The following is a 66628-nucleotide window of genomic DNA, read 5'->3' on the forward strand; positions in this document are numbered from 1 at the left end:
GGTCACAACCGTCCACACGCTGCCTCCAGAGCTGTAACCTCCAGGCTGAGGGCTTGAACTTCATCCTGGGGTGAAGGCCAGAGGGCCTTCCAGGGAGGGCAAAGGTCAGGGTCGGCTAGGTTGGCTCTTGGATAACTTCCTGGACAGTTGTTGTATGCACGGTCAGTGGGTCAGTGACCGGCTGTTCCAGCTGCACCGCACTGTCCTGCCCCCGAGGCTGGGCACCACCCAGCTTAGCGCACACGGCCCTGGTGCGGGTGCCTGGGCCGGAAGGGCTGTGACTGGCCTCCCCTCGGCTCCACGGCCCCATCTCGCCTCTAGGGTGCCCGCTGTCCCCTGTGCAGGGCACAGTGCCACTACCTCTTCCCACGTTAGTCGCTGAGCCCTTGCCTGTCGTGAGACCCACCACACGGGTGGACATGCCCGTCCTCATGGCGCCCGGCGGGTCGGAACAGGCAGCTCCGTGGGCTTCCCTGGAGCGCTGAGGGCTGTGGCAGCATCTCTGGCTACATGGCAGATTTGAGGACAGCCAGCGTGACCTGAGACCAACAGGCCCTGCTGACATGAGCCCCACCTGGGTTAATCATTTTTGTGACAAGCCTTTAGCGCGTGCTGAGCTGAGCCCAAGCCCTCTGCTGCTCTGTCTAATGACCACTGATCCAGGGTCCTCCGTTGCTCCTGCCTCGTTCTCCCTCAGCGCGAGGGTGTGCTCACACTTCCAGGACGGTGACGTGACTGTCGTGGTAGCTGTTATTCTGTGCCCGTTCCCCATCTGTGGGACTCCGGATGCCCAGTGAAGAAAGCCACAGCCCCCAATTTCGTGGGGCGTACGAGCTTGGTAGCGGGCAGGGCAGGGTGGGCACCTGTAACAGCAATGGGGCAGGATGGGGTCCGCCCAGACCTGGAGCGTGCACAGGAGAGGCCTCGCAGGAGAGCGAGCAGAGGCCCTGGAGGAGCAGCCAGGAAGCAGGGCACCAGGCTTCACAGCTCCACAGATCACCTCCACCCACTCATCCCTGTCCCTCTGCTCGTGGGTAAATCCCCTCGCCCGTTTTCCTGATCTGTGCAAGGTTGGGGCTTGGTCTGGTGCTCTGTATTCAGATCTAGACTCTGGGTCTCACGGTTGCAGTCCTGATGACTGTTTACACGCTGAACAATGTGTAAAGTCATTTCTCAGTTATCTCTGATTGGTTAGTTAGAAACAGGAAAATCTGGGCCCTCTAACTGGGCAGAAGAGGTAGGCGGAGCTTCCGACCCTGGGCTTGTGGTCTCAGTGGGGATCAGGTGAGGAGGAAGAGGGGCATGGAGAGAATGTTGCTTGACAGCAGATCCAGCCCAGACAGGACGAATATTGACAACATGGGAAGGGGCCAGACTAGCTTAGAAAATCAGTATAAATCGAGCCGGCCCAGTTACTGTGTTAAAGCTGTTTAAATAACTCAACAGACCTCTGACCCAGTTATGTGGGAGCTAGCGGGGTTAGAAAAGCTCTAGAATTAATAAATGTTCTGTAGTATATGGTGGGACCAGCCCAACACCTTTGGTGTCTTTGAGGCTCTCCGCCCACTTTGGCCTGGAAGACACCAAACACTCGGGGCTGAGGCGGCGAGGCCAGGACAGCCAGGGCTGCTCCTCTCCCCTCCAGTGACTCCTTATGTGTCTCCTGTGTCAGTGCTGGCCTCTTTCCCACAACTTCCACTCTGTTCACCGGCCCCTGGTGGTGGGCTGTGCCCAGTGCGGCCACAGCAGGGCGCTGTGCTGGCCATTGCCAACGCCAGTGTCCAGGCCTGAGTGAATCATGGCAGCAGGCGGGTGTGTGCTCTGAGTGTCCTCTGGCCAAGGCTGGGGCACGAGCTAAGCCTCCATGTGCCTCACCAACCAAAAATGCCAGCAGGCTTTGACCTCTGCCATACAAATGTGTGCGCGCAGGGGAACAGCGCGGCCAGTGTCACCACAACTCCAGGACCAAGGTGTGGCCCCGGTGCCAGACTGGTGCCAGCTGCCTGTTCATAAACGGCGAACCCGACCTTGTAAATCAGATCCGGGACAGACACACGGCCCTGGCTGCAGAAACTAGGGCCTGGCACTACTGGCTGCCCCGGAGGGCCAGCCTGGGCTAAGACGCAGCCCCCCCAGCCGCACCCGCTGTCCTCGCCTGCCCCTCCCGGGCTGGAGGTCGGTGAGGGTGGGCGGCACTCAGCCCATGCATGTCGGGAAGTCGGGGCTCCGGAGCCCTCTGGGCCTGGCTCAGCCCGCCCGAGACCTCCCCCATCCGGGCTGGCACTCGTGCATGGTCACGGCGGAAGCAGGAGCAGGGAGTCTGCCACAGCAGTGCAGTGCGGCCACGCACGCCCCTGTGCTCATCCTTCCCTTCCCAAGTGGCCCAGGCTCGTCCTGCACTCCCAACTGAGCCGAGGATGGCCTTGAACTGGTGACCCCCACACCTTCACCTCCCAGGGCAGAGATGGCCCCGCCCCACCCCGTCCCGTCATTTCCTTGCAGAACTTATTACGTTGGGTTACTCTGGACGAGGGTGTGTCAGTGTGAACTCTCAGGTCTCATTTCCACCCTGTGGGGCTCTAACTGCCAGTCTCCTGGGCCTGGCACTGAGAACCCCACACACGGGCCACACCCCACCCCTGGGAGCCGTGGTTTCTTCCCCAGGGGACTGTGGGCCCGGGAACACCATCAGCTTGCTCCCCACCCACCTCCACCCCTCCTCACCTTCACCCTTCTCCACCTCCACCCCTCCCCACCTTCACCCCCACCTCCACCCCTCCTCACCTTCACCCCTCCCCACCTCCACCCCTCCCCACCTTCACCCCCACCTCCACCCCTCCTCACCTTCACCCCTCTCCACCTCCACCCCTCCCCACCTTCACCCCCACCTCCACCCCTCCTCACCTTCACCCCTCCCCACCAGGTGGAGCAGCCTCGGGCCGCGCCCTCCCTCCCTCCCTCCCTCCCCTCCCTGGGCTGCAGAGTGTCAGGCCAAGGCTGACAGCTGCTGGCCTCCTCCAGGCAGCACTGCCTTGTGCTGGCACCACGCCAACACGCCAGTGAAAGTCCCCGGCCCGGGGTCTTCTGCCGGAGGACCTGGCGGCCCTGAGAGCTGCAGCTTCCGGCTGGCGCTGGATTCTGCCGCTTTCTAGTTCTGCGGCCATGAGTGGGTCTTTCACATTTCTGGGCCTCAGTGTCCCCACGTACAGAATGGAGCTCCCTGGGTGTTAAATAACCAATGAACAGTATTTACAAATCCTTGTTGCTTTTATTCTTATTTATTTATTTATTTTTGAGACAGAGTCTCACTATGTAACCCTGGCTGTCCTGGAGCTCCCTCTGAACACCAGGCTGGCCTCGAACTCAGAGAGCCGCCTGCCTCTCCTTCCCCAGCGCTTAAATCAAAGGTGTGCACTGCCAAGGGGCGCTCCAGCTAATGCTCTCCAGCTCCTACGTGTATATGTATATATTTAAATTACATTCTGGGCACAGTGGCACACGCCTTCAATCCCAGCACTTGGGAGGCAGAGGCAGGTGGATCTCTTTGAGTTCAAGGCCAGCCTGGTCTATAGAGTAAGTTCTGGGACACCCAAGGCTACACGGAGAAACCCTGTCGGGGAAAACAAAAACAAATTGCATTTGTTGCTCGTGTGTGTGTGTTTGATGTTCCTCTGTGGAGTCCATGTGTGGGGTCAGAGGCCACTTTGGGTTTGACTCCTTCCCATTGGTGGATCCTGGCCGCTGAACTCAGCTGTCAGACTCGGCAGCAAGCCTCACCTCCTGAGACCGCTCCAAGGCCCAAGATGTTGTTTTCATTGTGCATTAAATCAGGCCGAATGAGGCCAGACTGTCCTGAGAGCAGCAGCTGAGCAGGCTAAGGGAAGGACGCTGGAGCCCAGTGGAAGAGTGGGGCAGGTCCTGAGTGGGGAGTGAGGACTGAAAAGATTAATAGACCAACACACTACACATGGGATCCAGTAGATTCTTGTCGCCTGTTTATTCCAGTAACCCCTTGTCAAGTCAGCGCAAAAGCACCTCAGCACAATGTGTACCTGTCTTCTAGAAAGTTCACTTGTTGAGATGGACAGCTTACCCACTCTGTTTCCAGTGGCAGAGCCCTGCCAAGAATCCCCCAGTGAGAGGCTGGGGTGTGCTCAGAGGAGAGCCCCTGCCTAGAATCCCCCAGTGAGGGGCTGGGGTGTGGCTCAGGGGTAGAACCCCTGCCTAGAATGCCCGAGTGAGGGGCTGGGGTGTGTCTCAGTGGTAGAGCCCCTGCCTAGAGTCCCCCAGTGAGGGGCTGGGGTGTGGCTCAGTGGTAGAGCCCCTGCCTAGAGTCCCCCAGTGAGGGGCTGGGGTGTGGCTCAGTGGTAGAGCCCCTGCCTAGAGTCCCCCAGTGAGGGGCTGGGGTGTGGTGGTAGAGCCCCTGCCTAGAGTCCCCCAGTGAGGGGCTGGGGTGTGGCTCAGTGGTGGAGCCCCTGCCTAGACTCCCCCAGTGAGAGGCTGGGGTGTGGCTCAGTGGAGCCCCTGCCTAGAGTCCCCCAGTGAGGGGCTGGGGTGTGGCTCAGTGGTAGAGCCCCTGCCTAGAATCCCCTGTGAGGGGCTGGGTGTGGCTCAGATAGAGCTTAGCAGAACATTTCTGTACAGTGTGGAAGGCCAGGGATTCCCTGTGGGACAGGGCTCAAAGGTCGCTAAAACATGAGGGAAGGGCCCCACAGGAATGGTTGGCTCTTTAGCTATGCCTGAGGTTCCTTGTTTCCTGGCCTCTCCTACTACCCCGACTGCCCACTGTTTGTGCACTGTGCCTGGCTGCTCTCCTTCGGGTCCTAGCTTCAGGTGTGGGCCAGGAAAGCCTTCCTGAGTCCGTGGAGGATGAGCTACGTTCTCGCCTTTCCCTTGAGCCATCTCTTCTCCCCTTCCTCACCCTCGTTTCTTTCCTCTCTGCCTCCTCTATCTCTCAGGATCTTCTCTATCAAGTTTGTTACATTTTATAGCACTCTGCCACCCAGGCTGGCCTCAGAATCGGGGCAAAGCTGGGCATGGTGCCCACGTCTAAAACCCCAGCACTTGGGAGGCAGAAGCAGGCAGGGCTGTGAGTTCAAGGCCAGCCTGGTCCACAGAGCGAGTCCAGGACAGCCAAGGCCACACAGAGAACCCTGTGTCAGAAAGCAACAGACAAACAAGAGTAACAAAAGGTTACAAAATGCCAGGCGGCTTGGCCTCTCTGCATCCCCAGAGGTTGCTAGGCTCCCGTGGCCTCCCTGTGTTCTTTCATGGGTCCCTCTGTAGCCTTCCGGCTTCCATCTTCACCTCCCAGTCAAGTTTTAAGCTGTGGTGTCTCCGAATGGCCCCACGGATGCTGAGGTCGACAGCAATGGCCACACTGGTGTGTGTGCATGCGTGCGGGTAAGCGCGCATTTGTGCCACGCCAAAAATGTGGTCGTCTGAAGACAGTGACGAAATGGTTTTCTCCTCCCACTGCTCCCGCTGCCCACCTCGAAGGTTCACCCTTACCTTTTATTGACTGAAGCCTGGGAGAAAAGGCCACAGGGAATCTCTGGCCCGCCCAGACAGACAGACAACAGACACAGGTCTTGGAAAGTGTAGCCTTTATGTAACTCTCACTTTCTGAAACAGTTTAGGATCAAAGCAAAGTGGGTTGAATAAAGGGGTAACAGTGTCAGTTCAAAAGAAACAAAGGGTTGTCTTGTCTGTGGTGCCCTGGGCGCGGACTCCCAGTACGCAGCACCCTAACCCCCCAGCTCAGATCCTCCCTCCCCCAGCTGCTCATTTGGCCACCTCCCGCTCTCGCTCTCCTTTGCCCACGCTCCTTGTCCTTCTCTCCTGCTGACTCCCCCAGGTTCCGCCTGCAGCTTCCTCTCTCTGGCCTCTGGCTGTGCTGTTCTGCAGTAAAGACCTTCCCCTCCTCAGCCAGGCTTCGGGAGGTCATGCCTTCTAGGAGCAGGTCCTGTGAGGCGCCCTGGCAGGTTCAGGGGAAGGTGCAGTGGGACTGTCAGAAGCCCAGCGCCGCGGCTAGGCACCATGGTTCCTTCTCCGCGGAGAGCGCTGGGACGGAAACCAGGGTTCTTCTGCTACCTAGGAGTGTTCCCGCTGTGGATGGGTTCCAGGAGCGGCCTGTTTGATGGGGTTCGAGAGCTCCGAGTTGCTCTGCTTTAGAGACAGGCGGGTAGGTGTGCAGGCCGGTTCTGTACCAGCTTTACCCAGTCTACGGTCAGCGAAGAGGAAGGACGCTGGAGGAGGAAATGAGTCCAGAAGGTCGGCGGTAGGCACCTTCTCGGTTAATGATTGATGGGGAGGGCCCAGGGCGGCCTGGGTGGGGCCGCCTGGGCCTGAAAGAGGGCAGGCTGGGCGAGCCTCGGGGAGCCAGCCCGTGTCAGCACCCTCCGCGGCCTGCGCGCCAGCTCCCGCCGCGCGATCCTGCCCTGCCGGGTTCCCCGCGCTCAGTTCCGGGTCATCCTCAGCTACGTGAGGGCTTGAATCCAGCATGGGCTACAGAGACCCAGTCTAAACACACAACAAGGACGAGAGGGAGGAGGGAAGGAGGGGGAAACAATGAAAACAAACAATGAAGGAGGAGAAAGAAGGAAAAAGCCACCATCAGACAAAGCTGCTAAAGTGACAGGTGTGGGCGCTCGCAGATGGCCCCGTTGCTAAGCAACCGTTGCTGGCGAGCGAACCGGAGTTTGGTCCCTGGGACCCGTGGAAAGGTAGGTGGAAGCTGAGTCCAGAGCATGCCCGGCGCTTTGGAGAGGACCCGGGTTCTGTTCCCAGCACCGCCGTGCGCAGTGCACAGCCTCCTGTAATTCCAGCCCCGGCCGCACACGCGCCTCACTAAAAACAATACAGTCTCCGTTTCTGCTGCCGCCGCTGGAAGGCGTCGTGCCCAGCCCGGCCGAGCCAGCCGGGCGCAGGGCCACACACGCCTCCGATCCCAGCACTCTCTCCGGAGGCAGGGCCGGGGGGATGACTGAGATAAGGCCGGCCTGGGCTGCAGAGCCATTTCCAGGACAGCCAGGGTTTGCGGTGAGAACCCGTGTCAGAAAAAAATCAAACAACTAAACAGAAGACAGCTGCAATCAGACACGCAACGGTTCCTCAGAACGCTGGTGACCTTGGGTTTCCACGTGTTTCCTGGAAGAAGCCGGTGACTGCGGGTTTCCACAGCGGCCCGGCCGTCGCGGCTCCTTTAAGGCAGGCCCCGCCCCGTCAGGCCTCGCCCCACCCAGCCCCGCCTCGCTCGCGCCGCCCTTCCTGGTCAGCCCCGCCCCGCCCCGCCCTCCGAGTCAGCTCCGCCCCGCCCTCCCGGTCAGCCCCGCTCCGCCCCGCCTCGCTCGCCCCGCCCTCCCGGTCAGCCCCGCCTCGCTCGCCCCGCCCGCCCGGGTCAGCCCCGCCCCGCCCCGCCCCCCCGGGTCAGCCCAGGAGCATCGGGCTGTGGCTGCGCGGCGGCTGGGCGCAGAGAGCGGCGCGATGTCCGGCGCGGCCCTCAGGCTGGCCGGGCGGCGGCTGAGCCAGCGAAGCGCACCCGGAGCGCCGGTCCTCCTCCGGCAGGTGCGGCGGGAGGGGGCAGGAGGCTCCTGGACGGCATTCCTTGCGGAGGGAGCGGGGCGGCCCCGGGCGAGGCGGGCTGGGCTCTCGGGTCCGCAGGCACGCGGCGGGTCCCGAGCCCTCTGCGCTGCCGCACCCCGCAGATGTTTGAAGCCCGGAGTTGCACCTACACCTACCTGCTGGGCGACTGGGAGGCACGGGAGGCCGTCCTCATCGACCCGGTGCTGGAGACGGCGCCGCGGGACGCCCAGCTGGTGAAGGAACTGGGGCTGAAGTTGCTCTACGCGGGTCAGTGGGGACTCGCTCGGCGGGACTGGGCCGGGCCCGGACATGGCCGAGGCTGGGGAGACAGGAGGGCTGCGGGCTAGACCCAGGGTGTGAATGAGGATTAGAGTCTGCACCCCTGGGTCTGAGAGGGAGGAGGAGGCTGGGACTGGACCCCTGGGTCTGAGAGGGAGGAGGAGGCTGGGTCTGGATCCCCTGGGTCTGAGGGAGGAGGCTGGGCCTGGACCCCTGGATCTGAGAGGGAGGAGGAGGCTGGGTCTGGATCCCCTGGGTCTGAGGGACGAGGCTGTCCTGACCCCTGGTCTGAGGGAGGAGGCTGTCCTGGACCCCTGATCTGAGGGAGGAGGCTGTCCTGACCCCTGGTCTGAGGGAGGAGGCTGGCCTGGACCCCTGGTCTGAGGGAGGAGGCTGTCCTGACCCCTGGGTCTGAGGGAGGAGGCTGTACTGACCCCTGGTCTGGGGGAGGAGGCTGGGCCTTGACCCCTGGTCTGAGGGAGGAGGCTGTACTGACCCCTGGCCTGAGGGAGGAGGCTGTACTGACCCCTGGTCTGAGGGAGGAGGCTGTCCTGACCCCTGGGTCTGAGGGAGGAGGCTGGCCTGGACCCCTGGTCTGAGGAAGGAGGCTGTACTGACCCCTGGCCTGAGGGAGGAGGCTGTCCTGACCCCTGGGTCTGAAGGAGGAGGCTGGCCTGGACCCCTGGTCTGAGGGAGGAGGCTGTACTGACCCCTGGCCTGAGGGAGAAGGCTGGGCCTTGACCCCTGGTCTGAGGGAGGGCTGGGTCTGCCTCCTTGGCTCTGAGGTCTGGATGCAGTAGGCTGAAAGCATTCAATTCTCTGTGCATGCTTCTTTCTAGTGAACACGCACTGCCACGCCGACCACATCACCGGCTCAGGGGTCCTCAAGTCCCTCCTCCCCGGCTGCCAGTCCGTCATCTCCCGCCTCAGCGGGGCCCAGGCTGATGTACACATCGAGGAGGGTGACACCATCCGCTTCGGGCGATTTGTGAGTCGGGTGCTGGTCTCAGAGGGGAGGGTGTGGGCCTGGGGAAGTGGCTGCTGGGCCGAGGAGGGAGGGTCAGCGGGTGCAGGCTCAGACTCCTGCCTCTGTTCTCTGTGGAGAGTACCAGGACCCCAGGATGGGCGCTGGGGCAGGAGGCCACAGGCAGGGGTGGCCCCGAAGCCAACAGCCATGAAGTTTCCTGAGGCCTTGGGCAGGCATTGCCTGGCATTTCCATAAACCCTGTTTGGTGCTTCTGGGCCAGGGCTGAGGGAGGCCCCCAGCCTTTGGTAAGGAAGGGGCATCCTGTGGCGGTGAGGTCTCTGCAGCTACCATTTGAGGTGGCACCCACGCATAGTGGCGTGAACTCAGGGTCACACGCCTGCGTGGGTTCCTCCTGAAGTGTTAGCCTTGAGGCCTCACCCAGGGCTGAAGGTTCCTCCTTTGCCCTCTCTGCTTTGCCACCCTGGGCTATGGGCAGGGTGGGGCGGGGGTGAGGGCTGTGCCCGGAGGGAGGAAGCAGGTGATCAGAATTGCCAAAGATGTAGTTTGCTGCTGGGGACGGAAACGGAGGCGGGGGTGGGGGCTGGCCTCTGGCTTGCTGGTCCTGATTCAGGGTTCTGTGCTGAGAGGGCTCAGCTGCTGTCACAGGCTGTGGTGTCAGGCCTGTGCTGGGAAGCCAAAAAGGGCAGTTTGTGTCAGCCCCGCTGGTGAGGGGGACAAGTGTTGCCCGGTCCAGAGAGGAGGGTGCAGGGCCTCGTGTGCGCAGCCTTTGACAGGGTTCCGCACACTGGGCTGACCCCAACATAAAATCTCGCTCCCTCATGGCGGTCACCCTGCTGCTGTTACGACCACGGTGCAAAAACATCTGTGTTCCGATGGCCGTAGCGACCCCTGTGGAAGGCCCCTTCAGCCCCGGGGTGGAGACCACAGCCTGAAAAGCAGCGCCTCGCGGCCGGCTGTTCTCCAGGGACAGGTGACAGGCACCTAGGTCGGGTGGCCCCGGCTGACTGTTTGACCTCTGCTAGGACACACGTACATACAACCTGAGCGTCTTCAAAATAAGCTAGCGGGACTGGCACATGCTCTTGACCCCAGCACTCAGGAGGCAGATACTGAGGTAGGTGGAGCTCTGTGAGTTCAAGGCCAGCCCAGTCTACACAGAGAGTTCCAGAACAGCTAGGAATACAGGGAGAATAAAAAAAAAAAATTAAACACAATGAGGAGGAGCCTTAAAATGTGCGTAAGGCACACACCCATCCCAGGAGTTCAAGGTCACCCTCAGTCACTTATCACGTGTGAGTCCAATCAAGGCTACAGGTGACCCTGCACCAAAAAATTAAAAAATTCAAATGCTAGCATGGTTGCACGCACTTAATCCCAGCATTCAGGCTGACACAGGGTTCATGCCTGCTGGTCCCTGTGAGGCCCTCTGTCGGAACACAGGAAAACAAACAGAACTGAAAGGCCCTTCTCTGCCCACAGAGGCTGACACCTTCAGTGCACCGCTGTAAAGGGCTCAGCTGTGCTCAGCTTCGTGTTTGTCTTTCCTTTACTCCATTTTATTGATCTAATCCACGTACAGCCTGAGCCGCTCACCGGAAGCCTGTGAGTCACCGAGATGTAGGATATTTGTAGAATGATGTGCCCATCCTTACAAGCCATTTCAGCCTATTTCCACCTCCCTCCTTCCCTCCCAGCCTCAGGCAAACCTCTTTCATTCTTCATTCTTTGTTTACGTGGCTTTGTAGCCCAAACTGGCCTTGACTCATCATTCTCCCGAATCGTCCCTTCAGTTGGTAGTTTGCAACATTTCTGCCACTACGCCACTACTGGGGATAAAACCTAGGGCCTGATTCATGCTAAAAGGACTCTACGCCTGTCCCACACAGGGGCTCTACCACTGAGCCACACCCCAGCCCCTCACTGGGGGACTCTAGGTAGGAGCTCTACCACTGAGCCACACCCCTGCCCCTCACTGGGGGAGTCTAGGCAGGGGCTCTACCACTGAGCCACACCCCAGCCCCTCACTGGGGGATTCTGGGTAATCCTCTACCACTGAGCCACACCCCAGCCCCTCACTGGGGGATTCTAGGCAGGGGCTCTACCACTGAGCACACCCCAGCCCCTCACTGGGGGACTCTAGGCAGGAGCTCTACCACTGAGCCACACCCCAGCCCCTCACTGGGGGATTCCAGGCAGGTGCTCTACCACTGAGCCACACCCCAGCCCCTCACTGGGGGATTCTAGGTAAGGGCCCTACCACTAGCCACACCCCAGCCCCTCACTGGGGGACTCTAGGCAGGGGCTCTACCACTGAGCCACACCCCAGCCCCTCACTGGGGGATTCTAGGCAGGGGCTCCACCACTGAGCCACACTCCAGCCCCTCACTGGGGGATTCTAGGCAGGGGCTCTCCACTGAGTCACACCCCAGCCCCTGACTGGGTACTCTAGGCAGGGGCTCTACCCCTGAGCCACACCCCAGCCCCTCACTGGGGAATTCTAGGCAGGGTCTCCACCACTGAGCACACCCCAGCCCCTCACTGGGGGATTCTAGGCAGGGGCTCCACCACTGAGCCACGGCCCAGCCCTTTTTATTTTGAGAGGTCTTAGTAATATTTCCAAGTTGACCTTGAGCTCATGGTCTGTGCCAGGCGGCCCCTGAACTTCTGACCCTCCAGCCTGAGCCTGGATTGCAGGTGTAGCTACAGGCCACTATGCTTGGGCTTTAAGTCACTTTATTCTCCTGTATCGTCCTTGCTGTCTGTCTGGGTCTTCCCGTCTGTACATCTCACAGAAGTGTGCACGTACTTGGGATTTTTCGGCTGGCTTCTTTCTCCTCAGTTGTCAGTCGTCAAGGTTCAGCCATGGAGAGGCATTGGAGCGGCCTCCGCCGTGGGGTTGTTTTGGGTAGAGCTGCACAGACTCTTGTGGATGAAGTTGCGGTGTCGCTGGCACTGTGAAGGTTCCAGGTGTTCAACAGTTGTGTCGACAGCTGCTGGTATCAGTGTTGGTCAGTGTGCACGTAGCTTCCTTTACACACCGCATGGGTCTGTTTTTCCTGACTCTTATGTTTTCTGCCCCTTTAGAAGGTGGTGGTGGTGCACACTTTTAATCCTGGCCCTGGAGAGTGAGGGGCATCAGATCTCTGAGTTCGAGGCCAGCTTGGTCTACAGAGTAAATTCCAGGGCAGCCAGGGCCACACAGAGAAGCCCTTGGATAAAAAAATCAACAAATAAGTTGGATTCCAGCTGGGAGGGGTGGCTCAAGCCTGTAGCCCTGCACTTGGAAGGCAGAGGAGGAGAATCAGGATCTCTGTGTCATCCTTGGCTAATGATGAACTCTCGGCCACCTGAGCTGTACACACACACTCTGACCTTGACAGCTGGGCTGTGGTGTGCTAATGAGATGTGATAAAACATTAGGAGCAAGACAGGAGGCTCTAAAACAACAGTTACGTGAGAAGTGTGCGCACGCTGACTCTTACTGGTTTGCTCGTGGGTTCCTTCTTCCTCATCTCTACCTGGGAACACCCTCATCGCCCTAGTGGACTTTCTGCTCTGATCCCTCTTCTGGGGGACCATCCTGGCTTACACAGCTGTAGATGGTTCCCCTTGACGTTCAGCTTGGTGAGGCAAAGCTCTAATCCTAGCTCTCAAGATGCAGGGATCTCTGGATCTTGTGGCCAGCCTGGGCTACAGAGTGAATCCATGCTTCCAGCGAAATCGAAGACAAGAAACATACAGAGCTTGGGTGCCTGAGTCTGTGCTCATTCCTTCTCGCTGATGTTGGCAGCTGTAATTTTTGTCGTTGCTTTGAGACAGGGTCTCTCTATGTTGCCCTGGTTAGCCCGGGACTCAGCATTTAGATGAGGCTGTCCCCACTCACAGAGGTCCCCTGCCTCTGCCTTCTGAGGTGTAATTCTTTCTCGTGGTTCTGTAGTCAGGGATGGCCACCTTTCTCTGTGAAAGACTGGACAGTAAATCTAACCTTCACAGGCCGCCTGGCGTGTGTTCTGGGACACAGCTGCCCTCTTGTGGTGTGAAAGGCGTTGGCACAAACGGAGAAGCAGAAGTATGGCTGGGAGTTCAAGAGCTTTCCTTACGGCTCCCAAGGTTCGAGTTTTACAGTGCTGTGCCCTCTGACCCAGTGGGCCTGGAACGCCCGGAGGTTGCCTTGTCTCAGCCTCCTGGGCGTGTGCTTACATGCCTGGCTAAGGTCCACCCCTCACTTCTCCCAGGGTGTCAAGCACAGGCTGACTTTGGACTTGTTACATTGTTGAGGAGGACCTTGCACGCCTGACCTACGCCTCCTGCCTTCACCTCTGCAATGCAGCAATCCCAGGCGCACACCCACGGCCGGGTCGAGCCAAGGGGCAACATAAAAACCTCTCAGAATCGAGGGCTAGGTCAGATCTCTCTCCCTGCAGCTTGCCAGCCCCTAATGTGGGCCCCACAGTTTACTTCCTCATCCTCCCTGGGTGGTTATCATCGGTTTTCACAATGGTCAAGGATTTAGTGCTGATGTTCTAGTCTCTACAAGTTCCTTGGCAAAAGCTCCCTTCAGTTCCCAGGAATTGCCCTGCTGAGTCACAGACCGGACATACCCTTAATCTTAGGAACATTGCAGATGCCTTTTTTCTCTTGCAGTGCTGGGGGTGGAACCCAGGACACTTAACATGCTAGGTGTGCTCTACCCCTGAGCCACACCCCAGCCCCTCACTGGGGGACTCTAGGCAGGGGCTCTACCACTGAGCCACACCCCAGCCCCTCACTGGGGGACTCTAGGCAGGGACTCTACCACTGAGCCACACCCCAGCCCCTCACTGGGGGATTCTAGGCAGGGGCTCCACCACTGAGCCACACCCCAGCCCCTCACTGGGGGATTCTAGGCAGGGGCTCCACCACTGAGCCACACCCCAGCCCCTCACTGGGGGATTCTAGGCAGGGGCTCCACCACTGAGCCACACCCCAGCCCCTCACTGGGGGATTCTAGGCAGGGGCTCCACCACTGAGCCACACCCCAGCCCCTCACTGGGGGATTCTAGGCAGGGGCTCTACCACTGAGCCACATCCCAGCCCCTCACTGGGGGATTCTAGGCAGGGGCTCTACCACTGAGCCACACCCCAGCCCCTCACTGGGGAATTCTAGGCAGGGGCTCTACCACTGAGCCACACCCCACCCCTCACTGGGGGATTCTAGGTAAGGGCCCTACCACTGAGCCACACCCCAGCCCCTCACTGGGGGACTCTAGGCAGGGGCTCTACCACTGACCCACACCCCAGCCCCTCACTGGGGGACTCTAGGCAGGGGCTCTACCACTGAGCCACATCTTTGCTCCTTACTGGGGAACTCTAGGCAGGGGCTCTACCCCTGAGCCACACCCCAGTCCCTCACTGGGGGAGTCTAGGCAGGGGCTCTACCACTGAGCCACACCCCAGCCCCTTACTGGGGGATTTTGGGTAATCCTCTACCCCTGAGCCACACCCCAGCCCCTCACTGGGGAATCTTGCAAGCACTGTAGCTCTGGACTGCATCTGTAGTCCTCTTTTTTGTCATTAGCCTTTTTTTTTCCTGTTTTGTTTTCTTTGTTTTTTTTGTTTTTTGTTTTTTGAGACAGGGTTTCTCTGTGTAGCCCTGGATGTTCTGGAACTCTCTGTAGACCAGGCTGGCCTTGAGCTTAGAGATTCACCTGCCCCTGCCTCCCAATTAGAGGGGTGCCCTACCACAGCCCAGATTCTTTAGCCCTTTTAATTAAAGTTACACGATGTATTTATTATGTGAATGTGCAGGTGTGTGTATGGACAGAAAGCTTTATGGATACGGTTTTTTCCTTTCACGGTGTAGATACCAGAGAGTGAACTCAGGGTACAGATCCTGGCAGCCAGCAACCTGTACCTGAACCAACTTGCAAGCAGTTTTTTTCTTTTATTTTTGTTTTGTGTGTCTGTGTGTAAGTGCACAGCCTGGTGCCTGTGGAGGCCCACAGACGGTGTGGGATCCCCAGAATTGGGGTTGAGGGCATTTGTTAGCCTTCCCGTCGGTTCTGGGAACTGAACATCCGTGCAGGCGGTCTTAGCCACTGATGTGCCTCAAATGCCTTTTCTTCCACAAAATAAAGGAAAGGTTTTAGGTGGTGTAGAGCCAGTTAGTGACTGGGAAAACGAGATTTGGGCTTTCAGGTCCCCAGACACAGGAACAGCAGAGGGCGCCAGCATCGCTCAGGGTGTGAGAATGGAGGACAGGAGGAGGGCCTGGCGCGTGGGGTCTGCTGACCGCTGGGCCTACTGACCGCCAGGTCCGTGCTGACCGCCAAGGCCAAGGACCTGGAGCATGGGGTCTGCTGACTGCTGGGCCTGCTGACCGCCAGGGCCGTGCCCCCGTGTGGGGCCTACTGACCCCCAGGGCCGGTGCTGACCGCCAGGGCCGTGCCCCCGTGTGAGACCTGCTGACCATTGACTCTGCTGACCGCCAGGGCCATGCAGGCCGCGTGAGCGCGAGGCTGCCCTGAGCCTGGGAAAGGGGCTACGGGCGGGAATAACGGTCCAGTGTTTCACGCATCCTGGACAGACAGAGGCGCTGCTGGTGCGGACACATGTCAGGCCCGCCCCTGGCTAGGCCAGCAGGGCTCCTCTGGAGCACGGTATCATGCAGGCTTCACCAGCAGAGGAGGCCGTCTCTGTCTGTGTGTGCTGACCTGGGCTCGCTCTTCTGTCCACGGGGCTTGGCGGGGTGTCCTTGACGGCATGGGCGCTCCACCTCGGAGCCAGGTCCTCAGCCTCGGTTTTTTAAATGTGCCACACTGCTTCTCAGGCTGCAGTCCAGGCTGGCCCACATTCACAGGTAGCCCAGGCTAGCCTGGAGCTCATGTTAGGCCTCCTGATGGCTAGGAGTGCCTGGGCCCTGACCGTGGGCTCCAGCTCTTTCTGCCTTTGTGTACTGCACATGTGTGCCGGGTGCTGGAAGAGGCCAGAAAAGGGTGCCGGACCTCCTGAGCCTGGGATTGTGCACGGTGAAAGCTGGTGCTGGAGTCAGACTGCGGTCCTCCACAAGAGCAGCTGGTGCTCTTAGCCACTGGGCCGCCTTCTGCCCCTTCTTTTTATGCTGAGACAGTCTCACGTGGGTGCTCCGGCTGGCCTTGAACTCACTCATCGGCCTGTGGGAGCCTTGAGTTTGTAATCCTCCTGCTTTGTGCTGAGGGGATAGGACCACTATGCAGTGTCTTATGTATTATTTTATTTGTTTGTTTATTTATTTTGGCTTTTCGAGACAGGTTTCTCTGTGTGGCCCTGGCTGGCCTGGACTCTCTGTAGCCCAGGCTGGCCTGGAGCTCACAGATCTTCTCCTTCGGCCTGCCTCCCGAGTGCTCGGATCACAGGTGTGTACCACCGTGCTTGGCAATGTATTATTTTAAAATTTAAAAATTTTATTTTGCTGGGCGGTGGTGGCTCACGCCTTGAATCCCCACATTTGAGAGGCAGAGGCAGGCCCCAAATCCACTGTACAGTGGAGGCTTGTGCCTCTGCTCTTCCTCAGCTCATAGGCCCGTGCCACCACGCTGGGCACGTTTGCCCAAGTTCTATTACAGTGTGCTTCGCTGTTGGTTTCCTTGGCTGTTGGTTTCTGTTACTGTGACAGATGCCTATGATAAACACCACTTTTTAAAAGATTTCTTTTTAATTGTGTGTGTGTTGGTCAGAAGAGGGTGTGCCTCATCCGGATCGGTTGTTAGGGTGGTTGTAAGCGGCTGACATGGTGCTGGGACAGAGCTCAGTCCTGTGCAAGGGTGGTGAGTGCTTTTCTCCATGACCCGTTTCTCCACAAACACGGGGTAGAGGTGGGCGGCTGACCTGGGCCGGCGGGCGGGTGGGAGGCGGGTGGGAGGTGGGCAGCTGACCGCCCAGCAGGTGGGCAGGGCTCGTTTAACCCTGGGGTCCACAGGAATAACCCGCAGACTGCAGCAGCTGGCTGTCACCTCACCAGCACTCACAAGTGTCTTCTGCCACTATGGAGAAGAGGGTGGCCCAAGCCTGTAATCCCAACTCCTGGGAGGCCGAGGCCGGAAGATCCAGGAGTTCAAGGCCAGCCTGGGCTGCATGGGGAGCACTTGTCTGAAAACGCCACCAACAAAACCAAAAAGAACAATCTACATGTTCATTAGTAACTTTTTATTTTACCAAGATCTCCCTCCGCTTTTTAAAGTTGAGCCAGGGCCTCACTCCACGGTTCAGGGAGCCTGGAACTTTGCGGCTTAGACTAGTTTCAAGCTCCCAGTCCTCCTGCCTCGGCGTCCCTCCACTGGGACTGCAGGCCTGTGTTAGCAGGCCTGTGTTAGCACGCCTGCAGGAGTCTCACCGTGGAAGCAGCTTCATCACCTGTCTTCTGACCTGATATTACACCTTTTTCCCTCGCATCAGTAATTATTTTTGAAACACCATTAAGTTTCTTTCTAACAGTAGAACTTAATTTTTTATTACCTTTATCGATTCATGTATGTGAAGGTCAGAGCCTAAGCTGAGAGCTGTTTCTCGTCATCCTGTGGATAGAGCTCAGGCCCTCAGCTTGGCAGTGTTCTTTCTCGGTGCTGACTGAGTCTGTTTTCCTGTGGTGCTGAAGATGCAGCCCAGAGCCTGTGTGCACAGCCTGCGAGCCACAGCCTCCACCTCGGGCTTCCTTTCCATTCTCTTACTGAGGTGCAAACTCTCTCTGCCCAGTGCATGGCTCCCGTGCTGTGCACCCTGGGCCATCTGGCTCCTGTCTTGTGGGACCCCTGTGTGGTGTTTCAGAACTTCAGGCAGGGCAGGTTAGCTGCCCAAACACTTGGCTAGCACGCACAAAGCCCTGGATTCCATCCCCAGCCCTGTGTAAACTAACCTGGTGGAAGCAGCCATGACTGCAGAGCTCGGAGGTGGATGCCGGAAGAGCGGATGTGTAAGCTCATCGTTGATTCACAGCCTTGAGTCCACTCCTGACACAGGAGATTATGTCTCAGAGGGCAGGCAGGCAGGAAGGAAGGCAGGAGGGAGGGAGGGACGGAAGCAGATTTCAAATTGACCCCCCTCCCAAGACAGGCTCTTGCTTCTGGCTCAGGCCTTCACCCCCAGGTCATCCTGCCTCTCTCTGCCTGAGTCTGACGTAGACCCCACTGCTTCCAGCCTTCAGATTAAGCCGACCGTTGCTTTGTTCCTTTGCCCACTTGTGTCCCAAGGGGCGGATGGGGCTTTGGGGACCAGTGGGGCTTGCTGACCTTGGGGCTTGCTGACCTTGGGGCTTGCTGGTGACTATCTTTGTGTCCTACCAGGCTCTGGAGACCCGGGCCAGCCCTGGCCACACCCCAGGCTGTGTCACCTTCGTCCTGAATGACCAAAGTATGGCCTTCACTGGAGATGCCCTGCTGATCCGAGGGTGTGGACGGACAGACTTCCAGCAAGGTGACCCCTGACCCAGCCCAGGACCTCAGTGTGCTGTGGTGTGAGAGTGCCCAAGAGCAGCCACATAATAGGGGTCCCTGTGTGTGTGTGTGTGGGGGGGGGGCAGCCGGGTGTGCAGAGTGAGTTCCTGGTCCGCCAGGGTTCTGGAGAGAGTTTGCCTCACAAGGGGGGTGGTGGAGAGACAGACACAGGAAGGAGTGAGCAGCTGGCTGTGCAGCTCAGCAGGTACAGTGCTCAGCCAGCATGCCTGAGGCTCGGGCTCCCGTCCTCATCCTCTGGCAACCGGGAAGAGCTGAACCAGGCCTCCCACCCCAGCACTCAGGAGGGGGAGGCAGGAGGATCGAGTGTAAAGTCATTTTTGGTGTAGAACATGTGTACCCACAGACATGCTACAGGCCATACACATACACACGTACACGCGTGCTGTTCCTGTACCCGGTTTAACTGTTGGGGGCTGTAACGTTTGGGGTTAGGTGAGGATTGCTCTTAACCTCCCCTTTTCAACGATTTGTCTGCACTGGTGACTCAGAACTTGGCATAGGTGCGTGTGTTTGGGGTGTCCGTGGAGGCCAGGAGAGACACCAGGTGCTCCCTGTATACGCTGCACCCTGTTGCCTTGACACGGGGTCTCAGTGGGCCTGGCCAGGGCTGGCAGCCAGCGGGCCCTCGCGTGCTCCAGCCTCCGCTGCCTGCAGCGCAGGAGTCACGCTGGCATGGACCCAGGCTTGCACAGCAGGCGCGTTTCCCCTCGCCGTCCCTGCGGGCCCGGGCTCACACCTTCTCATTTAAGCCACATGTCACTTTCCCCTGATCCGGACCTTACGGAGTCACAGATTATCCCGTTTCATCTATGCTGCTCCGCCCCCCAGAATGAGACAGGGAGAGCCTCCTCTGTGTCTCCTGAGGAGAGGGTTAGGTGCCCTCAAGCGCCGCCCCTCCCCGGGGGAAGGGGTGCGGCCTCCTGTTGTCCATGTGACCCGCTGACCTCCAAGTGTTCTTTCCTCAGGCTGTGCTAAGACTTTGTACCACTCTGTGCATGAGAAGATCTTCACGCTTCCAGGCAACTGTCTCATCTACCCGGCTCACGATTACCACGGTGAGGGAGTCCATGACAGGCTGCCGACCCTGAACACGGGGCCGCCCCCTGCCTGTCGTCCTCGAGAGGCACGGAGGCTACAGAACGCAGAGGTCCCTGTGGCTGAGAGATTATGTGCTTGGGCTGCTGTGTGGATGGAAAAACCGTGAGACGCTTCTGCAAGGCATAGGCCTTCCTAGGAGACCTCCGAGAGCGGCGGGAACTGTGGGGACTACATTTCCCATAGTGCCCAGAGACAGCAGGGCCTGCTTCTCAGGACAGATCACGGAAGAGCCAGTTAGGCCAGGGAGACGCCCTCCACGGCCTCCTGGGAAATGTAGTTCCAAGCTGCCCAAGGCAAAGGGTCATTGGTTACTTTCCTTTCCCTTTGTGGACAGGGCTCACGGTTTCTACTGTGGAGGAGGAGCGGACTCTGAACCCACGGCTCACCCTCAGCTGCGAAGAGTTCATCAAGGTCATGGACAACCTGAACTTGCCCAAGCCACAGCACATAGGTGGGTTACCCAGGATCAGGACTGTGGGGTGGGAGGAGAGCATGGTTGGGGTTTGAACCAGTGGATCTGAGGGAGGAGGAGCCTGAACTCCTAGATCTGAGAGAAGATCTGGGATTTGGTGCCCTGGGTCTGAGGGAGGAGGCTGTCATGGACCCCTGGTCTGAGGGAGGAGGCTGTCCTGACCCCTGGTCTGAGGGAGGAGGCTGTCCTGACCCCTGGTCTGAGGGAGGAGGCTGGGCCTGGACCCCTGGTCTGAGGGAGGAGGCTGTACTGACCCCTGGTCTGAGGGAGGAGGCTGTCCTGGACCCCTGGTCTGAGGGAGGAGGCTGTCCTGACCCCTGGTCTGAGGGAGGAGGCTGTCCTGGATCCCTGGTCTGAAGATGAGGACTCAGGACCGGAACTGGTCCCTCCTAAGAGCCAGGAGGATTTCTGGGCGTCAGTGGGACATGAGGCAGCCCTGCGTCCTTAGAATCATTGCGGTTTCTTCTTTTCAGACGTTGCTGTTCCCGCAAACATGCGCTGTGGGGTCCAGACTCCACCTTCCTGACTGAGGAAGCCAGCTGCTCATATCCGTTAAGAATGGACTAGGTGGGGGAGGGGAGGGAGTGACCCCTGAGCCCCCCCCCACCCCCGTCAGCACTTAAGCATCTTAAATAAACTCCACTTTAGTTTTGGCATAAATCTGAGTTCCGCTTGTTTTCTTGGGGAAGGAATGGTGTTTCTTGGGGAAGGACTGAGCGCGGAAACTCAGTCCTGGCCCCTCAAAAAGCCAGACCCCACCTTGGAAGAGGGCTTGCCTAGCATGCGTGAAGAGGAGCAGGGCGGGAGGTGCATGCCTGTAATCCGTGCTCCGGTGCTGGAGGAGGATCGTCAGGAGGGAGGCCAGGCCGGGCTGGGGAGACCCTGCCTTAGAAGAAGGGGCGGGCGCTGGAGCGATGCTTAAAAGATGGAGAGCCGCCGCTCTTGCAGAGGACCCAGGTTCAATTCCCAGCACCCACACGGCGGCTCAGAAACGCCTGAACTCCAGGTCCCCGGGGTGTGGCCTCTGTGGGCACTAGACACGCACCTGCAGGCGAGACGCCCATTCCCAGAAGATAGACAGCATGAAGGCCCAGGAGGGAGGAGCAGGAGCACACACGGATTAGGGGGCACGGGATTCCGTGTGAGCCTCCCCGACCCGGGCCGAGGGGGCCCCCTGCAACCCGGGCTCTCAGCTTCCCTGTGGAAACAGCCTCACGACGTTCCAGTGAGCTGATGCGTCCAGATGTGTGGCTCCTGGGCCTCTGCCCGCACGAGCGTGCCCGCCCTGCTGCGGTCCTCTCCGGCTAGGAATGACAGTTTGCCCAATAGTGATGAAAATACTCAACGGTAGTAAATAAAGGACGAGTGCCGCCGGCCTGCGGACGCTGCCCGCGCTGCCCGCCCCAGCGGGAGGCCGGCCCACCCCTTCTTTCACGGGGAGGTGTCAAACGCTTCCCTGCACTCCCGACCTCTATCCGCCCGGTTTTGCATACCAGACCTGCTCCCGAGAGGACGGGGTCCGCCTGTGACCTTTAACCTCTGCTCTCCACCCAAGGCGAACTGTGGTGTGGGGCGCAGCCCGCCGCTGGGCAGACCCGGCCGCTGACTCAGCCCGGGACACCCCCTCCCCTGCCGGGCTCCCTAAACCGGTCGGGGCTCTTCCAAAGCGCTCATTAGAGGGGAGAGGCCCCCATCTTCATTCCTATCTTCCAGGACTTCCTGGTCCCGGCCCTCGGGAGGCCGACGCGTGCAGGTGCCCGACGCGCCCGGCCCTCCCGGGGCACAGGAGCGGGCACGGGGGCTGCGTGGGCTGCGTGGGCGGGGCGGAGCGGAGGGGCGTGGGCGGGGCTGGGGGCCGGAGGGCGGGGCCGGAGGCCCGGGGTGGCGGCGCGCGGGGCGGGGCGCCTCCCTCCTCCCGGAGAGAGCGGTCGGACCTGTTGTCCCCCTGACTTCCGGCTGTGGAGGGGGACCGGGCGGCCTCGGCTCCCAGACACCCGTCCGCGGCGGAGGCGGCGGAGCCGGGGAGGAGGCTGCGGACGCCGGGATCTCCTCCGGAGCGGGGACGCGGGCGTCGGGCGCCCCCGGAGACGCACGAGCCCGAGCCCGGATCCTGGGCGCGGAGCCGCGGGCTCTGCTGCCCTGCGCGCGGCCCGGGACCCCACCGCCGAGCCCCGGTGAGAAGGGCCAGTCCCGGGAGGGGGTGGAGGAGATGGGGGCCCTCGGGGCAGTCCGGGACACGGAGGCGGCTGCGGGGAGGGCGCGAGGGTGGCGCCTCGTACCCGGCGAGCCGCGACCCGCACTCTGCTCTCCGCCCTCCTGCAGGTGCCCCTCGGACACGTTCCAGCCCCCGTGGCCAGCGGGTACCCCGGGAAGCCCCGGGCCGCCCCCTCGGAGCGTTCGGAGCGGGTCTCTGAACTTCGGGGTTCCGGCCCTGGGCACGCTCGCCGCGCTCCAGGCCACGCCCACACGCCAGCAAGCCACGCCCCGGAGCGCCGACCACGCCCACCCCGCAGGACGCCAAACGGCCATGGGGACTCCCCGCAGCCCCGAGGAGGGCTCCTCGTCGTCGCGGGCTCCGGAGGGCGCCGCCGAGGGCCAGCCTCAAGGGCCCGAGCAGCCCCGGGGGCACCCGGAGGAGCCCCGAGAGCGCGAGGACTCCGACGTCCCAGCCGAGCCGCCGAGCTGCCGGGGAGCTGAGCGGCAAGCCGAGGAAGGGGAAGAAGTGGGAGAAGAAGGTAGCAGCACCGAGAGCTGCCGCGAAGAGGTGAGGGGTCAGCCCGGCGGGGGGGATCCTGACAGACAGACAGACGGGCAGAGGACAGACAGACAGGCAGAGGACAGACAGGCAGAAGACAGGCAGAAGACAGACAGACAGAGGACAGACAGACAGGCAGAAGAGAGGCAGACAGCAGACAAGCAGAAGACAGACAGACAGAGGACAGACAGACAGAGGACAGACAGACAGGCAGAAGAGAGGCAGACAGCAGACAGGCAGAAGACAGGCAGAGGACAGACAGACAGAGGACAGACAGACAGGCAGAAGACAGACAGACAGGCAGAAGACGCAGACAGACAGAGGACAGACAGAGGACAGACAGACAGGCAGAGGAGAGGCAGACAGCAGACAGACAGAAGACAGACAGGCAGAAGACAGACAGAGGACAGACAGACAGGCAGAAGAGAGGCAAACAGCAGACAGGCAGAGGACAGACAGACAGAAGACAGACAGAAAACAGACAGACAGGTAGAAGACAGACAGACAGGCAGACACCCAAGCAGTGGCTAGACACAGAAGGACAGATGGAGGGACACCAGACGGAGACCCAGAGTCAAGGAAACACCCAGTTAGACAAAGTTGGATGTGAAGCGAGAGAGACCTGGTAGGAACCGAGAAACCAAACATGACAGAGACAGGGGGGCGAGAAGAGACCAGAAGAGAGACCGGGGAAGACGCGCAGACCCAGAGAGGCAGGCAGGGGAGCTCATTGCGTGTGGGGGCACTTGCTTCCAAGTCTGAGGACCCGAGTTCCATTCCCACGGCCCACAGTGATGTATGAGTCCTCTGACCTCCGCTGGCACTTTGCACACAAAAACGAGAAAAGAAAGGAAGGAAGGAAGATTAAAAGAAAGAAAAGAAGGGAGGAAAGGAAGATAGACAAGAAGGAGGAGGAGAGAGAAAGGGGAGGGAGGCAGGCAGGCCCGGCAGCCTAGCTTCGTCGCTCAGCGGCCCTGAGCGGGTCCTGAACCTGCGCCCGCACGCCGGCGTCTCACTCTCTTGGGAGCAGGTGGATTAGGCGGCTGTGACCCCCAGAGGCGCAGCTGGGGTGGGGCCCAGACCGTTCGGGGGCCGTCGGTGGTCACACCCTGCCTAATTTCAGCCCGAGGCCGCGCCTCGGCCGGGCCCCGCCTCTGCGGGGGGGGATGCGCGGGGCGGCGCGCCGGCTGCGGGGGCAGCGGCTGGAGGCGCTCACACGCGTGGCCCTCATGGAGCAGCGCGTGAAGGAGCTGAGGATCGAGGTGAGGCGGACGCGGGATGGCGGACGCGGGATGGCGGACGCGGGATGGCGGACGCGGGATGGCGGACGCGGGATGGCGGACGCGGGATGGCGGACGCGGGATGGGGGACGGGGGATGGCGGACGCGGGATGGCGGACGGGGGATGGCGGACGCGGGATGGCGGACGCGGGATGGGGGACGCGGGATGGCGGACGCGGGATGGGGGACGCGGGATGGGGGACGCGGGATGGCGGACGCGGGATGGGGGACGGGGGATGGCGGACGCGGGATGGGGGACGCGGGATGGCGGACGCGGGATGGCGGACGCGGGATGGGGGACGCGGGATGGCGGACGCGGGATGGGGGACGCGGGATGGGGGACGGGGGATGGCGGACGCGGGATGGGGGACGCGGGATGGCGGACGCGGGATGGGGGACGGGGGATGGCGGACGCGGGATGGGGGACGGGGGATGGCGGACGCGGGATGGCGGACGCGGGATGGGGGACGGGGGATGGCGGACGCGGGATGGGGGACGCGGGATGGCGGACGCGGGATGGCGGACGCGGGATGGGGGACGCGGGATGGCGGACGCGGGATGGGGGACGCGGGATGGGGGACGGGGGATGGCGGACGCGGGATGGGGGACGGGGGATGGCGGACGCGGGATGGGGGACGGGGGATGGCGGACGCGGGATGGGGGACGCGGGATGGGGGACGGGGGATGGGGGACGCGGGATGGGGGACGGGGGATGGGGGACGCGGGATGGGGGACGCGGGATGGGCGCTCAGGCCGCGCGGGCCCAGCATCCCTGTGACCAGGGGCGTCCCCGACCTCTGCCGGGCCTCGGGTCCCAGCCCCGCCCCTCCCTCCCCGAGCCCCGCCCTTCCCGTCCCCCGCCCCTGCCCCTCTCGCCCTCAGTCCCGCCCCTCTCGCCCCTCAGCCCCGCCCCTCCCGTCCCTCTCGCCCTCAGCCCCCAGCCCCGAACCCGCGGGCGGCTGCACCCAAGCTCTTGCTTTCTCTTGCAGATGGAGGTGGAGGTGGCCCTGCTCCGGGGGGAGCTGGCGGGGGAAAGGGTGGCCGCCCGGCGCGAGGAGGAGCAGCTGCGGGAGCTGCTGGGCGAGCAGGCGGAGCCCCGGCGCAGCCAGGAGCTGCGGGAGCAGGTTGGTGTGGCGGGCGGCCCCACCGCGCTCGTGTTCCGCCTAAGGGTGGCCCCGTTCTTCAGGCGGGAGGCTGGGTCCCGCGGTCCTCGCCCTCCCTGCCCGATTTGGATCCCTGCTAGTGAGCTCTTTCTTGCTGTCTCTCTGATTTCAAACTTTAATAGCATAAAGTGTGGAAAAAACAGGAACCGTTTCAAACCCTCAGACACTGAATACTTAATCGGGCAGGTGTCTTCTGCTCCCGGTTTCAGTGAGGATTCATTTCATGTCCTTCTTTCTTCTTCCCCAATTCTTCCCTGTCTCGATATCCCTGGATCCATACTAAGAATCTAAATCAGTGCGAACGGGTGAGGCTGCCGAGCCACGCCCCCAGCCCTCCTGGGGGATTCTAGGCCAAGTGGGGCAAATCCCAGCCTGTCCCCAGTTGTACGTGCTCAGTGGAGACATCAGGTGCCTGTACGTTTTGAAGAGATTTATTTATTGCATGTGCAGCGTCTTGCCTGCATGCACACCTGCTCAGCAGAAGAGGGGGCAAATGGTTGGGGCCACCCTGTGGGGGCTGGGAATTGAACTCAGGACCTTTGGAAGAGCTGCCAGTGCTCTAACCTCTGAGCCGTCTCTGCAGCTCAGCCTGTGCATCTTTTAGCAGGGGCTACTGAAAAAAACGAGAACTTTCTTGTGTGTGTGTGTGACATGCCTGTGGGTGACCTCAGACGCCGGAAGAGGGAGGCGAGGCCCTGAAGCTGCAGTTAAGGCTGTGCACTGCACCCCCCTAACCTCCTAACAGCACCACCGTTTTGTTTTTCTTGAGTATCTCAGATAGCCCAGGCTGGGCTTGAACTCCCTATGTAGCTGACGGTGACCTTGAGCCCTGACTTTCCTGCTTCCATCTCCCAAGTCCTGGGATTTCAGGCATGCAGCTCTAAGCCCCACTGAACGATGTGTTATTCTTACGGCAAAAGCAGCTGGCTCCGCCTCCCTCTCCGTCCTCCTCTCCCTCCTCCACCTGCCCAGGGTCCGTAGCCCTGAGTGGTGCTGAACTTGCCGTGTATTTGAGGATGGCTTTGAGTTCCTGATCCCCCTCCCCACCCACATGCGGGGATGGCGGCCGTGCCCCGGCCCCTGGCAGGGATCTGGGTCTCCGGTGTGTAGCAGGATGTGGCTGAGCGTGCGCGTGCGCAGTCAGAGCTCTCTGGTCTCTGCGCGCACTTGGCCGCTGGGCCAGCTTTGCGCCCTTCAGTGAGTCCGAGGCCGTCAGCTCGGGTGTGCCGGCCTCAGCGCGTCACCTGGTCTCTAAAGGCGTTAACGTCCGTCCAGGCCACAGTTTGGACCAGTCAACACTGGGCACTGTCAGCTGGGACTGTTTGTCCAAGAGCCGCGTCCTGGCCTTAGAGTCAGAGCGCCCGTCACCCTGAGCCCAGGGCTCTCCAGGGCTGCGTCTGCTTGTCTAGGATTCTCATTGTAGTCATTTCTTTTCTTAGACCCAGAAATCTGAACCCTGATCCTTTCCTCCCTCAGACCAGGGGTCCAGCCTCAGCCTCCTCCCTCAGACCAGGGTCCAGGCCCAGCCTCCTCCCTCAGACCAGGGTCCAGGCCCAGCCTCCTCCCTCAGACCAGGGGTCCAGGACAGCCTCCTCCCTCAGACCAGGGGTCCAGGACAGCCTCCTCCCTCAGACCAGGGGTCCAGCCTCAGCCCTCCTCCCTTAGACCAGGGGTCCAGGACAGCCTCCTCCCTCAGACCAGGGGTCCAGGCCCAGCCTCTTCCCTCAGACCAGGGGACAGGACAGCCTCCTCCCTCAGACCAGGGGTCAGGACAGCCTCCTCCCTCAGCAGGGGTCAGGACAGCCTTCTCCCTCAAACCAGGAGTCCAGGACAGCCTCCTCCCTCAGACCAGGGGTCAGGACAGCCTCCTCCCTCAGACCAGGGGTCAGGACAGCCTCCTTCCTCACACCCTGGTGTCCAGGACAGCCTCCTCCCTCAAACCAGGGGTCCAGGTTGGAGCCCTTTTTCTTCAGCCTGTGTCTGTCCCTCACCTACCATAGCCATCCTGAGGGCCCTTTTTCGGCAGCTCATGCTCCTGGGCCAGCGCTCTGTGCCCCGCCCCTCGCCCAGGGACCAGCCCCATGCTCCCTCCTTCCCATCGTCTTTACTTCTTTTGCATCTACACTCTCAGACACCTTCACTGCTGAAAGCCCTTCTGAGCCCTTCTGCTCTAGCCTTCCCGTGGCCCCACAGTAACCCCGACGGTGAAGTTCCACCAAACTAAGCATGAACTGTAAATACTACACTCTCCATTTCACCCGGCTCAGCCCTTCTAACTTCCCGAGGCCACAGCCTCCCACACAGGCCATGATTTGCCTCCAAAGTTTCTTGGACTTTTCTATGCTTGTGCCCAGAATGTCCTTGCAGTTCCCTGTATTTAATTAGCTTTAAAAATTGCTTGGTTTGTGCTCTCTGTCCAGTGAATACTGCATCAGAAATAATTCAGTAGAGAGCCCCTGCCTGGAGTTCCCCAGTGAGGGGCTGGGGTGTGGCTCAGTGTAGAGCTCCTGCCTAGAATCCCCCAGTGAGGGGCTGGGGTGTGGCTCAGTGTAGAGCTCCTGCCTAGAATCCCCCAGTGAGGGGCTGGGGTGTGGCTCAGTGTAGAGCTCCTGCCTAGAATCCCCCAGTGAGGGGCTGGGGTATGGCTCAGTGGTAGAGCACCTGCCTAGAATCCCCCAGTGAGGGGCTGGGGTGTGGCTCAGTAGTAGAGCTCCTGCCTAGAATCCCCCAGTGAGGGGCTGGGGTGTGGCTCAGTGGTAGAGCCCCTGCCTAGAATCCCCCAGTGAGGGGCTGGGGTGTGGCTCAGTGGTAGAGCCCCTGCCTAGAATCCCCCAGTGAGGGCCAGGGTGTGGCTCAGGGGTAGAGCCCCTGCCTAGAGTGTCCCAGTGAGGGGCTGGAGTGTGGCTCAGTGGTAGGGCCCCTGCCTAGAGTGTCCCAGTGAGGGGCTGGGGTGTGGCTCAGGGGTAGAGCCCCTGCCTAGACTCCCCCAGTGAGGGGTGGGGCTCAGAGGTAGGGCCTGGTTGGGCTGTTTCCTTGCCTGAGTCCTGCCCACAGCCTGCGCGTTCTCAGGAGCAGCGGCAGCTGAGCCAGGAGCGTGATCACGTGGAAAGTCTTCGCCAGCGACTCAGGGAGGCCCAAGGGCAGCTTGACTCCCAGCCAGAGGACCAGAGGGAGCGGCTCTTGCAAGGGGTACAGGAGGTGAGGGCTTTGACCTTAGAAACGGTTCCATGTCTGTCATTAGGACCCAAAGTCCTGGCCAGGATCTCTTCCCTCAGGTGTGGGGTTCTAGGCTCCAGCCCTCTTCCTCAGGTGTGGGGTTCTGGGCTTTGCCCCCTTCAGTAGTGGGGTTCTAGGCTCTGTCCCCCCTTGAGCCCAGGAGTCCAGGCCCCAGGCCTTCTGACCCAGCATTCTCCCTCAGAGCCCGCACCCCCCTTTTTCCCCGGGTCAGGGGTCCTGCGTGAGTCCCCATGTCGCACCTGCAGATCAGAGAGCAGCTGGACGCCGCCCAGCGCGCCTTCGAGGACCTGGAGTTCCAGCAGCTGGAGCGCGAGAGCCGTGTGGACGAGGAGCGGGCCAGGCCCGAGGGCGGCGCTCCGGAGCCCAGGGTCCGGGAGCTGCAGGCCAGCGTGGCCCGGCACAGGGTGAGTCCGCCAGCCCGCCTCACCCCTCCCCGTCTCCAGGACAGCGGCCCGGCTCCTCTCCTGGTAATGAAGACGCAAGGAGGCGCGCGTCCTCCTCCCCTCTGTTCACAGAGGCAGGAGCTGGGCTCGGCTGTGCCTCACTGTTTACTCGTGTGTTAGTGCGTGTGCGAGTGGCAAACAGAGCCAGAGAACACCCTCCTTCCCGCACTGGGCCCCGCTTCCAGCGCAGGGCTGAGGCGGGAGCAAGCACCTCCGCCCTTTGAGCTCCCGCCGGCCCCACTGTCCCCGTGAGCCCCACCGTCCACCCCCCCTGCTGGCCCCGCTGGCCCCGCCGGCCCCACTGTCCCCGTGAGCCCCACTGTCCCCGCCGGCCCCACTGTCCCCGTGAGCCCCACCGTCCATCCCTCCCCCCGCTGGCCCTCTGAGCCCCACTGGCCCCTTGTCCGCTGCTGTTTGCTCTGTGTTGGCTGTGGGCTCCACAAGCGCTCGGGGTCTCCTCCCGCACACCCCGCACACTCTCACACGCTGCCCCTGTCCCCCTCTCCTGCTGGCTTCTGTGGTCCAGCTGTGTGGCCGAGGGCGACTTGGCACTTGTAATCAGGGCTGCAGGTGGCCCGCCGCGCCAAGGCATGCAGGGTGCAGAACCCAGGCCTTGCACCTCCCAGGTCCCCGGAGCCAAGGCTGCCCCGGGACTCACCATGTCGCCCAGGCCGGCCTCTCCTCTGCGGCCATTTGTTTTAATTGTGTGTGTGTGTGTGTGTGTGCGTGTGTGTGCGTGTGTGTGTGTCTACTCTCACAAGTTTCTGGGTCTCCCCTGGCACGGTCCTACACGGCCAATGTCTTCCGGGCCCCACCTGCGCGTGCGCACACACACACACACACACACACGCACGCACACATACCCGCACACTCAGCAGCGGCCCTCCCTCAGCTGTGGGCTGTGAGGGGGGGAGGACGGTGCCGCCCTGACGGTCTCGGGTCCCCTGCACACACACACACACACACACACACACACACACGCACGCACACACACACACACACACACACACACACGCACGCACACATACCCGCACACTCAGCAGCGGCCCTCCCTCAGCTGTGGGCTGTGAGGGGGGGAGGACGGTGCCGCCCTGACGGTCTCGGGTCCCCTGCACACACACACACACACACACACACACACACACGCACACACACACACGCACACTCAGCAGCGGCCCTCCCTCAGCTGTGGGCTGTGAGGGTGGAGGACGGTGCCGCCCTGACGGTCTCGGGTCCCCTGCACACACACACACACACACACACACGCACACACACACACACACACGCACACTCAGCAGCGGCCCTCCCTCAGCTGTGGGCTGTGAGGGTGGAGGACGGTGCCGCCCTGACCGTCTCGGGTCCCGCAGAGCCGCATCCGGGTGCTGGAGGAACAGCTCAGGTCTCTGGGGGAGCAGATGGCGGCCGAGAGCTGGGGCTTGAGCAGGAAGAAGGAGGAGGCTGTGCAGGCGCTGGCCCAGGCGAGTGTGCCCCGACCTGCCCCCAGCTCCCCTGCGCCCCCTCGCCTGCCGCCCTTCTGCCACACCCACAGTCGTGGGCTGAGTCCCGAGGTCCCTCTCCTAGGAGCGCAACCGGCTGTTGGAGCTCAGCTGCCTTGGGGGACCATGTGGGGAGGACTTCCCGGAGCCTGAGCAAGCACTCACCAAAGTAAGGCTTTCCGCGGCTGCTGCTCTTCTCCTGCTGCTCCTCCTCCACAGATCTGGGGCCCACCCTTAACCCACAGGAACCAGGAGTGTGAGATCGCCACCCCCTCCCTCAGACCCTGGCTGTCCTCCTCCCTCAGACCCCACTGTCCTCCCTCACACCCCGGCTGTGCTTCCTCACACCCCGCCGTCCTCCTTCCTCAGACCCCGACTGTCCTCCCTCAGACCCTGGATGTCCTCCTCCCTCAGACCCCTCCCTGCTGTCCTCCCTCAGACCCCGACTGTCCTCCTCCCTCAGACCCCTCCCCGCTGTCCTCCCTCAGACCCTGGCCGTCATCCTCCCTCAGACCCCGCTGTCCCATCTGAGAATGGACTGGCTGGAGCCCGGCTAGAGCCCCTGCGGCCTGGCGGAGCCCCCCGGGTCCCTGTTCTGTTTTCACGTGTGTGGGGTCTGCACCAGGTGCGCGCCAGCGTCCAGAGACAGCAGAGGAGGCGCCGGATCCGCCGGGCCTGGGGTTGCAGGCCGTTGGGAGCTGCCTTGTGGGTGCCGGGACTCGAACCCGGGTCCTTGCTCTTCCGCTTTCTGTGACGCTGCCCCTCTCTCCAGCTTCTGTTCACACAGAAGACAGACCGCCAGCTGCTGCTGCTGCAGGACCCCAGTGCGCACGCGTCCGCCAGCGCCACGTCCTCCTGCCTGTTCTCCGTGCACAGCTCTCTGCAGGTGCCTCGCTGTGGGGGATGCGGGGAGGAGGTGCGGGGAGGAGGTGCTGGGAGGAGGCAGCTGAGCCCCAACAGCCGGCTGCGCTCCTAGGAGAGGGACCTCGGGACTCAGCTGGGCGGCAGGTGAGGGGGTGCAGGGGAGCTGGGACACCCCAGGAACCGCTCGAGGAAAGACCCCCTCTCGCGAGTGTGTCCACGCGCAGTGTGCGAGGGTGCGGAGCTGGGCTCCTGACGCTGTCCTACGGCGCTGTCCACAGTTTTCTCTGTAGCCAAGTGTGGCTCTGCCCTTGATCCACGCGGTGGGCCTGAGTCTGAGGCCAGCCTGGTCTCCACAGGGGCTTCCAGGCCTCTGAAGAGCCGGCAGAGGCCCTGACATTAACGTGTGCCTCCGCGTGGGTGTGCGCTCCTGCGTGCGCTGCCCACCGTGGCCAGAAGAGGGCGTCTGGCCCCCTGCAGCGGGAGCTCTCGGTGGCTGTGAGCGCCAGGCATGCACGCTGGGGCCCGAGTCATTACCTTGAACCATAAGTGCTCTTGACCTCTGACCCCCACCTTGTTTTTTGAGCAAGGTCTCCGAGGCTCACAGACCAGGGATCTCCGGAACACCTGACTGGCCTCCCAGGGAGTGTGTGTGTGTGTGTGTGTGTGTGTGGAGTGTAAACTGGTGCACACCAGCACAGCGGTGGACCGGTGGACTGTGCCCCCTCCTCTTCGCGGGCCAGAGCTCAGGCCAGGCTGTGGCTGTGCCAGGCTGTGGCTGTGCTGTGCCCACTGCGAGGTGGTCTGGTCCTCACGCTCACACGTCCTCACGCTCATACACCAGCCTCTCCTACACCAGCCTCTCTGAGCCGTGTCCCCAGCTCGCCAGGGTTGTAGTTTCCACCGCCCCGAGCGATGGCGGCCATGATTCACTGAGGTGAATTAATGATGACGCTGGCACGGTGTCCGTCGGTCCCCAGCTGTCGCAGAGCCATGGCCCCGGGCCCTTCGGGGATGCTTCCCTCTCAAACACTCCTAACGCGTGTTCCCAGGGGTCCATTGGTCTCCAGAGGACCGGAAGCCTGCCTCGGAGGAGGGGGGACAGGGCCAGCCAGCGAGGGGCCCCCAGACCGCTGTCCCTCCATTGTACAGGTGAGGACAGCCTGGGTGCTGAGGTGAGGACAGCCTGGGCGCTGAGGTGGGGACAGCCTGGGTGCTGAGGTGAGGACAGCCTGGGCGCTGAGGGCGGGGACACCTGGGGACAGCCTGGGTGCTGAGGTGAGGACAACCTGGGGGACAGTCTGGGTGCTGAGGTGGGGACAGCCTACGCGCTGAGGTGGAAGCAGCTGGAGGGCGTCAGGTACAGGAAGCATCTGGCTGCCTGCCTGTGCCCTCTTCCTCAGGATCCCTGGAGCCCTCTGCTCTTGCACAAGCCACGGGGACCCCTGGGAGACATCCCCTCTATCAGCTGCTCAACTGTGGCCCTGGGAACAGGTGAGGCGTGACTGGAGGAGGGGAAGGGTTGGAGGAGAGAGGAAAGGGGGAGGGGAAGAAGGGGGAAGGAGGAGGGAGGAGGAGACCTGCCAGGGTAGCCTTCACATGTGAGCTCTGTCCCCAGGCCTCTTCACCCCGACCTTGCCCGCATGGAGCGACTCTTGCAGCAGGCTGTGGCAGAGCGGGAGCGGCTGCTCAAGGCCAGGGTGAGACTGCAGGCGTCCACTGAGGTGGGGCTTGACCCAGCCCACCGCTTCATCCCGGAGTCAGACCCAGCAGTCAGACCTAGCAGTCAGGCCAGCCTCCTCCCTCAGACCCAGGGGTCCAGGCCCAGCCTCCTCCCTCAGACCCAGGGCTCAGGACAGCCTCCTCCCTCACACCAGGGTCCAAGACAACCTCCTCCCTCAGACCTGGGGTCAGGACAGCCCCCTTATTCAGACCAGGGGTCCAGGCCCAGCCTCCTCCCTCAGGCCAGGGGTCCAGGCCCAGCCTCCTCCCTCAGACCCGGGGTCCAGGCCAGCCTCCTCCCTCAGACCCAGGGTCCAGGCCAGCCTCCTCCCTCAGACCCGGGGTCAGGACAGCCCCCTTATTCAGACCAGGGGTCCAGGCCCAGCCTCCTCCCTCAGGCCAGGGGTCAGGACAGCCTCCTCCCTCAGACCAGGGGTCCAGGCTCAGCCTTCTCCCTCAGGCCAGGGGTCCAGGTCCAGCCTCCTCCCTCAGGCCAGGGGTCCAGGCCCAGCCTCCTCCCTCAGGCCAGGGGTCCAGGCCCAGCCTCCTCCCTCAGGCCAGGGGTCCAGGCCCAGCCTCCTCCCTCAGGCCAGGGGTCCAGGTCCAGCCTCCTCCCTCAGACCCGGGGTCCAGGCCAGCCTCCTCCCTCAGACCCGGGATCAGGACAGCCCCCTTATTCAGACATGCCTCTGTCTCCCGGGTTGGGGCTCACTGGTTCCCGCTCATGAACCCACAGGAAGGGATGAGAAGAAGCCCGGAAAGTTCCGCAGTTCCGGCCGTCATGGTTCGTGCCCCCTGCCCTGTGTGGGGCCTTTTTCCTTTTGGCTCCTGTCCTCCATGGTCTCATGCCTCTGTCCTCCAATACAACCCAAAAAGAGTCTGCTGACCCTGAAGGACGCCCCGTGGTCCCCGTGTCCCTTCTGGCCACCCACGCAGGCATGCACGCACGCATGGCCTGGGCTTGTAACTGTCCACCTGCTCCTTCCTCCCTCCTAACGCCGCCTAGGGGGGCGGCGGGGACGTGGGGGGGCCCTGCCAGCCACCTCAGGTGGGGAACGCTCAGGGGCCGTGGCCGCCCCTCCAGTGAGAGTGTGTGTGAGTCTTGTTGGGGGCCTTGCGTGTTAATCACGGTCGCACCGAGTGTCCCTCCCTCCCGGTGCGTGGGGAGATGTCGCGGGCTATCACAGTAGCCGTGTGTGGCGGGAGATCCAGGAGAGATTGCCGTCACATGGGGAGGCGTGAACGCAAGGAAGGCCTGTGGCCCGGCTGTGGGGGTGTGCTCTGCAGCGTCCCTTGCGTGTGTCCCACACACCATCCCGTGTGCACGGCCAGGTGGCCCTGAGATGCGGGCCTCACGGTCAGGAGCTCTCGGAGCCTTTGGGGCCAGGGTGCCGCAGGGCGCTGGCTCTCGGGGCAGTCCTGAAGGTGGCTCAGGCTCAGGCTCACCGGGAGGCCGAGGCGGGCATCTCACAGCCCTGGACCAGATGCGGCAGGGCCGGGAGACCTTGGCCGGTGTTGGCGTTGGTTGGCTGGGAGACGCTGTCTGGAGCAGGCTGCCCCGGCTTACCTGGAGCCCGCAGCTGCCCACGCAGCCCTGGCCTCACGTGTGTTGGCGACCCTGTGCCCGCAGGCCCCGGCCCCGAGTCCCCCGGGCCCGCGCGTCCTGGACCTCCCACAGCACCTGGAGCGCTGGGGCCACAGCCCCGAGAGCTGCCCGCACCTGCGCGTGTCGGGGGGCTGCTGCCGTGGGCCGCTGGTGAAGATGGGCGGCCGCATCAAGACCTGGCGGAAGCGCTGGTTCTGCTTCGACCGCCAGGCGCGCCGGCTGGCCTACTACGCGGGTGAGGGGGGGACAGGGGGAGGGGAGGGAGGCTGGTCGACGCTGGGGAGGGGGGAGGGGAGGGCTGGCCTATGCGGGCGAGGGGGGAGGGGGGCAGGGCTGGCCTACTACTTGAGGGTGAGCCGAGCCGCTGAGACTCCCAGCCCCTTCTCCCTGACACAGCCCAAAGCTCACGTACTCAGTAACAGATCCGGCTGAAGATCTGGTTGTCCTAAGCGGGGACCAGGCCCCGTGCCCTGCCTACCCCGGGGTCCAGACCGACCCTGCTTTTCCTTTCCCGGGGACCCCGGACTCCTGCGCCCACCTCGAGGCTTGCGAGCTTTCCCGACCTCATGGCTTCACGCCCATTTGCACAGACTGCCTCGTCCCTCCAGCCTCGGGATGTCGATCACCTCAGTCAGTCCCAGGCCGGGCTGGTGACCCTGTTCCCGCACACACGCGTGGGCACACACACACACACACACCTGTCTCTAACGAGGCCCATTTCCCTGCTCTTCCCGCCAGACAAGGACGAGACCAAGCTCAAAGGCGTCATCTACTTCCAGGCCATCGAGGAGGTGTATCACGACCACCTACGCTATGCCTTCAAGGTGACAACCCTCGCCCAGCGCCACGCCTGTGCTCAGCCAGGTCACCCCAGCCAGGTCACCCCAGCCAGGCCACCCCAAGCTACTGTTGCTCTCCCCGGCCAGCACTGGAGAGTACCCAAGCTGCCTGTCAGTGTGTGGCCTCCCTCGCCCCAGGCGCAGCAATGCCCGCCGTGACCTCAGCGCCGGGAAGGCGGAGGCAGGGGGATCTCCGTGAGCTTGAGCTCCAGCACAGCCAGGGCCATGTGGTGGGGTGGTGGTGGTGTTGAGTTAGCTTGTAATCCAGCCCTTGGGAGGCTGAGGCAGGAGGATCTCCAGTTGGAGACCGGGGTTATAAGGGGGCGAAGTTCAAGGCCTGAAGGAAATGTGGCAGCTGACACTTAGGATCCTCTTTGGAAGGAAGCCAACCATGTTTGTCTGCTCTTGGTTTCTGAGTCAGGGTTTCCTGTGTAGCCCTGGCTGTCTGGAACTCGCAGAGATGCCCCTGCCCCTGCCTCCTGAGTGCTGGGATTAAAGGCGTGAGCCAGACAGCTCAGCTGTTTGTTTATAGATCTATCTTCTGCGGTGAGGTCAGGGGAGGTCGCTGGGTCCTCTAGAACTGGAGTTAGGGGGGACTGTGCACACTGCGGGTGCTGGGAACTGAACCAGCTCCTCCACAAGAGCAGCAAGTACTCCACCCGCCAGTCCATCTCTCCAGCCCCCAGCTACGGGTTTTAAAGGTCAAATTGGAATCACGGCTTTTTAAAACTCTCAGATATTAGTTTTCTTTCCAAAAGGGCACATTTCTGCCCGCGTGTAAGTTGGTGGTCAGCGAATGGGCTCCAGCTGGGTCTGCTGTGATCCCGGCCCTCAAGAGGTGGAGGCAGGAGGCTGGCAAGTTTGAGGCTAGCCTGAGCTATGAGGTCAAACCCGCTTTCCAATGGAGGGGCGGGTAGAGGCGAAGTAATAATGATAATAAAGCCGGGCACGGAGGCGCACCCCGTAGGTCCCACACTGAGGTGAGCCGGGCAGCTGGCTCCGGGTTCGAGGCCGGCCTGGCGGAGTTCCAGGCAGTCAGCGAAATCTGGTCTGGAAAAAAGGGAAGCGGGAGCGGGTTCGAAGACAGCCTGAAGGCTGAGGCCGCGCTGTCCCCTCCCGCAGAGCCCCAACCCCCGCCTGACCTTCTGCGTCAAGACCTACGAGCGCCTCTTCTACATGGTGGCGCCCAGCCCGGAGGCCATGCGCATTTGGATTGACGTCATCGTGACGGCGGCGGACGAAAACCACGCCCCCTGAGCGGGCCGCCCTCGGGAGCCCCGCCCCCCGCGGGAAGCTCTCGGCCCCGCCCCCCGGGATGAGCTCTCGGCCCCGCCCTCCAAGGGGAGCTCTCGGCCCCGCCCCCCGGGATGAGCTCTCGGCCCCGACCCCCGCGGGGAGCTCTCGGCCCCGCCCCCCGGGATAAGCTCTCGGCCCCGCCCTCCGCGGGGAGCTCTCGGCCCCGCCCCCCGGGATGAGCCCTCGGCCACGTCCCCCGTGGTGTGCTCTCGGCCCCGCCCCCTGTGATGAGCTCTCGGCCCCGCACTCCTCGGGGTCTCTCGGCCCCGCCCCCCGGGATGAGCCCTCGGCCCCGCCCCCCGCGCTGGCGGGCTGAACGGCCGCTCCCGCCCTCAGGCCTGAGCCGCTGCGGGGGCTTCCGGCGGCGCCGTCGCCGGGCCCGGAGGCCTGCTTGGGGCAGGAGGGGCGGCGGGCGGCAGGAACTATTTATTGGTGCTTCTCTGGTACCGAATAAACGACGGGAAGGCAGCGGTGCCGCGTGGGTCTCCGCGCGGACGTCGGGGTTCCTGGCGGTGGAGCCCCGCGGCGTGCGGGGATGGAGAAGCCTCGCTCCTGGGTTGTCCTTGCTCCCTCCGCCCCGTCCCTCCTCCCCGCCCCGTCATCCTCCCTCCCCGCCCTTCCCCCCCTCCCCCGTGGCACCGCCTAAACGTCCCGTCCCGCCCTGGGTCCCCTCGGGACCGGGCAGGGACTGTCCAGGAGCCGGCCCGGCTGTCCTGGCCGAGTCTGCAGTCTGCTTCCCCATCCCCACTGCTCGACCCTGACCCGCCCTGGCCCCACTGCCCCGGGTCGTTCCCGGCCACGGCTCCGCCCCGCAGGCAAGCGTCGCGTGTCCAACGGCTGTGGCAAGCGCCTCGGCGAACGGCTCGGCGCTTGAATCCGTTCGTGAGCAGGCGGACAGCTGTGACCCCCGTGGGCACTCGCGGGCGCGCGCCCGCCTCACCTGGCTGTCTCCGGGCGGAGTGCGGGCCCCCCGGAGCTGCGCCACAGGCGGGGCCGGGGAGCACGCACCCAGCTTGGGCTCCGCTCCTAACTTACTTTGGGTGTGTGTTCGGAAGTCAAGGGTGGGAGCAGTGGACTGTAATGGACAGGGTTGCACGTGGGTCCCCCTTCCCTGACGGCTCTGAACGTCTTTCCCAAGGGGAGTGGACCTGAGTTTCACAGCCTGTGCGGCCCGAGAGGACCAGAGACCCATCCTGGCGAATCGACCAAATAAATATGCAAGCCAGCCAAACAAGCCAGGGCCAGGCTCAGGTCAGCAGCCCAAACCCAGGCAGGCCTGAGCAGGGGCAGACTCCCTCCCGGTGCTCGCTCTTCTGGTCTGACCTGTTGGGGTTGCTCCCTGAAACTCTCCCACGCTCCCGGGGCCTGCGGGGCCTCCTGAGCCTGAAGCACAGCAGTATCACTGTCTGCGGAGCCTGGCGCTCGGAGGCTTCAGCCCTAGCTGACAAAGGACGGGGTGAAACCCAGAGAGGGAGGTTGAGTTATCTGGAGCCTCACAGCAGGATTAAAATGTCAGTCTGTCCAGTTCCTGGCCATTCCTTGTCACTGCGTCACCCTTTTTCTTTATAATAAAGCGGAGGTTAAGTCAGGCGGTGGCACACGCCTCCAATCCAGCCCTCGGGAGGCAGAGGCCGGCGGAGCTCTGAGTTCCAGGCCAGCCCGCTCTACAGAGTGAGCCCAGGCTAGCCAGGGCTACACAGCACCCAGAGACCGAAGAGAGCTAAACCGGGGTCACACAGCAAAGACGTGGGGTCCCGAGGTGGTGGCTGTGGAGCTGGGGCCTGTTGTGAATGACGTCACGGGGTCACCCACTTTCTCTGAGTCGTCCCTGCATGCGGGGCCCCACCCGGTGACTGAGGTGCTTGTCAGAGTTGGGGGCGGGGCGTTCCTGGGCAGGGTCTCAGTTTCCCCTCTGACAGAGCCTACCGTTAAGGTCTCCATTAAACAGATGAAGGATGCCAAGGCAAAGAGGCCAGGAGATCCTCACACCAGAAGCCTCAGTGCTGGGGCTGGCAGAGGCAGGGGGATGCCCGGGACTTGCCGGCCCCCAGCCTCACTGTAGATTCAGGGAGAGATCCTGCCTCAAAGGAACAAGATGGAAGCGATGGAGCAGGACAGTGGGTGGTGGGACCTCCACAAGTGTGAACCTGGGCGTGATCACCTGCAGACAGGTGTGTGCATACACCCCTCCCAGGTTTGCATACACGCAGGAACATGCACACACATGAACACACACAGACACACAAACAGGCGAGAGGTGACAAGTGTGGTGTGAGGTCTGGAGATTCAAACCCAGTACTGTCACAAACAAAAACCTCTACGCCACAGAGCAAATAACAAAGAATCTAGACAAATCCACAATCCACACGCCCCACGTGAGGCTCTGAGGGTGACAGCCAAGCTCTCACCCCGCTTTGGCCCCTCCCAAGCTTCTCCCAGCCCCAACTTTCTCTCCTGTAAAATGGGCTCGATCTTCGCACAGGGGAGCTGCCGCGGTCTGCGGTCTGAGAAGTCTTCAGCAGTGCCGAGCACGGAGTTGCTGCTCCATGACAAGAGAGTGTCCTCACCGCACGGGGCAGGGCTCAGGAGAACATGCCAGCTGCTGTTTGCAAGTTTCTGGCACAGAGCGAATGCACGGTTCTTGGATGTTATTGTAACTGGCATTGTGCTTAGTGTTAGAGAATGGAATTTAGAGCAAGGAATATCAGAAAATGGACTTAGAAACCACTACGTCCCCCCCTTCTTTTATATGCTGAAGATTGAACCTAGGGACTCGTGCATACTAAACAAGAGATCTACCCCTGAGCCACCCCCAGCCCCTCAATGGGGGACTCTAGGCCAGCACTGTCCTGCTGAGCCACACCCCAGCCCCTCACTGGGGGAGTCTAGGCAGGGGCTCTACCACTGAGCCACACCCCAGCCCCTCACTGGGGGATTCTAGGAGGGGCTCTACCACTGAGCCATGCCCTAGCTCCTCACTACTGGGGGATTCTAGACCAGCACTGTCCGGCTGAGCCCCTCACTGGGGCATTCTAGGCCAGCACTGTCCTGCTGAGCCACACCCCAGCCTCTCACTGGGGGATTCTAGGCAGGGGCTCCACCGCTGAGCCATGCCCCAGCTCCTCACTACTGGGGGATTCTAGGCCAGCACTGTCCTGCTGAGCCCCTCACTGGGGGATTCTAGGCCAGCACTGTCCTGCTGAGCTCCTCACTGGGGGGTTCTAGGCCAGCACTGTCCTGCTGAGTCCCTCACTGGGGGGTTCTAGGCCAGCCCTGTCCTGCTGAGCTCCTCACTGGGGGGTTCTAGGCCAGCCCTGTCCTGCTGAGCCCCTCACTGAGGGGTTCTAGGCCAGCACTGTCCTGCTGAGCCATGAGAAATTGAACCACACCTTTATCTAGGCTTCCCTCCCATTTGATTCATCAGTAATTCTTGCTAATCCGGCCTCTTAAAATGTTTTGGCTGCTTCTTCTCCTCCCCGCCCCCCCCCAGTGTCTCATGTAGCGCAGGCTGACCTAGAACTTGCTATAAAGCTGATGAAGGCCTTGAACTCACATCTACCGAGTGCTGAGATTCCGGGCTGACCCCTCCAGGCTAGAGAGGGGTTCTTTGTAAACATAAGGACTCCTGTGTGCTGGCTTGGGGGCAGTTCCAGGAAGTGGGGTTTTGTTCTGCACTGGATCCTGTCTCAGAGCAAGGGCAGCGTCAGGGTCTTTGTAACTCTGATTTGTGGGCAGAAAGAGCAAACCCAGGTCTGACCTACAGTAACACTTGCCTGAGCTGCTGCTCACCGGGATGCGAGGTTCGGCTCACACAGTGGTTGGGTAATGACCTTGTTTGTTCCCGTGCTCCGGGCGGCCTTGGGGTGCTCTTGCCCTTGCAGACTCCTTCATGGTCACAGCTGGCCCAGCCCAGGTCAGGGCTCTGTGAGGTCATGTCCAGTGCAGCCAGCGGCTTCACAGTCACCGGCTGGTTCTTCTCTCCTCCTTCCTCTCCCCACCCAGTCAGGGTCTCATACAGCCCGGGCTGGCCTCAAGTTCCCTAAGAAACAGGATGAACGCTGGATCCTCCTGGCCACGCCCGTCCCACACCCGTCCCACTCAGGCTTCACACTCTGGTGGGCTCTGCGCATGGCAAGCAACCAGACTGCTTCTCGCCTGCGGAACTGCCCAGCTGCCCGAGTCTCCTGTTCCCTTTGTCACGTCTGGAAAGGAGCTTAAGACAGGCCTCACTGTGTAGCCTAGGCTGGCTTTGAACTCAGTGCAATCCTGCTGTCCCAGCTTCTTGATTTCTGAGTCTGTGATGCTAAGCATGAGCATCTCTCTCTCTCTCTCTCTCTCTCTCTCTCTCTCTCGTTCTTATTCTTACTCTTGATCTCTCTACAGGCTCCCTGTGTAGGGCCCGTGTTCTCTTTCTCTCTCATTAGTCGGCTAGTTATTTAGCGGATATGTTGGGGTGCAGACCTGTCCTCTTTCCACCACGTGGGTTCCAGGGATCGGGCTCAGGGCTTCAGGCTTTGAGACAAGCGTCTTTACGCGCTGAGCCATCTCGCCCCGCCCCATCCGCACAGGCTTTCCATGTAGTGCAGACCCAGGCCTGCGTGCTGAGAGTGTAGGACTGTGCCCCGCCCCAGGCTCGGCCTCCAGGTGGTCCTTTGAAGGACGATCTACAGCCAGTGAACGAGCCTCAACACACAGCTCAGCTGCTGTGCCGCACACTCAAGGCCGCCTTTCCCAGACGGAGCCCGGAGAGGCAGCCTCAGGGACAAGACTCTCCTGGGAAGCCTTGCCCACTCTCCTCCTCACGCTGTGGGTTAGTTTAGTCTGTCTCAGAACGCCACGCGAGCCAAGTTACAAAGTGTTGCCATGTTTACGGCTTCCTTGAGTCACAGTTTTAAAGATCTGTCTCTGCAGCTGTGCGCACCATCTACTGAAACGTTCCACTGCTGGCAATATGGCATCGGGTGAATGTCACTCCTGGTTTTTCCACTTGTTTCTCTCTCTTTCTCTCTTTCTGGAGCACAGTGATGTTGCGGATGGAACCCAGGGCTCAGATATGCTTGCTGTGTGCCCTACCATTAAGCATCCTCACTGGGGGATTCTAGGCAGGGGCTCTATCACTGAGCCACACCCCAGCCCCTCACTGGGGGATTCTAGGCAGGGGCTCCACCACTGAGCCACACCCCAGCCCCTCACTGGGGGACTCTAGGCAGGGGCTCCACCACTGAGCCACACCCCAGCCCCTCACTGGGGGACTCTAGGCAGGGGCTCTACCACTGAGCCACACCCCAGCCCCTCACTGGGGGACTCTAGGCAGGGGCTCCACCACTGAGCCACACCCCAGCCCCTCACTGGGGGACTCTAGGCAGGTGCTCTACCACTGAGCCATACCCCAGCCCCTCACTGGGGGATCCTAGGCAGGTGCTCTCTACTGAGCCACACCCAGCCCCTCACTGGGGGATTCCAGGCAGGGGCTCCACCACTGAGCCACACCCCAACCCCTCACTGGGGGATTCTAGGCAGGGCTCTACTGCTGAGCCACACCCCAGCCCCTCACTGGGGGATTCTAGGCAGGGGCTCTACCACTAAGCCACACCCCAGCCCCTCACTGGGGGACTCTAGGCAGGTGCTCTCTACTGAGCCACACCCAGCCCCTCACTGGGGGATTCCAGGCAGGGGCTCCACCACTGAGCCACACCCCAACCCCTCACTGGGGGATTCTAGGCAGGGCTCTACTGCTGAGCCACACCCCAGCCCCTCACTGGGGGATTCTAGGCAGGGGCTCTACCACTAAGCCACACCCCAGCCCCTCACTGGGGGATTCTGGGCAGGGGCTCCACCACTGAGCACCCCAGCCCTCATTAGGCATTCTAGACAGGCCTTCCACTGCTGACCCCTAGGCCACCATTCTGCTTCCCCAGTCACTCTCCCCTTTTTAATTAAAGGGCTTATTGCGGTGCCCAGCACACATGGTAAGTATTCAAGATGTGTTTTTCAATTTTTATTCATTCTTTGGGACGTTCATCCACATATGCAATCTAGTTTGATTCTGTAGACCTTTTTGGTAATTTCTTGGTCTATATTTGATATTATTTCCCAGCATTACCGTATCGGAAAGCCAGGCTCACGGCTAATTCCCCATGCTGGGGGTAGCTCTTTATTCCTCCACATTCAGTCCTGGAACTCCCCTTGCCTCAAACTCATGGCAATCCTCCTGCCTCAGTTCCCTGAGTGCTGTGACCAGTCATGAGTCAACACACAGACTTGTAAATAACGGTTTGCCTGGTTATTTAACTTATATCTGCATCTGCCATCAGCCTCAGCTCTGTCCGGACAGACGGTGGCTCTGCCTCAGTGTCCCCAGTCCCCGCACCACAGCAGGGAGGCACAGCTCCGGACGGGAGCCCTTCCCGAGTGCCGCTGTCTCTCTGAGCCCCGCTGCTCTCTCTCTCTCTCTCTCTCTCTCTCTCTCTCTCTCTCTCTCTCTCTCTCTCTCTCTCTCAAACCCACGCACACTTCATGCAGAGCCTTGGAGGAAAGCTCCCTCACGCCCTTTCGCTCGCTCGCTCGCTGACAGGGCCAGGGCAGGGGCGCTCTCGCTGCGGGTGACGCACCGAGGCCCGCCCCACGCGGACGCTGACTCGGCCTGGTTGGGCAAGGCCAGCGTTGCCCCAGGGTGGCTTACTCATCGGGGCTCAGGTAAGAGGGCCCGGGCTGGAGGGTGGCACACCCAGGGGGACGCGGAGCGAGCAGGACGCGCGCGGCCATGGATGCTCCCAGGAGAGGGGGTTCGCGGACGGCGGCGTGGGGCGCCCAGGGGCTGCTGCTGCTGCTGCTGCTCTGCCAAGGTGGGTGCGCGGCGCGGAGGGAGGCGTCCGGCCCCGCACAGAGGAGGGGTCGGCCGGGGCCACGGGCGGCTGCGCTCCTGCCTGGCGCGCCTGCGGGAAGGGCGCCCGGCCCTAGCCCGGGGTCCCGGCGGGAGAGGAGGGGGCGCGTGCCCCTCTGCGGCTCCGGGGCGGAGGCTTCTCCCGCTGCTCGCTCGCCCGGGGAGAGGCCGCCGGGAACGCGTGTGACGAGCGCGCTCGCCGTGTCCCCGCGCCCCCGCAGGCGCGCGCGCCCTGGAGTGCTACAGCTGCGTGCAGAGGGCGGACGACGGGTGCTCCGCGCACAAGATGAGGACCGTCCGGTGCGGCCCGGGCGTGGACGTGTGCACCGAGGCTGTGGGCGCGGTGGAGACCAGTAAGTGCGCCGGGGTCCCTGCCCCTCCCTGCTCCCCGGGCCGCGGGCGCTGAGTGCTGCACGGGGACTGGACGGGCCGGGCGCCCCAGGCCGGGCGCACAGCGCGCGTCCCTCCCGCGGGTCGTGGAGCCGCCTCAGCGCTTCCCGCTGCGCCCCCTGCCGGAGCGCGAGCCCGCCACAGGTCGCCACCCCGGGAGCCCAGGCCTCTGGGTCGGGCTCGGCTTGCTCGAGGCCCGGTCTCTTCACTCAGCGCAAGCTGGAATCTGGCCCCACTGCACCGGCCTCCCCACGCGCTGGCACTGCAGGCTCCCACCGTGGTCTCCTAGCCGCCGCCTCCCCATCCTCCTCCTCCTCTCCTCTTCTCCTCCTTCCTTTTCCTCTTCCTCTCCTTCTCCCCCTCCACCTTCTTTCTCTTCTTCTCCTTCTCTTCTTCCTCTCCATCATCTTTCTTCTCCTCTCTGCTTCCTTCCTCTTCTTCTTTTTCCTCTTCCTTTCCTCCTCCTTCCTCCTCTCCTCCTCCACCTTCCTTTTCTTCTTCTCCTTCCTCGCCTCTTCCCCTCCTTCTCCTTCTCTCCTCATCCTTCTCCTTCTTCCTCTTCCTCTCCTCCTCCTTCCTCTCCTCCTCCACCTTCTTTTTCTTCTCCTTCTCTTCCTCCTCTCCTCCTCTTCCCCTCCTCCTCCTTTTCCTCTCCTCCTTCTTCCTCTTCTTCCTTTTCCTCTTCCTCTCCTCCTGTTCTTCCCTCTCCTCCTCCCTACTCCTTCTTCCTCTTCTTCTTTTTTCTCTTCCTCTTCGTCTCCTTCTCCTCTCCCTCCTCCTCATCCTTCTCTCCTCCACCATCCTCCTCCCCTTTCCCTCCTCCCTTCTTCTCCGGCCTCCTCCCCTCCCCTCCCTTCCCCTCCCCGCATCTTGACCGAATCCTCTGGAGCGGCGTCCGGAGGCTCCGAGGCTCCGGCCCTTGCGGCTGTTTGTGCTCCTCGGAGCGCCCCTCTTTGCCCGTCCCCGCCTGTAGCCCTGCGCCCAGGACGTGCTCTGTGGGCGGTACCAGGCCCGCGCGGGCCCGCGCTGACCGCCCCTCCTCCGCAGTCCACGGGCAGTTCTCCGTGGCCGTGCGGGGCTGCGGCTCCGGGATCCCGGGCAAGAACGACCGCGGCCTGGACCTGCACGGGCTCCTGGCCTTCATCCAGCTGCAGCAGTGCAGCGAGGACCGCTGCAACGCCAAGCTCAACCTCACGTCGCGGGGCCTCAACCCTGCAGGTGGGTGGGGGCGGGGCGCGGGCGGGGCGCGGGGCGGAGGAGGCCCAGGGTACCGCGGCCGGGCCTGCAGAGCCGCATCTCGGCGGTCGCTCCGCGGGACGGACGGCCTCGACCTTGCGGCCTTCCCGCCCGGCCCTCCCGACACTCTGCTTCCGCCCCCCGCCCCGCCCCCGCAGGCAACCAGAGCGCCAGCACGCCCAACGGCGCCGAGTGCTACAGCTGCCTGGGGCTGAGCCGCGAGCAGTGCCGCGGCACCGCGCCGCCCGTGGTGAGCTGCTACAACGCCAGCGGCCGCGTCTACCGGGGCTGTTTCGACGGCAACGTCACCCTGACGGCAGGTGAGCCCCCGCCCCCGGGCTCAGGCCCCGAGTCCCGTAGAGACTGCGGGGAACGGAACGGACTCAGACCGGGAGCTGAGATTTGTGCTTAGGCTTTTTGCCTAGGTGTCATGGGAGCTCGGTTTTGAGCCCTGGACACTTAGGGGTCCCGCTTGTTCCACAGTATTAAGGGACATAGTTCAGGGCAGGAGACATGGCTCAGGGGTGGAGCCCCTGCCTAGAATCCCCCAGTGAGGGGCTGGGGTGTGGCTCAGTAGTAGAGCCCCTGCCTAGAATCCCCCAGTGAGGGGCTGGGGTGTGGCTCAGGGGTAGAGCCCCTGCCTAGAATTCCCCAGTGAGGGGCTGGGGTGAGGCTTAGTGGTGGAGCCCCTGTCTAGAATCCCCCAGTGAGGGGCTGGGGTGTGGTTCAGTGGTAGAGCCCCTGCCTAGAATCCCCCAATGAGGGGCTGGGGTGTGGCTCAGTGGTGGAGCCCCTGCCTGGAATCCCCCAGTGAGGGGCTGGTCCTCAGTCCATGGAAGGAAGTTCCTCGGGTCCTTCTGGTGCAGGCGTTTCTCAGGAGCTCCGCTTCAGACTAAATTAGCCAGGAGCTGAGAGAGGCTACATGAGTTTTAGTGGCAGAAGTGACGCTGTTGAAGCCTTTGCTCCAAAATAAATCTGGAGCTTGGGGTTTGGTCCTTCTCCTCTCACAGCGCTTTGCAGAAACGCAGTCCGCGCCGGCGGCCCAGGGCTGTGCAGAGAGTGTGGCGGGAGTCCAGCGGCTCGGCTCTGCTCGGCCTGGGTGCCTGCGCGCTCGGCTCGTCCTGGGGCCCTGGTCTCCTCGGGCCGGGCCGTGTGTGGGCGCAGACCTTTCTGTCTCCCCCTGCAGCCAACGTGACCGTGTCCTTGCCCGTCCGAGGCTGCGTCCAGGATGAGGCCTGCACCCGGGACGGCGTGACAGGCCCCGGGTTCACCCTCAGCGGCTCGTGCTGCCAGGGGCCGCGCTGCAACTCCGACCTCCGCAACAAGACCTATTTCTCCTCTCGGATCCCACCCCTGGTCCTGCTGCCGCCGCCCAGCACGGCAGCCCCGGCCGCCGGGGCGCAGGCCTCCTCCCACGCGACCTCCACAGAGGCCACGGCCGCCTCCACGGCCGCCACCAGGCCCGGCGCCACGGCCGCCTCCACGGCCGCCTCCACGCCGGGCCACGCTTCTGCCCGGGCGGAGGAGGAGCCGCGGCCGGCCGCGGGCGCCGCCGGCCACCAGGACCGCAGCAACGCGGGGAGGCCCCCCGCGAAGGCCGGGCCCCCGGCGGCCGGCGCGGCCCCGGGCCCCGGCGTGTCGGCCCTCCTGCTGACTGTGGTCGCGGGCGCGCTGCTGTGAGCGCCGGGATGCTGGCTCCGGGGCCTGGCCCGCTGGCCCTGGCGCCGGCCCCTCCCCGGCCGCGGCACGGGTTCGCAGCCTGGAAACGTTGTAAATAGCTGGGGTGGCCCGGCCCGCGCCCCCCCCCCCCGACGATGACCTGGACTCGGGCGAGCGCCGCGGGCTGGAGGGGGCCTGGGGTGCAGGCCGGGCGGCCCACGGTGGGGCCCGGCTCCTTAGGACAGGGAGCCCTGGCGCCGAGGCCTCCCCGCGCCTCTCCGTGGTTTCTGTCAGGCACGGGAAGGCGGCAATAAAGATTTCGTAACTTTGTACAGGGAGTTCGCTGTGAGTTGGCTGATTCTACAAACAAAGGCTGTTACCTAAGCCAGATCTTGGATAACAGGTGCCTGCTGCCATGACTGAGGACCCAAGTTCAATCCCCGAAACCCACATTGGAGCGCTGGCTGCTCCTTCCCTGGGTGACGGTCCTGAGTTCAATTCCCCGCACCCATATGTGGCTCCCAACCATCTATGGTGATGTATGGTGAGATCTGGCGCCCTCTGCTGGCGGGCAGCTGTACACGCAGGCAGAACAGCGTACACAATGGATAACCGCTTGTCCCCTGACCCCCACTTGAGCGTCATGGAGTGTGTGCTTCCCTTCCCACAAACAAAACGAAGGAATACATACACGCTCCAAGGGAAGCAAACGTGGACAGGACAGAAAGCAGGTCCTGGGAGACGTATAAGGTCAGATAGGCCGCGTAGACACTGGTTCAACATTCTTCTGTTAAAACCGGGTTTGCGATGTGGCCCTGGCTGGCCTGGACTGGTAAAACACCAACTCAGAGTCAACTCTTGGCAATTCTCCTGCCTCAGCCTCCCAAGGTCCCGAGGACCTCCTTCCTGCTCTCTCCTTCCACCGTTTGGGTCCTGTGGATTGAACTCGGGCATCAGGCGTGAGCAGCCGCGGCCCATCTGAATGGCGTTTCACGTCATGCTGGGCGGAATGAGACTTTGAAGTGGAGCTGCTGGCGTGAGGGGCTGGAGGTGTAGTTTGCCAAGCTTCAGCTAGACCCTGGGCTCAGCCCAGCCCTGAAACAGAAACCCTGCCTTTCCAGCTTTCTCTGTGTATCTATCATCTATCTATCATCTATCTGTCTATCTATCCTCTATCATCTATTTATTATTTATCACCTATCTATCTATCTATCATCTATCTGTCATCTATCATCTGTCTATCATCTATCTATCTGTCTATCATCTATCTATCTATCATCTATCTGTCTATCATCTATCTATCTATCATCTGTCTATCATCTATCTGTCTATCATCTATCTGTCTATCATGTATCTATCTATCATCTATCTGTCTATCATGTATCCATCATCTATCTATCTATCTATCTATCTATCATCTATCTGTCTGTCTGTCTGTCTGTCTGTCTATATTGGTGCTGGAGAATCAATCGAGCCTAAGGCCCACACTGGCCATCCCTGTGCTGTTAGGGGACCCCAGGGCAGGGTGTTGAAGAGTGTAGACTTGAGCCGGCCGTGGCGTCCAAGCCTGCGACCCCAGCACTCAGGAGCTGATGGCGTCAGCGGCCTGAGCTTCGCAGTGAGTTGCCGACCAGGTTGTGTTACCCAGTGAAATGGCGTCTACACAAGCGGTTCTCGACCTTCCTCCGGCCGCAACCCTTTAACTCAGTTCCTCATGCTGCGTGACCCCAGCCACAAGAGTGTTTTACTGCCCCCGTTGTCTTGCCACTGTTCTGAGTCATGATGGACATATGTGACACTCGGGGTATCTGATATGAGGCCCCTGTGAAAGGGCCGTTTGAGCCGAGAGGGGGCCTGACCCACGGCTTGAGAACCACCTTCCAAACACGCAAAGACCTTTGCTTTCAAGCCGTAACACCCGAACCCTTCCTGCCGGTGCCGTCAGGGAAATGTAGACAAACCCTTCAGCCCTCTCACCTGTGTCATCTACATATACCAGTGAGAGAGGGAGAGAGCCCAGGCCAGCTGAGCAGGCCCTGGAGAGAGAGGGGGAGAGAGCCCAGGCCAGCTGAGCAGGCCCTGGAGAGAGAGGGGGAGAGAGCCCAGGCCAGCTGAGCAGGCCCTGGAGAGAGGGAGAGAGCCCAGGCCAGCTGAGCAGGCCCTGGAGAGAGAGAGTGAGAGCGAGAGAGCCCAGATCAGGGTTCTGCCACAGAGACAGAGGTGCAAACGTGGACAGTGAGCATGGTGAAAAACAGCGAGATGGAGGCAGGAGGCTCAGTCAAGGCCAACCTGGGCTAACCCACAGAGAAACAAAATGAGAGGAACTGAAAATCAGCGGGTGCGACCGGGCAGAAGACTTTCCTTAGTGTGCGGGAAGCCTTGGCCTTGAGCCCAGCTCCTCGTTAAACTGGGTGAGTTGTTTCCTGCCTCTGTTGCCCTTGGGAGGCCAAGGCGGGTGGGTGAGGGAGTCTACAGTCCTCCACACAGTGAGCAAGAGGACAGCCTGGGCTGCAGTGAGAGTCTAGAACAAAGAAAAAGGAAGTTCTTCCATTCTTTACTTTGGCTTTCCTGTGCAGCCCCTGTGGTGGACTGGCCTCAAGCTCAGGGAGCCCCTGCCTCTGCCTCCCCAGTGCTGGGAGGTGTGTGCCATCACCGCGGGCAGCAAATGCCAGCAAGTGCAAACAGAAGGAACACCAGCCAGGCACAGCAGCCCCAGCCTCAGCTCTCAGGAGGTGGAGTCAGCAAGGTCGACGGTTCAGGGCCGGCCCTGGTGGCACGGGCCTCACCCGGGGCTGCTGTCCTAGGCTTGGACCCAGCCCTGGGTGGAAGCTGGCCGTGGCGTGCCTGAGCAGGGAGGCGGGGAAGGTCGGCTCCCTGACCTTGCTGGTCTTGCTGGGTTCAGGTTCAGGGAGAGATCCCGCCTACAAAGTGGGAGATACTGGGCGGAGGTCAGCGGTGGCGTGCGCCTGTGATCCCAGCAGTCGGGGGGCAGAGGCAGGAGGATCGTTGAGTTCGAGGCCAGTCTGGTCCACAGAGTGAGTCCAGGACAACCAGGGCTGCACAGGGAAACCCTGTCTTGAAAAACAAACCAATACAAAAACAAAACAACAGCAGCAACAACAGCAAACCAGGAGGAGCAGGGCCCATCAGAGCGATCACTGGCTCCGTCAGACGCTGCTAATGTATTTCAAGAGTCCGAAGCCACACAGCCCCTCCTGGCACTCAGCCAAGGGCTGACGACTTCCTAGCTTGTCCGTGGACCTCCACACCGCGAACCACAAGTTGCAAATTCAATGGGCCCTTCTGTAGCGGAAGGTCAATTACGGAGCGCCTGGAACTTTCCAGTTAGGAGAACGCTTTCTCTGGACTCCGCTCTGGCCCACACAGTGATGACTTTTTTCTTCTATTGTGGGTTCCGCTTTTCCCCCTCCCAGAAATTGGTTTTGATGCACCTAAGACTTAAGTGTGTCGATAAGTGAATAAATTCTCTAGAATCAAACACCAGCCCGCCCTCAGAGGCCCACACCCCGGGCACGGGTACTCCCACCGAGGTCCACTACACGTCTGTAAAGAGTGAAGGGAGCGGAAAACACGGCCAGAGCCACCTGAATGAGTGACCAAGAACACGCAGAGCCATGGGACAAAAAGGCATCGTGTGGGTGGAGCTGGGCAGAGACACGATCGCAGGGACACAGCAGGGAAGCCACAACCGTGAGTCTGATGTAGCCCAGGCTGGCCTTAAACTCACGGAGATCCGCCTGCCTCTGCCTCCAGAGTGCTGGGGACAAAGGCCTGAGACTCCAGGGCTAGCTTTGCTGCTGGGTTTTCTAAGATTCATTTTTATCCGCGCGTCCCTGTGTGTGTGAGTGTGCGAGCCTCCGAGTGCCCTGGAGGGGGGGCGTGAGCCGCAGTGCGTTGGGACTACCCTCTGCATGAGTGATGCGCTCCCCACCCCCGAGCCATCCGAGCCGCGTTCCCCTCGGCCTTTTTTGGTGGCTTTGGCCACCCCTGGCCCTCACAGGTAGGCTGCTTCTCAGCCCTTTCATCAAGACACACTCAGTGGAAGTGAGCTGTAACCCTAATGGCCGATGGACAACAGGGTGGACTTCCCGTGGGCAGGGCGGGACTTTCTCAGCAATCCTGTGTGTCCTGGGCTCGCCCTCTGCTGGGAGGGAGCCGGCCAGCGGCTGACGTCCTGCTGTACTGCCTCGGTGAACCGGGCAGGTGACGTCATCCCTGTGTGCCCCCGGCTCTCTGTGTGACCACACAGGCTTCCTGGGGTGGCGCGGGCCTGAGCGTGCTGGCCGCGCAGGAGCGGAGAGCAATGTTGGCTCTTCTACCTTCTCTTTTTCCCCGCAGTCTCCCAGACAACGCACGCAGCCTGTGCCAGGGTGGGATGAAGCTCAGTGGGCAGGTGCCTGCCTGGAGTGAGGGGCTGGGGTGTGGCTCAGTGGTGGAGCCCCTGCCTAGACTCCCCCAGTGAGGGGCTGGGTGTGGCTCAGTGGTAGAGCCCCTGCCTAGACTCCCCCAGTGAGGGGCTGGGGTGTGGCTCAGTGGTAGAGCCCCTGCCTAGACTCCCCCAGTGAGGGGCTGGGGTGTGGCTCAGTGGTAGAGCCCCTGCCTAGAGTCCCCCAGTGAGGGGCTGGGGTGTGGCTCAGTGGTAGAGCCGCTGCCTAGAGTTCCCCAGTGAGGGGTGAGGCTCAGTGGTGGAGCCCCCCCCCCCCCGGCACAAGACCTGGGTCTCACTCCCAGCACCACAAAAGAAAGCCAATCCCAGACCTTTGGAGACTGAGGCTGGGACACTGCCAGAAAGCCTTAACCTGACAAGGAGTCAGACCTTGTCTCAACCAACAGCCCAGGGAGAGGTGTGAAGTCACAGAGGGCTGACAAGCTCTCGTGTGCTTCTCCCAGGCTTGAGCTTTGCGTGAGGAGCACACGTCAGCAGGCGTCAGGGATTACTGGGAACAGGTGTGACAAGAGACAGGGCTCTGCTCAGACCGGCCTTGCTGGCTCTCTTCTCCCGCGTGGTTTTAATGGAGGGTTTGTTTAATTTAATTATGTAAGCCCTTCGCGAGTATCTTCCTGCTGCAAAACATTGAACACACAGTCAGGCACACACACACACACACACACACACACACACACTCACACACACACACTCACACGAGCCCTGTGGGGACTGGGCAGTCATTTACGTGGGCAGGGAAACGGGAATGTGGCTGCAAAAATTCTTTTTTTAGATTTAAAACCTTTTAAAAAAGATTTACTTATTTTATTTCACGCGTGTAAGTGTTTTTCCCACGACTGAGATGTTCTCTGGCCACACACGGCTTTCAGAATGATAACTCTGTGTCTCTTATTAAAAATCATTCGTGTGTGTGTGTGTGTGTGCAGGCACATGCGTGCAGTGTGTGTGCGTGGCGAGTGTGTGCAGGTGACAGGATGATCTTGTGGTGTCGCTCCCTCCCTTCACCCTGGTGGAGGCTGTGGGGATTGGACTAGGGCAGGATTGCACACTGCAGCCCGCACTCTCAGGGCTGCGAGGCCTCAGGGCACAAATGCAGACTGACCGCAGAGGAGCTGGGCGTGGGGAGGGGTGGGGAGGAGAGAAGGGGAGGGGAAGGGTGGGGGGGGAGGGGAGGGGAGGGGTGTGGGGGAGGGGAGGAGAGGGGTAGTGGGGAGGGAAGGGGTGGTAAGCAGGGGAGGGGTGGTAGGGAGGGGAGGGAGGGGTGGTGGGGAAGGGTGGTGAGGGGAGAAGGGGAGGGGAGGAGTGGGGAGGAGAGAAGGGGAGGGGTGGTGGGGAGGGGAGGGGTGGTGAGGAGGGGAGGGGTGGTGGGGAGGGAGGGGAGGGGAGGGGGCGGGGATCCCTCCCAGGCAGCCCAGCTTGGTTAGCAAGCCCCAGATCCCGGTGTGAGACCACATCTTGAGTGCCAGGGGCCTGGGTGTGAGGACACTCCGGCTGTCACAAGGCAGAGGCAGGTGTGTGTCTGTGGGCTCCGGGCCAGCCTGGTCTACACGGCGGCTCCAGCCAGAGGCAGAGGTTCCACCAAGCGCATTGTCTTCTAAACTTTCTGCCTCCAGTCAGCACCAGGCTCCTCTGTGGAAACGCTCTCTGCAAGCCGCGGCTCCTTCCCGACCTGGGGGGGGACGGCTCCTGATGTCCTCTGTCCTCGGGGCCTCCAGGTTTACCCTCTGACCCTCCTGACCCCCTGTCCCCCTGACCCTTGACCCCCCTGACCCCCTGTCCCCCTGATCCTTGACCCTCCTGACCCCCTGACCCTCTGACCCTCCTTGAGTCTCCTGTCCCTCTGACCCTCTGACTCTCCTGACCCTCTGATCCTTGACCCTCCTGACCCCCTGACCCCCTGTCCTCTCTGACCCCCCTGTCCCCCTGACCCTCTGACCCTCCTTGAGTCTCCTGTCCCTCTGACCCTCTGACTCTCCTGACCCTCTGATCCTTGACCCTCCTGACCCCCTGACCCCCTAACCCCCCTGACCCCCTGTCCCCCTGACCCTCTGATCCTCCTGAGCCCTCGTTGCTCTTGCCTTTGTTAACCTGGTGGCTGGGCCCTGTGTGGAGTTGGCGTTTGTATGCTGTGTGCGCACAGCAGCCTGCTCACCCGGCCTATGGCCTGGGGGGGCAGAGGTCCGGGGGTGGGGTGACAAACCAGCTCCGAGTCTCACGGGTAAAGAAACTGCCCACCCGGAGTTCGAATCCCGTGGGCGTTTTCAGGGTTAGTGGTGGCTGCTGAGCAATGGTCTGTAGCGCGGTCAGGACTGCGCCCACGCCGCCCTCTGCTGGTCGTCAGGAGTATTGCAGAGGCTGCGTCCACGGAGGAGGAGGAAGAGGAGGAGGAGGAGGAGGGGGAGGGAGAGGAGGAGGGGGAGGGAGAGGAGGAGGGGGAGGGGGAGAAGGAGCAAAAGGAGGAGAAGGAGGAGGAGGAGGGGGAGAGGAGGAGGGGGAGGGAGAGGAGGAGGTGGAGGAGGAGAACGCCACCTGCTTTGCTCTCTGTGAACGTGGAAACTGAACGTTTCCTCGTTTTCCTCGTTTCTTCCTTCTATAGTGCTGGGGACCAGGTTGTAGTAACAGCTCGTTCTTGTTAAATCATGAGAAGTGGGGGAGAGGGTCGAGAGACTTGCGTTTTTCCTCCTGAGAAACTATTCAAGCAGGCCCGGTGGCCTGTCACCCCAGTGCTCGGGAGGCAGAGGCAGCGGATCTGTGGGTTCAAGGCCAGCCCGGTCCACGGAGAGTCCAGGACGGCCTGTCCCTGTCTCACCCCGACTCCCCTAAACAGAGATTGAGCTGTTTGCAGCAGAAGCCCAGCTTTAGTCCCAGGCGGAGGCAGTGGAGCTCTGGGAGTGCCAGGCCGCCCGCGCTGCAGAGTGGGGAGCAGGAAGGGGGGGCGCCATCCAGGCTCTGCGCTGGCGCCACCCACCGCGTCCGAGAAAAGCCTAAACCAGATCTCAGAGGTGACGCGGGGGTGAGGGGCACACGCAGGTCTCCGGAGCCCACAGGCCGCCCGCGGTCTCTCTGCCGCCCACCCCCACCCCTGGGACAGCAGGACGCGTGTAAAACACAGCGTCCTTAGTCTCCTGCCTAGGGAGGGGGCCGCTCACAGGGGGCTGTCGGCTCCGGGTGAGAGAGAGAGAGAGAGAGAGAGAGTGAGAGTGTGTGTGCGTGCGTGCGTGTGTGTGTGTGTGCGTGTGTGTGTGTGTGCCTGTGTGTGTGTGTGTGTGAGTGTGCGCGTGTGTGTGTGCGCATGTGTGTGCATGCGTGCCTGTGTGTGTGTGTGTGTGTGTGCGTGTGCCCCTGTGTGAGCCCGTGTGTGTACACTTGTGCAGAGAGGCCTCTCCGAGTTGTCACTAAGGTTTGAACTCTGCCCCCAGATGTATCTGTCGTAACCCCGGCCCTTGGGAGGCTCAAGTCCAAGGTTAGAGGCCAGCTGAAGGCCAGGCGGGCGGACACATGAGCGCAGGCCTGGCCCGGGGGCTTGACTCGATTTCAGCCTTAACTTACTGCCTCTCAGGTGTGTGCGCCTTTCCTGCCGTGTGTCTGCGTGCAGGCCTGCGGCCCGGGGCGCTCAGAAGCGGGTCCGGCCTGCAGGGCCAGCCGGCGCGAGCCAGGGGGCCGGGACCGGAGCCCGGTCCTTGGAAGAGCTTCCAGAGCGGCCGCGCTCTAACCGCCGGGGAGTGAAGGCTTCTGGGCTCTTCGGAAACTCAGCTGTGCCGTGGACGTGCTTTTGTTTTGGTGTCCGCTGCGGGCTGTGGGAATGTTTTCCCCCTGGGGAGCCGCCCTGGAGAAAGGCGCAGTGTGGCCCGCTGCAAGCTGCCTGGTGGGTGGTTACTGTGGGCTGCTCTGGGGACGCCGGCTCCGTCCCTGGTCCCGGCGGAGAAGGGCTCCGGGGACCTGCCCCCTGCCTTGGTGGTTCTGCCGATGCACAGAGCCGTGGAGGGCGGCAGCTTCTGCGAGCGCTCCGCTGCTGTCTCGGGCTCCCGCTGTGGCTTTGAGGCTTGGCTGGTCTCCTGACAACCGAGTTTGGTAATCGCCGAAGAACCCATGGACCCTCGGCAGGGAGTAGATCAAGGAGGCCTGCAGCCCCTTCCCTGCTAATCTCCAGATGGGGGTGCGGAAGGGAGGCAGGGACACTTAAGAGCCTTAAATAAAAGAGGTGTTTGAAGATCGAAAGCCTCACACTGAGCCGTCGCTCCACCAGGGGGTGCTCCTCCCCAGGTCTCCACCAGGGGCGCTCCCTGAGGTCTCCACCAGGGGCGCTCCTCCCCAGGTCTCCACCAGGGGCGCTCCCTGAGGTCTCCACCAGGGGCGCTCCTCCCCAGGTCTCTACCAGGGGCGCTCCCTGAGGTCTCCACCAGGGGCGCTCCTCCCCAGGTCTCCACCAGGGGCGCTCCCTGAGGTCTCCACCAGGGGGCGCTCCTCCCCAGGTCTCCACCAGGGGGTGCTCCTCCCCAGGTCTCCACCAGGGGGTGCTCCTCCCCAGGTCTCCACCAGGAGGTGCTCCTCCCCAGGTCTCCACCAGGGGCGCTCCTCCCCAGGTCTCCACCAGGGGCGCTCCCTGAGGTCTCCACCAGGGGGCGCTCCTCCCCAGGTCTCCACCAGGGGCGCTCCTCCCCGGAGTCTCCACCAGGGGCGCTCCTCCCCGGGGTCTCCACCAGGGGGCGCTCCTCCCCAGGTCTCCACCAGGGGGCGCTCCCTGAGGTCTCCACCAGGGGGCGCTCCCTGAGGTCTCCACCAGGGGCGCTCCTCCCCGGGGTCTCCACCAGGGGCGCTCCTCCCCGGGGTCTCCACCAGGGGGCGCTCCCTGAGGTCTCCACCAGGGGCGCTCCTCCCCGGGGTCTCCACCAGGGGCGCTCCTCCCCGGGGTCTCCACCAGGGGGCGCTCCCTGAGGTCTCCACCAGGGGCGCTCCTCCCCGGGGTCTCCACCAGGGGGCGCTCCTCCCCGGGGTCTCCACCAGGGGGCGCTCCCTGAGGTCTCCACCAGGGGGCGCTCCTCCCCGGGGTCTCCACCTGACAGGCACCTGACGAGCCGCGAAGAGGGAAGAGTTCTGTGGCTCCTGGCAGAGACGCTCGGCTGCTCTTGCCTGGGCCCGGGCAGGACAAGCCGGAACCTCCGAGGGCTCACCTGGATGCCTGGCCTGCTTCCGCTCCTCTCAGCTCCCAGACACCCAGCCTGGGGCGCGAACGCCTCCATCCTTCAGGAGAGACTCCAGCCACGGAAACAACACAACGAAAGCTTCAAGTCTCCTCTGAGAGGAAACCTCATCTGGTCCACCTACGTGTGAGCCCCGAGGGAGAAAGATCACACGTTCAAGACCAGCCCAGCCTTAGTGAGACTGTCTCAAATTCAAACCTTCAACAATGAAAAAGAATGGGTGCTGTCATGGGTGTTTGGTTTCTTTCAAAATGAGGTTATGTTTTGTAAATGTTTTTGTTTTAGTCTCAAGTGTGGGGTTTTAGTTTGGGCTTCAATCTGTCCACAGCTGGTAACCGCCTCCTGCTGGTCTTTGCCAGCTGGTAACGGCCTGCCTCGTGCAGCACAGAGAGGGGCGTGAGGACTCCGAGGGATATAAATACGAGCCCAGAAGCTTCTCCGCGCAGCCAACTGCGGCAGGCTGCCTCACCATTACTGTTGTTGTTGCTGCTGTGAGGGAACCCTGACCGCTGGAAGAGTCGGGGAGGAAGGGTTTGTCCTCCACGTCCACACTGCCGTTCACCGACACTGGCGTTCACCGACGCGGGGCAGGGGCCTGGAGCAGGAGCTGACTGGAGGCCACTGGGTGCTGCTTGCTGCCCTGCTCCTCATGCTCGCTCAGCTGCTTCCTCATGACCCGGGGCCACAGCTCAGGGGTGGCAGCACCCGCAACGGCTGGGCCTCCCCGTCCATCCCTGAGAAAATGCTCCATAGGCCTGTCTGCAGCCCGAGGCTCCCTCACCTCAGTCACCTCAGTCACCTCAGTCACTCCGTCACCTCAGTCACCTCAGTCAGTCACCTCAGTCACCTCAGTCGCCTCAGTTACCTCAGTCACCTCAGTCACTCACCTCAGTCACCTCAGTCACCTCAGTCACTCACCTCAGTCACTCACCTCAGTCACCTCAGTCACTCACCTCAGTCACCTCAGTCACTCACCTCAGTCACCTCAGTCACTCACCTCAGTCACCTCAGTCACTCACCTCAGTCACTCACCTCAGTCGCCTCAGTCGCCTCAGTCGCCTCAGTCACCTCAGTCACCTCAGTCACTGGCCTCAGTCACCCACCCCAGTTACCTCAGTCACCTCAGTCACTGGCCTCAGTCACCCGCCCCAGTCACCAAAACTCCCTCCTCTCTGAAGTTTCCAGAGAGCTGACCTGAAACCAGGCACACCATGACAGGGCTTTGAGAACTGGTCAGTGCGAGAGAAGTTCCCGTGAGCGCTCAGTCACAAGCGGATGTCTACAGTCCCGCCAAAAGCTCGGAGCTGCTGGTGGGATGGGGTGGAAAGCCCCGATGTGGTGACAATCCCGCCTTCTTTAAAGGCCAGTTATGTCACGTGAACGCTTTGCCTTGACCCCAGCTGTGGGGTTCGAGGCTGCTTCAGCTTGTCCACAGCAGCTGACTATAATGTGTGCTCTGGCAGGGGTGTGACTCCAGCCAACTGCAGCCAGTTGAATTCTGGGAACTCTTGACAGGGCCTGCGGCAGCTGCGGTCACATTGCTGCTGTGTTTGCTGCTGTGTTCACTGCTGTGTTTGCTGTGTTCACTGCTGTGTTTGCTGTGTTCACTGCTGTGTTTGCTGTGTTCACTGCTGTGTTTGCTGTGTTCACTGCTGTGTTTGCTGCTGTGTTCACTGCTGTGTTTGCTGTGTTCACTGCTGTGTTTGCTGTGTTCACTGCTGTGTTTGCTGTGTTTGCTGTGTTTGCTGTGTTCACTGCTGTGTTTGCTGCTGTGTTCACTGCTGTGTTTGCTGTGTTCACTGCTGTGTTTGCTGTGTTTGCTGTGTTCACTGCTGTGTTTGCTGTGTTCACTGCTGTGTTTGCTGTGTTCACTGCTGTGTTTGCTGTGTTCCCTGCTGTGTTTGCTGTGTTCCCTGCTGTGTTTGCTGTGTTCACTGCTGTGTTTGCTGTGTTCACTGCTGTGTTTGCTGTGTTCACTGCTGTGTTTGCTGTGTTTGCTGTGTTTGCTGTGTTCACTGCTGTGTTTGCTGCTGTGTTCACTGCTGTGTTTGCTGTGTTCACTGCTGTGTTTGCTGTGTTCACTGCTGTGTTCACTGCTGTGTTTGCTGTGTTCACTGCTGTGTTTGCTGCTGTGTTCACTGCTGTGTTTGCTGTGTTCACTGCTGTGTTTGCTGTGTTCACTGCTGTGTTTGCCGTGTTCACTGCTGTGTTTGCCGTGTTCACTGCTGTGTTTGCTGTGTTCACTGCTGTGTTTGCTGTGTTCACTGCTGTGTTTGCTGTGTTCACTGCTGTGTTTGCTGTGTTCACTGCTGTGTTTGCTGTGTTCACTGCTGTGTTTGCTGTGTTCACTGCTGTGTTTGCCGTGTTCACTGCTGTGTTTGCTGTGTTCACTGCTGTGTTTGCTGCTGTGTTCACTGCTGTGTTTGCCGTGTTCACTGCTGTGTTTGCCGTGTTCACTGCTGTGTTTGCTGTGTTCACTGCTGTGTTTGCTGTGTTTGCTGTGTTTGCTGTGTTCACTGCTGTGTTCACTGCTGTGTTTGCTGTGTTCACTGCTGTGTTTGCTGTGTTTGCTGTGTTCACTGCTGTGTTTGCTGTGTTTGCTGTGTTTGCTGTGTTCACTGCTGTGTTTGCTGCTGTGTTCACTGCTGTGCTTGCTGTGTTCACTGCTGTGTTTGCCGTGTTCACTGCTGTGTTTGCTGTGTTCACTGCTGTGTTTGCTGCTGTGTTCACTGCTGTGTTTGCCGTGTTCACTGCTGTGTTTGCCGTGTTCACTGCTGTGTTTGCCGTGTTCACTGCTGTGTTTGCTGTGTTCACTGCTGTGTTTGCTGTGTTCACTGCTGTGTTTGCTGTGTTCACTGCTGTGTTTGCTGTGTTCCCTGCTGTGTTTGCTGTGTTCCCTGCTGTGTTTGCTGTGTTCACTGCTGTGTTTGCTGTGTTTGCTGTGTTTGCTGTGTTCACTGCTGTGTTTGCTGTGTTCACTGCTGTGTTTGCTGTGTTCACTGCTGTGTTTGCTGTGTTCACTGCTGTGTTTGCTGTGTTCCCTGCTGTGTTTGCTGTGTTCACTGCTGTGTTTGCTGTGTTCACTGCTGTGTTTGCTGTGTTCACTGCTGTGTTTGCTGTGTTTGCTGTGTTCACTGCTGTGTTTGCTGCTGTGTTCACTGCTGTGTTTGCTGTGTTCACTGCTGTGTTTGCTGTGTTCACTGCTGTGTTCACTGCTGTGTTTGCTGTGTTCACTGCTGTGTTTGCTGTGTTTGCTGTGTTCACTGCTGTGTTTGCTGTGTTCACTGCTGTGTTTGCTGTGTTCACTGCTGTGTTTGCTGTGTTCACTGCTGTGTTTGCTGCTGTGTTCACTGCTGTGTTTGCCGTGTTCACTGCTGTGTTTGCCGTGTTCACTGCTGTGTTTGCCGTGTTCACTGCTGTGTTTGCCGTGTTCACTGCTGTGTTTGCCGTGTTCACTGCTGTGTTTGCCGTGTTCACTGCTGTGTTTGCTGCTGTGTTCACTGCTGTGTTTGCCGTGTTCACTGCTGTGTTTGCTGTGTTCACTGCTGTGTTTGCCGTGTTCACTGCTGTGTTTGCCGTGTTCACTGCTGTGTTTGCCGTGTTCACTGCTGTGTTTGCTGCTGTGTTCACTGCTGTGTTTGCCGTGTTCACTGCTGTGTTTGCCGTGTTCACTGCTGTGTTTGCTGTGTTCACTGCTGTGTTTGCTGTGTTCACTGCTGTGTTTGCTGTGTTCACTGCTGTGTTTGCTGTGTTCCCTGCTGTGTTTGCTGTGTTCCCTGCTGTGTTTGCTGTGTTCACTGCTGTGTTTGCTGTGTTCACTGCTGTGTTTGCTGTGTTCACTGCTGTGTTTGCTGTGTTTGCTGTGTTTGCTGTGTTCACTGCTGTGTTTGCTGCTGTGTTCACTGCTGTGTTTGCTGTGTTCACTGCTGTGTTTGCTGTGTTCACTGCTGTGTTTGCTGTGTTCACTGCTGTGTTTGCTGTGTTCCCTGCTGTGTTTGCTGTGTTCACTGCTGTGTTTGCTGTGTTCACTGCTGTGTTTGCTGTGTTTGCTGTGTTCACTGCTGTGTTTGCTGCTGTGTTCACTGCTGTGTTTGCTGTGTTCACTGCTGTGTTTGCTGTGTTCACTGCTGTGTTCACTGCTGTGTTTGCTGTGTTCACTGCTGTGTTTGCTGTGTTCACTGCTGTGTTTGCTGTGTTCACTGCTGTGTTTGCCGTGTTCACTGCTGTGTTTGCTGTGTTCACTGCTGTGTTTGCTGTGTTCACTGCTGTGTTTGCTGTGTTCACTGCTGTGTTTGCTGCTGTGTTCACTGCTGTGTTTGCTGTGTTCACTGCTGTGTTTGCCGTGTTCACTGCTGTGTTTGCCGTGTTCACTGCTGTGTTTGCCGTGTTCACTGCTGTGTTTGCCGTGTTCACTGCTGTGTTTGCCGTGTTCACTGCTGTGTTTGCCGTGTTCACTGCTGTGTTTGCCGTGTTCACTGCTGTGTTTGCCGTGTTCACTGCTGTGTTTGCCGTGTTCACTGCTGTGTTTGCCGTGTTCACTGCTGTGTTTGCCGTGTTCACTGCTGTGTTTGCTGCTGTGTTCACTGCTGTGTTTGCCGTGTTCACTGCTGTGTTTGCCGTGTTCACTGCTGTGTTTGCTGTGTTCACTGCTGTGTTTGCTGTGTTTGCTGTGTTCACTGCTGTGTTTGCTGTGTTCACTGCTGTGTTTGCTGTGTTTGCTGTGTTCACTGCTGTGTTTGCTGCTGTGTTCACTGCTGTGTTTGCTGTGTTCACTGCTGTGCTTGCTGTGTTCACTGCTGTGTTTGCCGTGTTCACTGCTGTGTTTGCTGTGTTCACTGCTGTGTTTGCTGCTGTGTTCACTGCTGTGTTTGCCGTGTTCACTGCTGTGTTTGCCGTGTTCACTGCTGTGTTTGCTGTGTTCACTGCTGTGTTTGCTGTGTTCACTGCTGTGTTTGCTGTGTTCACTGCTGTGTTTGCTGTGTTCACTGCTGTGTTTGCTGTGTTCACTGCTGTGTTTGCTGTGTTCCCTGCTGTGTTTGCTGTTTGGTGGATTCCAGGGGTGGGCAGCAAAAAGGAGAAGCCCTTCATTATCTCAGAAACAACAGTAAAGACAAAGAATAAACCCACAATAAAATCAAATCAGAACCGTCTCCCTGTGCCTGTGGCCCTTTACTCTCCCAAGTGCCGGCGTCTCCGTGACTCAGCCAGGGAAGGGTGTGGACCAGGGCTAGGTGGGATGTGCTCCCTACAACTGCAGAACTCAATTCGTGCCGTGGCCACGGCTGACCAAGACCCTCACGGCAGCTGCCTTCCTGTAGACTGGGTTGGGATCCAGAGTGACAGCCCTGTGAGCAGAGCTCAGGCCTGCCTGAGGCCACTTTTGGTAACTCCCTCACTCTCTCCATGTATACATACTCAGCGATAAATACAATTATGCACATATAATTGTGTATCTACACTTATAAAGAATTGTGTAAAATTTATAAAATTCGCGCTGGCCTGGAGCTCACAGAGTGCCTCTGGGCTGTTGCTGTGCAGAGCTGGCTGGCGAGGCTGAGAGCTGGCATCACAGCCACGCCCGCCTTCTGTAGCTGTGTGAGTGTGGGACCCTAAAGTCCCCCAAACTGCCTCCTCACCCAGAAAGTGTGTCGGAGACAACACGCGGGGCTCCTCTTCTGCACCGAGCCCCATCTCAGGGCTCGGAGCACACAAATCCCAAATGTGGGTAGGTGAAATGGTTTGCTGGGGGAGTGCTCCACCAAGCCCAATGACTGAGTCTATCCCTGGGACCCACATGGTGGAAGGAGGAAGTTCATTTCTGAACGCCGTCCTTGGACTCTGACCCCTGCCCCATGCCACACACACACACACACACACACACACACACACTCTCTCTCTCTCTTCGTAACAAATCACCAATTTTATTGTCTGTGTGAATACAAATGCAGCCTCTCTCCTCTTCACCCCCCACTCTTCGACTGGTGGTGGGCAGACTGGAGGCCCCCACCTCAGCAGCACCCCCACGCCTGGCCTCGCCTCCCGAACTCCGGAACCCTCTCACGGGAAGTGGGCGAGGGCCAGCAGCACCGCCGGCAGCAGGAGCTCCAGCGCCCACAGCGAAGCGTGCACCCAGGGGCCCCCACTCTCTGCCTGCCGGGGCTGAAGGACTGAGCGGTAGCCACAGCTCTCCTTCATGGTCATGGGTCCCACTGAGTTCAGGGTGGCCAGCAGTCTGCAGCCGATGACAGTGGTGCAGCCCTTGACCTCCACGGCGGTGGACTCCAGGCCTCCTAGAAGCCAGGAGGGAACGGGGAGGGTTAGGGACGGAGCCCAGCATGCCTCTCCCCTGCCACCCGAGGGGCCTTTACCTCCGGAGAAGTCAAGTCTTCCTTGGTAGCACTGAGTGGTGCCATTGGCACAGGGCAGAGAGGGGGCACTGGCACAGGACCCCAGAGCCACACACGTTGGGCAGCGGAGGGCTCCGGACGGGCTGGGGGTTGCTGCGTGGGGAGAAAGTGGAGGGTCAGGTAGCCAGCGCCCAGAGCCGCCTCCCGGGTGGTCCCCCGCCCTGCTAACCCAGCGGGCGCTGAGACCACAGCCTTTAATGGACCTTCCCCTCACCACAGTCCCAGCCATCGGTGCGGCGGGGATGCGAGCCTGCAGCCCCGAGTTCAGTTCTCGGCACCATCCAAAGGGGAAGCAGAGAGCCAGCTCCCAAAGCTGTCTTCACTACACATGCACACACGCACGCACGCACACACGCACGCGCACACACAGTAAAAAAGAAACCCCAGCGACCACGTGACCTCCAGTCTGCTTAGACGTGGTGACCACGGAAAGGACAGTTCCAGCAGCAAGATCTGTGGACAGTCAGCGATATTGCAACTCAAGGCCTGCGTCCACACTTCGGTCAAGGAAACAGAGGGCGCCCAGCTGGCTAGGATGATTGAGCGTCTTGAGGAGCTGTGTGTGAGCATGCTGAAAGAGAGGTGCTGTCTGGCTGGGGGCGCAGGAAGGCATGAAGGGCTCCACTGTTTTCTTTCCAGAATGAAAACAGTGCCTGTCCCATCACATTTTTAGAGTGTGTCTGCTGTGTGCATTTGTGCAGGCTACACCGGCAGGGGGCGCTGTCACCCTCCTCTGAGGCAGGCTCTCTCACGGCTCTGGTGCCCACCAGTTAGGTCAGACCCAGTGAACCTCGGACCCTCCTCCCGTCTCTCTCCACCACCGAGAGCTGGGTCACAAGCCCATGCCAGCACGCCTGGCATCCTCCTGTGGGTCTGGGAGCCTGCCCGGAAGCACCTACCCACCGACCTGGCTCTTCAACCCCATCTACACTGCCAGCTACGCGCCTGGAGTCTAAGACACTTGGACTCCAAAGGCAAGAACTCAGCAGAGGAGCACGCGGCCTGCGGGGCTCTCCTGCCTCTCCCACTGAGGCACCGAGCGGAGGCAGGGAAGATGGCCGGGCCTTAGCGCTGGGACCCTCTCCAGGTACCTGCGGCCTCCGGCTGGTACCAGAAGGAGTGTATGCTCTCTTTGTTGTTGCACAGGCTGTCATTGCAGTAGTTGCTGTAGGAGACCGCCACCAGCCCCGGGGGTGGCGGCGTGTACTGGATGAAGGTCATGGACTCCGTGCCTTGAGGGGTGCAGCCCTTACTGGCCAGGAGGGCAGTCTTGCCTCCGTCTGTGAAGCAGGAAGTGCAGAGGGTGGGTGACGGCTAACACTTAACAGGGAGACAGCAAGTAACGCGGCCACCCTCTCTCTCAAGCCCAAGGGACCCTCCGCCAGGCTGTCTCCCCAGCGCTGGGACTGCAGGTCCGCCACCGGGCCCACGCAGACGGCCACAGGGCCGTGGGCTCAGTGACAAATGTATCTCAGCAAGTGCGAGGAGAAAAGAAACGACAGCGACACTGAGGAGACGGGCGCGGTCAGGCGGCTTCAGGCCTGGAGACCACCTGGACAGCCGGGGCTGCCACCCAGAACAGGACCCAGGACCTGAACAGCCACGGTGCACAGGCCCCTCACCAGCTTTGATTAACATCACCGTTTCCTGGCACAGCTCTCCAGGGAGGCACTGCTCGGCCTTCGAGGTCCAGTTAAAGGTTTGTCCCGGATCATCTTCTAAACTCAGGGCTGTGCCCACCTCACAGCTCAGATTTCGGACCACTGGGGAGACGAGGTTAAAATAGACAAAGCATTGCCCGCCTCAGGGAGGCAGCCTTTTCCCTCCACGAATCCACCCTCCATGGACGGCTGTCCCTCTGTCCCCACACATACAAGTCCAGAGGGAGGCTCCCAGCAGAAAGAGCAGGAAACACCGAATGCAGCAGGCGCCCATGGCTTCCCCGAAGTTGGGAAGAGCTGACCAGGACCTGGAACTGATGGACAACAGGACACAGCTGGACCTGACAGAGAGGGAGCTCATGTTAGCTTTCTGCACGCGTCCTCTCTGTGCTAGACTTATGCTGTGCCACACCGCAAGGTCTGTCCCCAAGCAGCTGTGCGCTGAGAGCTGGCCACGGACGCCACCGGCTCACTGGGCCTCCACAGGATTTGGCTGTCTCTCTTGGCCTCTCAAGGCGGGAGGATGGGCCCAGGGCCCTCTGCTCAAAATCTGAGGTCAAACCCACAGCGGAAACCTCTCCAGGGCTCAGCAGCACCACAGAGCCACAATTCCCTGCCCCGTCAGTGCTGGGGCCCTGCCCTGTCAGTGCTGGGGCCCTGCCCTGTCAGTGCTGGGGCCCTGCCCTGTCAGTGCTGGGGCCCTGCCCTGTCAGTGCTGGGACCCTGTCCTGTCAGTGCTGGGACCCTGTCCTGTCAGTGCTGGGACCCTGTCAGTGCTGGGGTTCAGGCATCTGGCTTCCCCCACGCCCTGGAAGAACGGCACTTCTGGGCGGCCAGCCTAAGCCTCCAGACACCGAGTACAGACTCAGGCTGCTCCCCACCGAGTCCCGAGCCCAGCGCTCCTAAGAGACCCAGGGGAGGAGGGCCGGTCCTCCTCCCTCAGACCCGGCGCCCCAGTGCGGCCTCCCCGCCCTCAGAATACAGGCAAGGGCCTCGAACTCAGACCCGGGCGCCGCATCCCCGGCCCTCTCCCTGCGACCCAGGAGTCCGCGCTCCTGCTCTCCTCCCAGGAGTCTGGGCCGCCGAGCCTGCTCCCTCACACCCCGGCGCCCGCCCGCGAGCCCTCGCGCCCCCTCCTCGGGCTGGCGGAGGGGCCGGGACCCACCCTTCTCCCGGCCTTTCACGGCAGCAGACGCGCTCCAGGCCGCAGCCGAGCCCGCGTGCTCCGATGGCGACGGCGCCGTGCGCGCTTGGGAGGCACGGAGGGCGGGCCCGGCCGGCCGGAGGCTCGAAACCCCATTGGCTGGAGCGGGCTCGCCCCACGCTCCCATTGGGCGGGCCGGGAGCATCCCGCGTCTCATTGGTCCCCGGGGAACCAATCACTGGCCGCTGCAGCGTGCGCATGCGCCTGGAGGCTGCTGCGGCCCGCGGGCCCTGCGCGGGGTCGGCCGGCGCCTCGGGACACGCCAACACCGCCCTGCTGCATGACGGAGACCTCCGGGGTTTGCTCCCGCGCGCCGTGCTGCACGGGGCACACCGAAGCCCCAGCCCGTCGTGAGCACCCCACGCGCCGTGCACATGGCGCAGAACACGCACCGACCCCTGGCCTGTGTGTCTAACCAGGGCAGTCGTGCTGAGGACCTCAGGCTGGCACTGTCACCCCTTGCTGCCTGGTGTCCTCATCCCTCGCCCACACACCTGTGCCTCCATGTTTAGATACAGGAGCCTCTGAACTCAGCCTGCTCCAGAGAGGACAGCCTCACAGAGCCACACATGGGATAATAAAGCCGCTGCTGTTTCTCCAAATACAGGGTTCTCTGTGGGACATGGGGTTCTCTGTGAGGGGATAGGGCTCCCTCTGTGAGAGATGGGGCTCTCTGTGGGAGATGGGGCTCTTTGCGAGGAGATGGGCCTCTCTGTGCTCTCCCTGTGAGGGGATGGGACGCTCTGTGAGGGGATGGGGCTCCCTCTGTGAGAGATGGGGCTCCCTGTGAGGGGATGGGGCACTCTGTGAGGGGATGGGGCTCCCTCTGTGAGAGATGGGGCTCTCTGTGAGGAGATGGGGCACTCTGTGTGCTGAGCACCTCGCTGACAGGGCCTGGCCTCTGTGGTGCACTCTGACAAATTTTTCCTGGGG

The 66628-nt window shown here is 61.3% G+C and overlaps 4 protein-coding genes across 8 annotated transcripts; 3 read left to right on the forward strand and 1 right to left on the reverse strand.

Annotated features, from left to right (window-relative positions):
- The first annotated feature begins 7418 nt into the window (after window positions 1-7418).
- Window positions 7419-20548, forward strand: Ethe1 (ETHE1 persulfide dioxygenase). 2 transcript variants are annotated; one of them, XM_021626578.2, is made up of 7 exons: window positions 7419-7566; window positions 7707-7851; window positions 8703-8851; window positions 18148-18277; window positions 19284-19373; window positions 19751-19867; window positions 20362-20548. In XM_021626578.2, exons 1-7 carry the CDS (start codon window positions 7486-7488, stop codon window positions 20412-20414), a joined length of 765 nt encoding a protein of 254 aa, XP_021482253.1. In that variant the 5' UTR covers window positions 7419-7485; the 3' UTR covers window positions 20415-20548. The 2 variants fall into 2 exon arrangements, with proteins under 2 accessions (XP_021482253.1, XP_021482254.1); XM_021626579.2 differs by lacking the exons at window positions 7419-7566; window positions 7707-7851; window positions 8703-8851 and adding an exon at window positions 16730-17777.
- Window positions 20549-21794: 1246 nt separating this feature from the next.
- Window positions 21795-38110, forward strand: Phldb3 (pleckstrin homology like domain family B member 3). Of its 4 annotated transcripts, XM_060366389.1 has the most exons (16): window positions 21795-22062; window positions 22211-22648; window positions 23752-23905; window positions 24913-25047; window positions 28156-28284; window positions 28569-28727; window positions 30134-30244; window positions 30348-30431; window positions 31035-31148; window positions 32176-32275; window positions 32527-32617; window positions 32742-32847; window positions 33582-33629; window positions 34476-34686; window positions 35190-35275; window positions 36413-38110. In XM_060366389.1, exons 2-16 carry the CDS (start codon window positions 22416-22418, stop codon window positions 36545-36547), a joined length of 1896 nt encoding a protein of 631 aa, XP_060222372.1. In that variant the 5' UTR covers window positions 21795-22062; window positions 22211-22415; the 3' UTR covers window positions 36548-38110. The 4 variants fall into 4 exon arrangements, with proteins under 4 accessions (XP_060222372.1, XP_060222368.1, XP_060222369.1 ...); XM_060366385.1 differs by lacking the exon at window positions 23752-23905 and having other exon boundaries at window positions 22211-22652; window positions 28141-28284; XM_060366388.1 differs by lacking the exon at window positions 21795-22062 and having other exon boundaries at window positions 22305-22652; window positions 23767-23905; window positions 28141-28284.
- A 5218-nt stretch (window positions 38111-43328) lies between these two features.
- On the forward strand, window positions 43329-47086 carry Lypd3 (LY6/PLAUR domain containing 3). Its single transcript, XM_021626581.2, has 5 exons — window positions 43329-43431; window positions 43691-43822; window positions 44907-45077; window positions 45254-45415; window positions 46282-47086. The coding sequence occupies exons 1-5, from the start codon at window positions 43350-43352 to the stop codon at window positions 46773-46775; spliced, it is 1041 nt and encodes a 346-aa protein (XP_021482256.1). The 5' UTR covers window positions 43329-43349; the 3' UTR covers window positions 46776-47086.
- Window positions 47087-62480: 15394 nt separating this feature from the next.
- On the reverse strand, window positions 62481-64765 carry Tex101 (testis expressed 101). The gene is made up of 5 exons (XM_021629247.1): window positions 64705-64765; window positions 64453-64593; window positions 63922-64110; window positions 62792-62923; window positions 62481-62713 (listed from the first exon to the last, which is right to left on the reverse strand). The coding sequence occupies exons 1-5, from the start codon at window positions 64763-64765 to the stop codon at window positions 62481-62483; spliced, it is 756 nt and encodes a 251-aa protein (XP_021484922.1).
- Window positions 64766-66628: the final 1863 nt, after the last annotated feature.

This window comes from Meriones unguiculatus, chromosome 14, assembly GCF_030254825.1.
Source record: "Meriones unguiculatus strain TT.TT164.6M chromosome 14, Bangor_MerUng_6.1, whole genome shotgun sequence".
NCBI lineage: Eukaryota > Metazoa > Chordata > Mammalia > Rodentia > Muridae > Meriones > Meriones unguiculatus.

Bases quoted from the DNA above. Each gene is read 5' to 3' on its own strand.
- Ethe1 (XM_021626578.2), top strand. From the start codon at position 7,486: ATGTCCGGCGCGGCCCTCAGGCTGGCCGGGCGGCGGCTGAGCCAGCGA. The intron at 7,852-8,702 runs GTCAGTGGGGAC...GCTTCTTTCTAG, and splicing joins GCTGAAGTTGCTCTACGCGG to TGAACACGCACTGCCACGCC. The intron at 18,278-19,283 runs GTGACCCCTGAC...TTCTTTCCTCAG, and splicing joins ACGGACAGACTTCCAGCAAG to GCTGTGCTAAGACTTTGTAC.
- Phldb3 (XM_060366389.1), top strand. From the start codon at position 22,416: ATGGGGACTCCCCGCAGCCCCGAGGAGGGCTCCTCGTCGTCGCGGGCT. The intron at 30,432-31,034 runs GTAAGGCTTTCC...CCCTCTCTCCAG, and splicing joins CTGAGCAAGCACTCACCAAA to CTTCTGTTCACACAGAAGAC. The intron at 34,687-35,189 runs GTGAGGGGGGGA...TCTTCCCGCCAG, and splicing joins CCGGCTGGCCTACTACGCGG to ACAAGGACGAGACCAAGCTC.
- Lypd3 (XM_021626581.2), top strand. From the start codon at position 43,350: ATGGATGCTCCCAGGAGAGGGGGTTCGCGGACGGCGGCGTGGGGCGCC. The intron at 43,432-43,690 runs GTGGGTGCGCGG...GCGCCCCCGCAG, and splicing joins GCTGCTGCTGCTCTGCCAAG to GCGCGCGCGCCCTGGAGTGC. The intron at 43,823-44,906 runs GTAAGTGCGCCG...CCTCCTCCGCAG, and splicing joins TGTGGGCGCGGTGGAGACCA to TCCACGGGCAGTTCTCCGTG.
- Tex101 (XM_021629247.1), bottom strand. From the start codon at position 64,765: ATGGGCGCCTGCTGCATTCGGTGTTTCCTGCTCTTTCTGCTGGGAGCC. The intron at 64,111-64,452 runs GTGAGGGGCCTG...CCTGCTTCACAG, and splicing joins GGTGATGTTAATCAAAGCTG to ACGGAGGCAAGACTGCCCTC. The intron at 62,924-63,921 runs GTACCTGGAGAG...CTCCCCACGCAG, and splicing joins GTACCAGCCGGAGGCCGCAG to CAACCCCCAGCCCGTCCGGA.